The 72,089-nt window shown below is 44.2% G+C and overlaps 3 protein-coding genes and 2 long non-coding RNA genes across 13 annotated transcripts; 3 read left to right on the top strand and 2 right to left on the bottom strand.

The window, feature by feature from the left end:
- Positions 1-16,333: 16,333 nt before the first annotated feature.
- LOC127335167 (peroxidase 31-like) lies at positions 16,334-17,598 on the top strand. The gene has a single exon (XM_051361760.2). It carries the CDS (start codon positions 16,449-16,451, stop codon positions 17,454-17,456), a length of 1,008 nt encoding a protein of 335 aa, XP_051217720.1. The 5' UTR covers positions 16,334-16,448; the 3' UTR covers positions 17,457-17,598.
- Positions 17,599-39,518: 21,920 nt separating this feature from the next.
- Positions 39,519-44,310, bottom strand: LOC127335165 (uncharacterized). 5 transcript variants are annotated; one of them, XM_051361756.2, is made up of 8 exons: positions 44,125-44,310; positions 42,900-43,039; positions 42,579-42,625; positions 41,629-42,473; positions 41,025-41,105; positions 40,371-40,433; positions 39,897-40,022; positions 39,519-39,819 (listed from the first exon to the last, which is right to left on the bottom strand). In XM_051361756.2, the coding sequence occupies exons 1-7, from the start codon at positions 44,170-44,172 to the stop codon at positions 39,939-39,941; spliced, it is 1,308 nt and encodes a 435-aa protein (XP_051217716.1). In that variant the 5' UTR covers positions 44,173-44,310; the 3' UTR covers positions 39,519-39,819; positions 39,897-39,938. The 5 variants fall into 5 exon arrangements, with proteins under 5 accessions (XP_051217716.1, XP_051217719.1, XP_051217715.1 ...); XM_051361759.2 differs by having other exon boundaries at positions 39,897-40,005; XM_051361755.2 differs by having other exon boundaries at positions 39,519-40,022.
- A 1,336-nt stretch (positions 44,311-45,646) lies between these two features.
- On the top strand, positions 45,647-52,242 carry LOC127335164 (uncharacterized). 5 transcript variants are annotated; one of them, XR_007872626.2, is made up of 7 exons: positions 45,647-46,029; positions 46,375-46,456; positions 47,268-47,380; positions 48,231-48,344; positions 50,920-50,970; positions 51,049-51,747; positions 51,835-52,242. It is a non-coding gene; the product is annotated as an uncharacterized lncRNA (long non-coding RNA). The 5 variants fall into 5 exon arrangements; XR_007872624.2 differs by having other exon boundaries at positions 50,920-51,443; positions 51,678-51,747; XR_007872628.2 differs by lacking the exon at positions 50,920-50,970.
- Positions 52,243-54,138: 1,896 nt separating this feature from the next.
- Positions 54,139-59,627, top strand: LOC127329210 (MEIOTIC F-BOX protein MOF-like). Its single transcript, XM_051355745.1, has 4 exons — positions 54,139-55,110; positions 56,746-56,904; positions 59,266-59,504; positions 59,618-59,627. The coding sequence occupies exons 1-4, from the start codon at positions 54,139-54,141 to the stop codon at positions 59,625-59,627; spliced, it is 1,380 nt and encodes a 459-aa protein (XP_051211705.1).
- A 543-nt stretch (positions 59,628-60,170) lies between these two features.
- Positions 60,171-62,021, bottom strand: LOC127335163 (uncharacterized). Its single transcript, XR_007872622.2, has 2 exons — positions 61,558-62,021; positions 60,171-60,449 (listed from the first exon to the last, which is right to left on the bottom strand). It is a non-coding gene; the product is annotated as an uncharacterized lncRNA (long non-coding RNA).
- Positions 62,022-72,089: the final 10,068 nt, after the last annotated feature.

The following is a 72,089-nucleotide window of genomic DNA, read 5'->3' as shown; positions in this document are numbered from 1 at the left end:
ATCTGTATATTTTATCAAAGGTGATGCAAACATTATCGTGGTAAAGTATCATGTTGAATAAGCTACTTCTTCATGGCACGCGCTCAACAAAAATCTGACCAAGGTACAAGGAAGTATCCGTGTGAAATAGATCGCTTGTTATAGTTTTTACAAAGTTCAAGCTTAAATTTACTATTGTCAGCGAGTTTACCTTTTCATGGATTTTTTTTTATTAAAAACCAAAAGTACCAACCTCATAACCTGATTTTGTTGTTTGATGAAACATCTGTCTATAGCCTAAAAGTTACAAATTGGACTGTTTCAAAATAACCAGCAAGAAATTACTTACCGGTGCTTCTATTGTACTTAGTTACCGCAAACAAAGAATTAAAAGTTTCGTGGTAACTAATATGAGAAGCAAGGAAAACATTGACGAAACTGGAAGGCTAATATTTAGAAAAAATGAGAGCTAATCATTTATGGTACTACGTACATCCACAGATGACAAATAACCATTTGCTCTCTCTGAGGAAGAAACATTAATGAAAGGGGAACAGGGAAGAATCTTATTTACCTGAACGAAAACAAAACCGATAGTTTGTGGTTGTGCAGAAAATACAATATGACGGCCTAGCACCTTCTTTCGAACACATCCTAATTGCAGAAAATACAAAGTGGACATCAGCATCCCAACATCTTATAGGTGCACTGTGCATCCAAAATCGAAATACCGTGTCTAGGCATGAAAAGAATCTACAATTATTGTAGTAGCTGAACCATGATATGGTCGAACAGGCTGCAAAACTACAACTCAAGACCACCGAAATGCGGCACACGAGTATATTCCAGTGAACTGTAACATGTAGATGTCCCCATTCTATCTCTGGGCTTCCATTTCATTACATTTTGGGTTGAAACTTTGCGGTTGCCAAACTCCAGTTTTTTGTGGTGTGATATATTGGTTTGATTTCAGTTGGCAAACAACGAATTTGTAATGACCATTTGTATGGTGAACTGAAGAGACATGCACAATGGAGTAAGAGGGCAAGATGCGGATACACTCTTCGAGAAACATAGCTAGTAGCTCATACGGTTTATCTAATTGGTAATAAACGAATGGAAACAAAGATGTGTCTACATAGCATTGATAACTTAGTGCCCATCTAGAAGCTCATATGAAGCTGTAGGAGCATTTGCATATGCCACTTCTGCATGAAAATAAAACAGGGGGACTAAACAGCAGAGCCTAAAAGGGTAACATAAAGCAAGATATGCTTGAACCACATAAAGAGATGTGTCAAATCGATCCATGAATAAAATCAATGACGACGGACATACGACATGCATAAAAAATTGATAGCCATGGTTATGCACATACTTTACTGAATATATGACATGTTTAGAAAATCCAGATCTACAACTTGAAAAGACAAATCTTAGTTCACTAAATATACATAATATAGTTTCCCTTTACATTTGTCTAGTGTATTGTTCCAGGCTTTCAGTTGTATAAGAATTTCAGTAATAGGTTGCACAATCCATATATTAATTTAGAATATAACCATGATTAACTGATTAACACGGGAAACTCAGAACCTTAGGTAAACCACATAAATACGAAGAAAAATACTAAGGAATTTTAGAAGGGCAGACCATATAGTCAGAGGATCACCAAGTGCTCATGTATCTATGAATATTGATATGAACAGGGGAGAGCTACTTCATGATATTTGAAATGACAAAACTGTATTCAGATATTCAGGGTCTATCTAGAAACAATGGACATGCGCGGAAAAACTTAATTGGATGTCAGGGAAGAATTTGGCAAGGAGCGGGGTAGTAAGAACCATCTCACATGCCCTCTCACATCTTGTTAGGCGGATCTCCTAGAGGTCAGATTGTTATACTTTGACTTGCAACTGAACTATAAACTAATACGCCATCTACACATCTAGCAATTCAGATTTGTTATGAAAGGCAACAAACCATTTTACATATGAACTAAGTCAGATCTGTCATCATGTTTTGCACATGCTAACATGAGAAGGAAAACATGAGAGATCAAGTAGAAAAATGGTTGAATTGAAGATAATAAGGCATATAAATAAAGTTCTAGGGTCTAGACATAGTTTGTCATGTGTGTTAAATCATCATAACCTGATGCAAGCTCAAACTTTGTAAATTGCGTAGCAATAAGCATCTGTTATAAGATCTGAGCACCACAATTCATTTAAAATTAGTATGCAACTATGTACTTATTGATCAAGTACAACAACTTAGATCCAATTTCATAACTGGGAGGTGGGAGCAGCACCTATCTTATAGGGCTTCAAAACAAATTGGTGAAATTCAATTGATAAATGTAGGAACCACATCACAGCTGAGATTGAGAGGCCTGTTATACCTCGAGATATGGACGCTGCCGTGGATTCCTTGCTTTTGCTAAGTCTATCTACTCCCACGCGCTGCCAGGATCTGACCGACGAACACACACGGTGCCTCCGCAAGCCTACAAATAGAAAAGTTCATATATCAAAACATATATAAATGAAAACATGGCATTGGTGTCCTACCGACTGCAATTTTCAACAGAAGACTAAACTAACATAAAATTTGTTCCTCTATGGCAACTATTGACCAATTTTATGATGTATCTCTAAGTGCGAAGCTTTCTTTGCCTAGTTAAATCAACATGCATATCTGGGAAGTCATAGTAGCATATACATGAACAAAACTAAGTACTAATAAAGCCTAGATGCCACATATATGAATTCTAAATCTTCACTTCATGACAAAAAAAAACGGATGACAACGCTCGACTACAAAGGGCACACAAATCTGTATAGATAGTACTACCAGCTCGAAGGAGATTTATTCAGGGATGTCTTTGATTTACTATCTACAGCTAGGACCCGTTGGCATGTAAACTTATATTAGCACAAAGCATATAAACAATAGCATATCTGTATATGCAAGTAAATAGGAAAGTGAGTACCAACATAATACCGGACAGTGGTTCCAACAAAGATCACAGTAGGTGATTCAGCTTATCCAACAAAGATCACCGTGGATAGAGTAACCCTGGTTGGTTGCAGCGAGGACTCACCCAGTGCTGCCTCTTCTCACGTTCCCTGTATCCTGCGCCGCTACCAGTACCTCGACACAACACCACATCCTAGTAAAGATCGATACCATGTATATGCTCATTGATGTTGAACTCCAGAGTAATCTCTACTTGCAAGAAGTTCAAGAGTTAATGACCAAACCTTGTAAGAACAAAAAATTTGATGCTGCATTAATTGCGTGTTTTACCTGAGAAGCATAAACAAGCTAGCTAGAGTTCTTTGCACAATGCACGTTTAAAAGGTAGACATGTTCCGGTCGAAGCAACAAAACCTGGAAAATAGAAGCAATGTGATGTACCTTGTTATATCACAGGGATTGCATTTGAATTGTTGTTGTATACTCTTTATAGCGAGACCAATTAGTCCCAATTCCCGGGTAAGATGTGCGCACACTACAATCACAAGTACAACTGAAGAAGAAAATTTGGCACGCAAACAATTCGATAAAGCTCAACTTCATGATATGGGAAAACAACAACAAAAATATTATTTCTATTAGCTGGCAAGCAGCCATTAGAAGCAAAATGAAAGACCCCCATAATAAATATAGAATGGACGCATCTGAGTAGTTGGTTTCATATTCAATTAATTTCAAAAAAATAAAATGCAAGTTTTTCTGCCAACTGAACCTTTTGCAATTTTTATATATAATTTACTACAATAGAGAGTAACAAAGTAACAGAACAAAGTACCATATTTGTTCCTTTTTAAGGATAAATATGTTTTATAAAAAAATCAATAGAAAGAGGCACATTGGCGTGCATCTGCTTGGGCATCTGCACCATGCATATGTGTGCATGTCAGGCAAGCATATAACCGCCCTACATTATCTATCTTTTCTCACCAAGCCACTTGCAACAACAACGATCAAGATATGCTCAATTTACTAAAATGTGTCCATTGAATTTAAATAATACATTAATTCTCTAAGAACTGCATAATAATTCTTTCACTGCAATCCAATCAAGAAATAGGGGTCTGTAGAAAGGTACCATGTTACTCACCAGGATTCGGTTGAACAAAATATGAGAACAAAAATTAGGCAGGCAATTGGTCAAATGGTAGAAGCCCATGTACAAGTATAATTATTCCAGCTTCATAAGTTCCCAGCATATTCATTTCTTTAGCCAGACCAAAGCATATATTTAAACACATAGAATACAAAGACTTTTTATCAGTACAGAATTCAGAGATCATGCCATCTGAAGAAGCCTTCGATGAAATATTAATGAATTCAGAGACATGCCAAAAACTACGCTCTCAATTATATGATAAAAATATAAGAGAATAGAAACAAATATTAATGATTGCATAGTTAGCAGTACTACTATTGCATGTGCCATATAAAGCTAGCTAGGAACTACTAAGTTATAAAAAAATAGAAACAAATACCAATGATTGCATATATTAAGGCATACATTCCAGTGTATTTCCACATATTAATGAATCAGTTACTCCCTCCGATCAATAATAAGTGCCAGAAACTTTGTACTTATGTACAATATATGGATCGGAGGGAGAACTTTTTTTCTTGAACCTAAATGTAATCAAAAGCTCAGCCTTGATTTTCCTGTCGAAAACTATTAGAAACATAAGTAGACTTCCAATTATTACAATAGTTAGGTGATAATAGGAAAGGGATACCAACAATTTTTGTAATGTTACTGTAAACAGAGTGGTATAGATGCAAAACATAGGAATCGACATGTCTTGTTATATCGTTCACGGGTAAAGACGAAACCAGAGAACAATTAGTGTTCATAGTTAGAAACATAATATATTATGCTAGCATGAATGAATTAAGAAATCTATGGTGAACACTTCAAAATTTTAATAGGCCAAAGTTATCATTCCTTACGAACAGTAAAATAAATAAATCACTCATTTGATAACTGAGACTCAAAAGGTATATCTAAATCTCAATAAAATACTATCTAAGCAAGTTTGAAAGTACTATCAACTACTTCAGGAACGCAGGGTGAGGCCCGCTGGCTAATTTACTTCAGGAAACAACTCAATTCTGATATTTTCCTATCTCTCCTGAACCAAAAGATCAAAAAAATGCAGAAAATCAAATAGATGGATACATCAGCTATATTTATGGGGAACCAAAGCAAAATTCGCTTCATGTAATTAATTAAAATATCTAGGCAACTACTAAGAAAAAGCAGCTATCTCACTATGGACATTCGTAGCGTGCCACATTACAGAAGAAAGGTTAAAGGACATGATCAACAGAGGATGATTCTTCTATGCTTGGACATTGTTTTAACAAATCATCTTAATCGGTTCAGCCAATAAACTATGATTAACCAATTTCCTTAACTCTTTCTATTAAGAAATGTTTGTAAAAAAGGGGAGCACGTAATGTGCTTTCTTTCATATATCATATAGCTACATGTTTCTTTCTGTGGGGAGGATACTTACCTGATATCCTGCAAAAGGTCAAACAAAACGTGAACAAACTCAACCTATGATTATAAAAATATCCAAAGCTTCAGTATATAAAGCAAAGGGCAGAAAAACAAAGAGGGAACAATCTGCAGCAATCTGAAATCTTTATGCCAAGTAAAATTCATGTACCTGCTCCAAATTTCATAGACACATATGCACCAGTTCAATGCTACACTTTGTCGAGCTCGACATCGAATAATACATGAAGAGGAAGTCCATACAATATATAATCTGCAAACCAAAAATGTCATGTTCAGCGAGATTAAATCTAGACCGGATGATCAAAAAATCTAGTCGCTTTTAGCTTTTCTGAGAGTAATGATGATCCGAAAAATCTAGGAAACTTTTTAGACGTGATGATTATTAATGGAAACCTATAAATAAGAACATGATGGTTTACCTAGATGCATGACCTTACATAGTGCGGATCTGTTTTCAGAGGAGGACGTTGGGAACCAAAAACAGAAAACAATAATCCTCGTCAAAAAAACATGAGAAAAATTGTGCTGATAGGTAGAGGGGTGTGCTACAGACCTGTAGGTGGACATATTCTTGACGGTGAGGATGGAGGTTCAGAGAGGTTGGCCCCGAGTCCTCCTGAATCTTGTGGTAGAACTCAAAGAGCAGCTACACATGTTCACCGCCGCCGGCCAGCGCACCGCCGAGGGCGGCCGGCGCCGAAGTCCCTGCCTCGACGGAGCCGATGAACACCGAGGAGATGGCGGCCGTGCCAGCCATGTCCAGCCGATGAACACCGAGGAAATTGTTGGTATCCCTTTCCTATTATCACCTAACTTTTTTTCTTGAACCTAAATGTAATCAAAAGCTCAGCCTTGATTTTCCTGTCGAAAACTATTAGAAACATAAGTAGACTTCCAATTATTACAATAGTTAGGTGATAACAGGAAAGGGATACCAACAATTTTTGTAATGTTACTGTAAACAGAGTGGTATAGATGCAAAACATAGGAATCGACATGTCTTGTTATATCGTTCACGGGTAAAGACGAAACCAGAGAACAATTAGTGTTCATAGTTAGAAACATAATATATTATGCTAGCATGAATGAATTAAGAAATCTATGGTGAACACTTCAAAATTTTAATAGGCCAAAGTTATCATTCCTTACGAACAGTAAAATAAATAAATCACTCATTTGATAACTGAGACTCAAAAGGTATATCTAAATCTCAATAAAATACTATCTAAGCAAGTTTGAAAGTACTATCAACTACGCAGGGTGAGGCCCGCTGGCTAATTTACTTCAGGAAACAACTCAATTCTGATATTTTCCTATCTCTCCTGAACCAAAAGATCAAAAAAATGCAGAAAATCAAATAGATGGATACATCAGCTATATTTATGGGGAACCAAAGCAAAATTCGCTTCATGTAATTAATTAAAATATCTAGGCAACTACTAAGAAAAAGCAGCTATCTCACTATGGACATTCGTAGCGTGCCACATTACAGAAGAAAGGTTAAAGGACATGATCAACAGAGGATGATTCTTCTATGCTTGGACATTGTTTTAACAAATCATCTTAATCGGTTCAGCCAATAAACTATGATTAACCAATTTCCTTAACTCTTTCTATTAAGAAATGTTTGTAAAAAAGGGGAGCACGTAATGTGCTTTCTTTCATATATCATATAGCTACATGTTTCTTTCTGTGGGGAGGATACTTACCTGATATCCTGCAAAAGGTCAAACAAAACGTGAACAAACTCAACCTATGATTATAAAAATATCCAAAGCTTCAGTATATAAAGCAAAGGGCAGAAAAACAAAGAGGGAACAATCTGCAGCAATCTGAAATCTTTATGCCAAGTAAAATTCATGTACCTGCTCCAAATTTCATAGACACATATGCACCAGTTCAATGCTACACTTTGTCGAGCTCGACATCGAATAATACATGAAGAGGAAGTCCATACAATATATAATCTGCAAACCAAAAATGTCATGTTCAGCGAGATTAAATCTAGACCGGATGATCAAAAAATCTAGTCGCTTTTAGCTTTTCTGAGAGTAGTGATGATCCGAAAAATCTAGGAAACTTTTTAGACGTGATGATTATTAATGGAAACCTATAAATAAGAACATGATGGTTTACCTAGATGCATGACCTTACATAGTGCGGATCTGTTTTCAGAGGAGGACGTTGGGAACCAAAAACAGAAAACAATAATCCTCGTCAAAAAAACATGAGAAAAATTGTGCTGATAGGTAGAGGGGTGTGCTACAGACCTGTAGGTGGACATATTCTTGACGGTGAGGATGGAGGTTCAGAGAGGTTGGCCCCGAGTCCTCCTGAATCTTGTGGTAGAACTCAAAGAGCAGCTACACGTGTTCACCGCCGCCGGCCAGCGCACCGCCGAGGGCGGCCGGCGCCCAAGTCCCTGCCTCGACGGAGCCGATGAACACCGAGGAGATGGCGGCCGTGCCAGCCATGTCCTCTTGGATCCCTTCACGGCCAACAGGCCGCTGAGAACAGCCACGGCCAACACCCACGTCCCCTGCCTCGCCGAAGCCGATGAACACGGCATGGCCGTGCCAGCAGAGCCGAGCCCGCCACGACGAGGCCCTTGTGGTTCAGCACCAACCCCAATCTCTAGTTCTTGGCCTTGAGGAGGAGGAGGATGCGGCCCACAGCGCTAGCTGGAGAGGAGACCGGCGGCGGGGAGCGAGGCAACGGCTACGGCTGGGGAGGCGGCGGCGGGGATCGAGGCGGCGGCGGGGAGCGAGGCAACGGCTGCGGGAGCTGGGGAGGCGGCGGTTGCGGGAGGCTCGAGGGGAGGGGAGATGGCCAGAGGCGGCTGCGGGAGACGAGGATAGGGTTTGGTGCCCTTTTCCCTCTGCTCGCAGGCACGCGCGACGTGAGAGGCTGGGCCGAGCGGGCTTCAGATGACCCATGGATAAAAAGCGGGTCGCGCGAGGGCCTCGTTTCCTGACTACTCCACCATGAAAAATGGACGGCTAAGATTCACCTGCTGGTAAGATCCGATGGCCCACAGGCTCAAAACGCTGTGAGGCCCCCTATGGGGGGCATCATATACAACGTTAGACTAGATTTAGATGTGCGCCTTGGCGCACGATCCCGTGAAACTCGTGCCAATGCAAACTCTATATAATAACGCTAAAATTAGGTGATATAATGATAATATATTTTTAGGTTTTGCAAAACAAAACTGATAGTACAAACTTTGGATAAAGCACACTGAAATTACAAACATTACGAATAGAGCGTCAAAAGTTCATATACAACCAGGAAACATGGTATATCAAGAGAAACAAAAGAAGAAATACTAAACTATAAAAACATTATCACTGTATGGTCTTTATAGGCTACGAAGGAGGAAACGTAAACCTGCTACAAATGAAAAGTTAAAATTAGCTAACAGCTAAATGCAAGGCACATTAAAAAAACCCAAGAGTAGAGAATTAACTCATGGTTGATACTTAGTCGTCCGCTGCAAGGCAAATAAAAAATAATACTTAGTCGTTCCAAAGGATTTGGAACCACATACTTTGGGGCGTAGTTTGCCCTCACGGCTCCGACCTTTCACATGGTAAATGATTGTTAACACACTATGTTAAGCAATCATATAAATAAGTGTTAATTAGCCAAGATTAGCATAAAGAATGTAGTGTAAGATATTACACCTATCAGTAATAGTTTAGGTTTAGATCAAAACACACTACTCTTTCAATTCATAGTTTCATACATAAGGATGCATGCGAACCTTCAAGTTCCGTCACTATGATATATCCAAACCAAACCATCAGAAAGCTCAGTTGCTAGTAATGTCTCCTGCGCGCAGCAATTTGCCCAGCCTTCTCATTCAGCTATCCTAGGAGACATTCAAGCATGTAATAGTTGTCCCTCGGTACCTTCCTCTGAAATGATTGCATTGGTTTGTCCTGTGCTTGTGAAACACATGTCCAGAAAAAACTTGGTTGCACTCTGCACGTATATAAGTGAAGATTCAAATGAAAAAAAGGCTATAGAACACACCTTGTATCAATAAATGCATGTGCACACACCATGGGCGCCATGGAACATCAGGTCTTTGTCGTCTTGACCTTGCATACCCAACCAAAGTTGTTAACATAACATCTTTGTAGCGTGCCACAAGCTCGTTTTTGCTGCGCAGGTTAGCAGATAAATTCGTCCGAGTCTTACTCTTGGTGTTATGAGAAGCCACTGGCTCTCCCAAGTGCCCAGCAAAGGTGACCTTCTCCGCCATGGCCACAGATTTTGGAGGCTCAACCAGGTCAACCTGAATTTCAAAAGGCAGTTTTCACAAATCAGAGTGAGTGCTATTACAAAAATCTGAACTCATCAGAACATGAAAGAAGGCATCGAGGGTGGGGATTGAACAGAAAATACCAGAGCAACCGTGACGGGATGTTCGAGGCACAAATGTGGCGAGCTACAACACCATGTGATGGTGCTCCACCTCTACTGCTTACTTATCATATTCATCTCCTCAGTAGCCACGACACAGGAGGTGCTGCACGATCCCAAGTTCCAAAAAATCTGAAATTGAACCTACATGTAGGCAACCGTTGTATTCTACAAATGTATAAAATTTCAACTCTAAATACCTTATATTCGGGGCTGCACAAAAATGAAAAAATCTTCAAATTTTGTACGTTTGTAGAATACAACATTGTCTACCTCTACTCTTGACGCTCTCACATAAAACCGGCTATAAGAGTTTTGGCAGGTAAACACCTACCGTGTCGAGCATTTGGCAATGGCTTTTGTTTACCGTCAGAACATAGCACATGCGTATGGCGACGCGGTAGTATAAAAGGCGAGCTACAACACCATGTGATGGTGCTCCACCTCTTCTGCTGACTCATCCTATTCATCTCCTCAGCAGCCACGACACAGGAGGTCTTTGCACGATCTCAAATTCCAAAACATCTGAAATTGAACCTACATGTAGGCAACGTTGTATTCTACCAATGTATAAAATTTCAACTCTAAATATCTTATATTCGGGGCTGCACAAAAATAACAAAATCTACAAATTGTGTACGTTTGTAGAATACAACATTGTCTACCTCTACTCTTGACACTGCCACATAAAACCGGCTATAAGAGTTTTGGCAGGTAAACACCTACCGTGTCGAGCATTTGGCAATGGCTTTTGCTTACCGTCAAGCACATGCGTATGGCGATGCGGTAGTATGAAAGGCTAGCTTGTCGACGAAATAATACATACATAAATGAGTTTTCAAGCATGATAAATGAACCAAAAAGAAACTTTTTGCTCTGATGAAAAATGTGTGTCTGGCAACAATGTTACTTGTCTCATCATTTGTGCAAGAAAGCGATGTTCTTGTGGTTAATTTCAAAAACAAAACAGTTAACAAACAATTATAGTAGAAATTTAAGCAAGCGATGGAAAATTAGAGAATTGAAGGGACAAGTAAACACAAAAATTGAACTCGGATGTCTGACTATCATTTTCCGACATCAGCATTTCATGTCATTTCGTCCCACTCCCAAATTGTCCAAAGTTGCAAACTAAGCCAGTGAAAAATAGAAATTGAGTGAGTTGAAACCAGAGAACCATGTAGCTTGAGTTCAAAAGGCTGCATTTTAGAGTAAACCAGTATTCTTAAGATACATATAGATCATATTCGTCAATCTATTGCTTGTCTAAAGTGCTTGGAAACACACATTGGTATTTCAATTTTCATGTAGGCTTGTGTTTTTTTATTTGACTGGTGTAGTTTGCTGGAAAAATTCTTAGCTCAGGATTACACAAAGGAACAACATAATTTGAAAGGAATATTCATTAAGCTTGATGTAGAGTATGATAAGAAACCAAATGGTAGTAAAATTAGTTTCTAACTGATAAGGACAACATTCTCTCCTTAGATAAATTAGAATTGACCTAAAAAGCTTCGTAAAAAGATCACACCAACAGTATGTCTATATGCAATATACAAACAAAATGATTTTTTCTGTTTTAGATGTAGAGAAAGTAAATTAGAAAATAATTAGGAACTTTGAATCATGAAAAACATATCCCTCTTATGCTACAAATACAATAGAGCACACGATTCTGATTGTTATTAGCCATAAACGAAGAATCTTACGGGTGAATCTTTAAATTAGGATCAAGCATGCAAAAACATATTTGTGGCTTCTTCTACGGGAAAGAAACTACAATATTGTAAGGATAAGGACAACCTGAAGGTGTCACCCAAAATTGTAAGGATGCCCAATAGAAGAGGTCAAGATCATAAGACAACCTGAGGTGAAACGCAAACTGACTCAAGGCCTAAGCCATAAAACCTTGAACGGAAAGAAAATTTTCTAGTGTTATAGAGATGTTTAAGCACTTGTCTAGTCTGGCCGAGTACTCAGATTCCCGAAACAAAGGGTTGCACACACACTGAAGTCAACACAACCGGTAAATATTATAGGCACCATTTCATGGGAAATAAATGAGAATGCAAACTAAGGAATGGCAAGGATGAACTGCAATCAAATAAGGCTCAGTAACTCATCGATACAACAAATATGAGCAGCAAGGAAATATATAGAGGTCTGAAATGCAAAATAGAAAAACCTATGACTAAAAGCAATACATATATTTATTCTGCTCCAAACGTTCAAAAAATATTTTTATAAGCACCACCATTTTCATAACACATCTAACATTCCCTTCAGTCATGTTGTATTTCATCCTAGTAGGTTCTAGAAATTCATAGGAAACGATACAATGGAACTTGCCAGTCTCCTATATTGACCAGATAAGAAAAGAGTCTGAAATCCAAATCATTAGATATATCGAAGCAACTTCTAACGCAAGCATTAGGTGAGCCTCTCCCTCCCGTATTATTTTGCATGTTCCTCTCTCACTGAGCTCTCCTGCTGCAACAAAAAGAGAGCGCTAGGTGCCTGGGAGGGAGAGGCTCACCTAATCCAAAGCGTTAGAAGCTCCCCTGAATAAGTTTAGAACTTAAGTATATTTATTAGGTTAGGAAAGACACTAATTCTTGCGTTGGAAGTTCTTAAAAATGAACACTGGTATGCTACATATCAATCAAATTTACTAATACAAATATATACTACAGAACTGTAACACAGGTATCGAGAAAATTATTAGGCATCCAAAACAATGTGTTCTTGAGTGCGAGGCACGATGCAGAGCCATTTCTTGATTTATATCAGACCAAGATATAGCTGCCTGGAAATACCGAATGCCAAATAATGCCATCTTTGTTCAATATACCCTATTCTCGAACACATTTAGTAAGCACTGACACTAGATGAAAACATAAAGCCTTTAAATTTATAAGTTTTGTTCATTTCTTGACTAACAAACAATATGTTTATTTGTCCGCTCATTACGAGAACCAGACTTCTAAGCTTGTATATTTAAGATGTGTGAACTGATTTGGTTTGTTTGGATGCAAAATGGCACATCCTAAATCCATGCCCAGATGAGAATCACCCATTTGTAAAAAAATATCCTAAATCCTAAGCCACAAATGCATCATATACACAGAGAAAACCTATGTTACAAAGTGGAGTCCAAGAAATCTCACCAGGTGACATCAATAAAAGAAGAGGGACTACAGGATCTCACGCGCACCTTGGAACTGCTCGCCACCAGCCAGCAGCAACTAAAAAAATCTAACATGCATGTGCGCTACAAACACACATATGCATACAAAGAACTACCGTAGATGCTGCAAGATTATTTCAGCGTTTCTTATGAAATATGCATTTGGACATCTCTGGTAACCCCAGCAACAAAGTAGTAGATATCTGCTTGAAGATGAAGGTTAGAGGATTAGATAAGAAAGAATCTTGTATGCCAGCTCCAAACATCCACAAATAATACTAACTTAATTCTCAACCCAGCTAAGCATTTTAAAAGAGAATGATGTAGTTAATGCCCTCCAAATATTAGTATGTGTTAGAACCATAGAACACTACAAAAGAACTATTCAACGGAAAAGTATCCGAATGTATTTGGAAATTCATTGGAAAAGTATTCAGAAATCTATGGGTATTAACCTGTAATGATGGAATTCATAGCTCAACTTTGTGAAGCAACGAGATGACTATCGATTCCAAGCTATAATAGGATAGATGTGCATCGAAACCTGAAAGCATAGACTGCATAAAGAATAAATATGAGATCTCTAACATGTACGGTAATAATCATCAACACAACATAATTGCATTAGTTTGATGACATCAGTGAAATCTCAAGCACATACTAAACTACATGAGAAATTTAAATGGACCTTTAACATATTTCTAGCAGAGCATTTGCAACACTACCTACAAGCCACACATCTAGCAGATCATTTCTTCTTTACTATTCCCACCAATCATTATATGAGGAAAGAAAGAATTGTACATGAACTAATAGAAACTGAAAAAATCCAGCCAACCGGCATGGAAGAAAAACCTCACCCCTTGCGGTAACAAAACACACTTTCAGCTTCTCCAATTCAATTAGAAGCTTGCAAGGCACATGTTCAGCATAGCACTATTCTCTTGTACTCCCATGTCATACAGACAGACATAGCAACATTGAAAACTCAAAATTCGCCTAGCCACCAACCAAAAATAAAAGTTTGTACATCACGGTTGTAGAAAACACCAAAACAAGATGAATGAAATTGCGCCGAGCCATCGGTATCACTTCACCAGGAGGTAACAACACCGCCCTAGCATGAGAATATCGTCAATCGAAATATAATTTCTTTTAGTTTACTTATTAATGATGCACCATACTACTGTAGTAAAACACGGTAAGATATGCTTTTCAAAACTGCATAATAACGGTATCTTGTTGTGCATCTAAAATCTGAAACTTTTCACTGTACTTTCTCGTTCAAGCTAAATGATAGAGAACTGAATTTGCTCTTACTAAAACACTTATCTCTTCTCATGTACTCCTATCAGTTAAGACCAGATGATTTAGTTCGTTTTAGATAGTTAAAGTGGATTATAAAGGATTATAAAGGCTTATACATCCACGGTGAAACTTAAGCAAATGAAAGAAGAGTTACAAAACAGAATCACAAAGCCAAAAGAGAAAATTAGGACGAAGTGATCCTGCAATCCTCACCTCTCACTTGACCATGCTCCTATGTCGTCGACTCTTATAATTATCATCCAAGATTCCTAATCCTATATATATTATAAATGAATGTAGAAGAGCCATAAGCAATGATAGGTATCAACCAAGAGCAAGATAAACTGAACAATTTAATAGAAGAAATCTAAACAAATGTGGAAATTACCTAATCATTATTTAGCACTAAGATCTGGGGTAATTTATGTGAGTTAAAGAAAAGTTTGCCTTCGAAATATATTAATCCCCAAATTAATTTGAACAATCATCCAAATCTCACACAAGAAATGAAGTACGAGATGAGAGGAGGAAGGAGTGGCACGGAACTAAGCAAGGAACAAAGCATGCCTATGAGCATGGGCACATTCCTAGTACGTGTAAGTGTCCTCGAACATGCCTTTCTCTGTTTCTTCCCTGCAAATAATAGGGGCACATGAACTGAGACCTTCATAGCCTAAAATAGAGAGGAAAAAAAGATGTGAATCTTGATCGGCGTGAGATGGCTCCTTACCTAAAGATGCACTCGGGCTTCACTTGCTACAAGAGCCTTCGTTGTGAGAGGGACCCTAGGCTAGCATCACGAGTTCTTGCCCAACGCATCTCCATCACTCCGCACTGGCATCACCACCTCTGCTTCCACACACATCCATCTCCTATTGAGCACGGACTTGGATCGGGGAGGAGGGCAGCAACGGCCCCCAAACCTTGTATTTACCTGCGGGGAGGAGGGAGAGGCGGAGGATCGGCGCGAGCCGGAGCACACGATCGGTGGCGGCTCGCCGGGAGATGGAGCGGAGGGCAGTGATTGGGGAGGAGCAAGGGAGGGGATTGAGGGAGAAATATGTGAGTAGGCCAATCCGGATATTTTGGGAGGACAAGCCGATGCGGGGATTGGGGAGAAGGTCGTCTAGGCGCGCCTTCGCCTGCCGTCGTTGCCGCACCACCCATGCGCGCGCCGTCTCCGATCGCACACTTGTTGCCGTCGCCGCCGCATGATCGTTGTCGTCGCGCGAGCACACGCTTGCCGCCGTCGTTCCAGTGCGCGCTCGCCGCCGTGGGCTGCAGTCTCAAGCGCGCGCTCGCGGCGCCGATCGCCGCCGTCGCCCAGGCGCGTGCTCGCGCTTGCCGCCGTCGCCAGGCTCGCCTTCGCCGTCTTCAAGCACGCGCTCGGCTCCGTCGCCTGGGCGCGAGCGATTGGGCGAGGAGATCGTGAGGGGGTTGGAGAGGAGAGGCTCGGGAGGGGATTGGGGAAGATGAGCACGCGAGGCAATTGGCGGGCCGGCGGCTAGGGTTTCCCTCCGTGGGATGCTGCCTTTTATACCCATACCGCTGAAATACCGAAAATACCCCTGCGGGGTGGAGATCCACTGGCCAACGCCAATGCGCACCGACGGAGGTCCCAGCCACGGTCGCTGACGTGCGGGGCCGGCAAAAGTGGGGCCCACATGGCAGCCGGAGGCGGGTAACAATTGGCTGTTGCATGGGGTTAGCTAGCAGAATTGAGCCAGAAATCAACGGCCAAGATTAGCCTGCCAGGAAGATCGGACGGTCCAGAAGCTGAAATCTCTGTGAAGCCCCCATCGGGGGCAGCTATTATACCTTCAGATTACAAGGCCGCCACCGCGTTCCCATAAACCTCATCACAATTACTCCACTCCTCACTACACTCCCAACACTAATCACCCTTCGCCGCCACCGCCTTTTTCCCCCATCCCCCTCTGCCCCGTCCAAATCGCTCCAAGAACACCACCTCTCTCCATCTCCATGGCCGCGCTTCTCCGCCGCCTCCTCCTCTCCCTATCCCTCCTCCTCGCCGCCGCCGCCACGGCCCCGGGCGCGACAGCGGCGGCGGCCAGGCTCTCAACCACCTACTACAGCCGCAGCTGCCCGCGCGTGGAGCAGATCGTCTCGGACGTGGTCACCGCCAAGCAGCAGGCCAACCCTTCCACCGCGGCAGGCACGCTGCGGCTCTTCTTCCACGACTGCTTCGTGTCCGGCTGCGACGCCTCAGTCCTCGTCTCCCCGCTCTCCACCGACCGGTCCCCGGAGCGGGCCGCGGAGATCAACCTCTCCCTCCCGGGGGACGCCTTCGACGCCGTCGCCCGCGCCAAGGCCGCCCTCGAGGCCGCCTGCCCGGGCACCGTCTCCTGCGCCGACATCCTCGCCCTCGCCGCGCGCGACCTCGTCGGCATCCTCGGCGGCCCGCGCTTCCCGGTCTACCTGGGCCGCCGCGACGCGCGCCGCTCCGAGGCGACCGACGTGGAGGGGAACCTGCCCCGCACCAACATGTCCGCCCGGGCCATGGCCGTCCTCTTCGCGCGCAAGGGCATCACGCCGCGCGAGATGGTGGCGCTCGCCGGCGCCCACACCGTCGGCTTCTCCCACTGCTCCGAGTTCGCGCACCGCGTCTACGGCGACCGGAGCGGCCCGGACGGGTACGACCCGGCCCTGAACCCGGCCTTCGCGCGCGCGCTGCGGAGCTCCTGCGCCGGGTACGAGCGGGACCCCACCCTCTCCATCTTCAACGACATCGTCACGCCCAGCGTGTTCGACGAGCTCTACTTCAAGAACCTGCCCCGGGGGCTCGGCCTGCTCGCCTCCGACGCCGCGCTCTGGGAGTACGCGCCCACCAGGGTCTTCGTCCAGCGCTACGCCGATAACCGCACCGCCTTCTTCAACGACTTCGCCGCCGCGATGCAGAGGCTTGGCACCGTCGGCGTCAAGACCGGACGGCAGGGCGTCGTCAGGCGCCAATGCGACCTACTCGACTGAGAGAGACCGCGAGCATCCGACCACCGGCGTTTGCCTCATGTTGTACTGTCGCTAGTGACATTGAACAATTCTGTATTAGCATTGGATTTTGGGGTGTGCTGTTCCTGATTTCTGAGCTGAACGAACTTGTGAATTTTGGTGATGCGTTTTTGAGCTTTTACGGTTACAGCCAGCGTCTGACCAGGGCCATCCGATTCAGCGACTGGCGTCCGGCCGTTGGCACCTCACTTTCTGTTACAAGTCGTTATCGTCGCTGCACGGTATCATGTGCCAACCATCCATTCCGCCTAGCCTTTGCTGTCTCGCACGATGGGATGGGACATCCACCGGAACAAATCACACCATTCTGTCACGCACACACAGTATGCGAGTTGGCCATATATCAGAAGAAGCTCGAGTGCTGAACGATCAGTTGCTCACTCACTGCACTGCGGTTAAGAGCATCTCCAACGACTATGGCCAGTTTGGGACGTTTGATTCGCCAAAAAAAATAGTCGCACGCGCCTACGACGCCACCTCGTGGCGGTTCAACCGGCCGCTCCCTTTCCGTGCGCAGAGGGGATAGATTAAGTATTCATCTGCTGGTAGAAGGCTTGAAGGTTTAGAGCATCTCCAGCCGCGTCCCCAAAGCGTCCCCCAAAGGAATTTGGGGCGCGCCGGACAGAAAATGCGTTCCATCCGCGTCCCCCAAAGCGTCCCCCAAAGGGATTTGGGGCGCGCCGGACAGAAAATGCGTTCCAGCCGCGTCCCCCAAAGCCCTTTTTTGTCCGGCGCGCACCCATTCGGTGTCCGGCGCCCCGAGCCCGTCCCCGTCCCACAGGGGACGCACCGGGCACGCCGGACACAACGAAATGAGAGGCGGGGAGTGGCAGGGCCGACCCGTCAGAGGCACAGAAGGCTAAAACCCCGTCGCCTACCTTTGGTCAAGCGACGTTATAATGACGTCCCTGTTTTCCCAGGCGACGCAGGGACGCGGCTCGTCGTGCATGGCCGCGTGGCAGTTCCCGGGAAGCGGAACCGTTGCATTGGCAACCGCGTCGACGACGCGGCAACCGCCGGAATGGAGTCGGGACTCCTCGGAAGAGCAACCGCTGCACTTTTCGACTTCTGCGCCGCCGTCCCGCGCTCAATATAAAGACCCGTACGTCGGCGCTTTTGGATCTTCACCGGCCGCATCCGACACCTCCAACGACGATGAGCTACATCTCCGAGCTCCCGTCCGACACCTCCAGCGAGGGAAAGCCTGCTGGATGGCGCCATTGGTGGGACAAAGCTCCGACGCCCAGCAGCGGCGACGATTCCCTCCCGCCACTTGACAGCGCGGAGAAATGGCTGGGCGTGGAGGAGGACGCGGAGTGTGGTGGCCCGGCATACCACTGCATGGTGTAGTATGCAAGTCTGATATAACACCAATGAAACACCGTTCCACTAGTATTATATCGCTCAGAGTGGTACAACAGAAACATATGCGGGTCCAAGGCATGTCTATAGAATTACAACTCCGACTCTGTTACAGAAGATCAGCATAGCCTCCTACTTTACAATGAGGTAAAACTGCAAATAAACTCCAGAAGAACGACTCGTAGTCTAATCCTATCACGAACTCTATTTGTAGAGTATTTAACTAGCTATAGAGGCTAAGAATAGATTCTAGCTAAATAGGAGCTAGGTTTAGGAAGCTAGTTCCTTTCTATTGCTAATCTAGGTTTTCTCCTTGTTGAATATGATATCTGACTCTCCTGACATTGTCCTGTCCCTTGAAGTAGTTGTTGACTCCTCGGTCTTCGAGTTGCACTGTAGATCCTCCTTCGATACCTCCATATCTAAGCAGGGGATTTAAGAGTGGGATGAGTACGAGCGTACTCAACAAGTTCATTATAGGAAAGAGGTGTTTAATGCACTAGCTACAGCATTAGACCAGAAAGTCTAATACCAATGCAGGTTTTCATAACCATTTCTTCAAAAGGTTGCTTTTATTCAGAAGAACTATGTCCGTCAGCCTTCACCGGTTTACTAGAACTTCATGGAGCTCCTTTCCGGCAGCGTTCGCAGTTCCATATCCCGGAATAGGGAGTGACAGGTCACGGTTCTTTACACTCTGCAGAGGTGTGTTGCTTTACCCATAAGATATCTTAACCTTGGTGCCAACCGGGCATATGTTCCCGTCCACACTTCCTTTGGTGTGAGGCCCGGTATAAGGTCTAGCCAATCATGTTCCTCCGCTACCTCGAACACCCACCCTTCGTTGCATACTCCGACCCTGGGTCCACGCCGGCCCCATTATTCCCATAGATTTCAGGGTGGACTCCGACCACGACGTCAATGCAGGGCTCTACCATACATTCCTACGCCGGCAGATGCAACCCATCATAGACCTCATTACCGTTGGGACTTCTACGGGTTCCCACCCCTGCATCAAGTCTCGCAAGATCATGAGCACCCGGTAATGAGCATCCGTTGATGAACGAGAGGTGGAAACACTTTTGACTACTCCGTCCCACTCCGGATCTTATGGTTAACACGGGTATTACGGCACAAGAATCACTGGCGACATTTGTTGTTTAATCCTAGATGGATATAACCCTTGCAATGGAACCTCCACCATATCAACACAATCCATGGTTCCATTGCCCACCACATAGTCATATTCATAGTTATGAAAGTAGTGGTTTTGTTTTTTATGCAATAGTGATAACCATAATACTTTGCAAGTAATTTGATAGAAATACTCAAATGACATGAGCAAGTGATGAACTTGCCTTTCTTGACTGCAAGATTATGCAGGCAAGGTCTTCGATACGCAATAACTCCAAATTCTAAAATAGCATCATCGTCCGGTAAGGACGATGTTTAAAAGATTGCCAAGGATGCAATAATGCATAAGTATGAGATGCAATCGCTCTAACGTGACTTAACCCCGATGATTTAGGATTAGTGAGTGGTAATGATTAGTTCAGGGTGTGTTGCATTTTTAGAGTGATTCACAAACAAGGTTCTTTATTCAGAGTTGTGTTGTTTTTAGAATCATAGGCAGGTGGTAAAATGCATAGCAACAATCATACACACACAGGAATAGTAGTTGTATAATAAGTAAAGAGCAGTTGTCAATTTTAAGTCCTATAATGCATGGTTGATCATTACTTATTATATAATTCAAAAGAATAACTTTTGAAGAACATGTTCTTTAATGAAGAACAAGTATAATAATTAGGTTTGTGGGTTCTAGGGTTTACTATGGTTTTCAACTAGTTTCTAGGGTCAGTATTAGATGGATCCCAACCATGTTGGTTTCATCAATAGCTAGAGCTTGTGGGTTTGAGTTGAGCCTAAGCATCTTGAGCAATTTATTATAATTAATTGTTATCAAGGTTGGTATACCTTGCTGGTGATACCTGGTTATTGGCTATAGGTCCTATTAGGCAGAATTGATGATGATTCCTTATTTTCTTCAAAAGAATAACTTTTGAAGAACATACTTCTTAAGTAATAAGAAGTATTACAATTAAGGTTGAGGTTGCCTAGAGTTTACATTTGAATTCACTAAGTAAGGAATGGTTGGTTCCTAAATAGGATGATTCATAATTATCTAATACTAGTAGGGTTTAGTGGAACAGGTTTATGTAGTGCAAAAAAAATAGTAGATATGGTTGCTATTAGGGTTCATTACCCTGGTGTGATACTAAATATGGTTAGATAAGGGTGATGGCTTTGGTAATAGGAACTAGGGTTTACACTTGGTTGAACTTACTTGATTAACTGGATTATATTTAGTATGAACACTTAAACTACCAATTTATTAGTTCTATGGCTGCTATTATTTTATGGAAACAAGAACAAGTACTTAGTTGCTAATTATGGATCTATAAGTCAAAGGAATTTATCATGATCATACTTTATCATCCTAAGGTTTTAGGGTTAGAAGTAAATTAGATTTCACATAAGATAATAGAGTTAGGGTTTTAAATAGGATTTAGGGTTTATGATTCTCAAGAAATTATGAAGTTATGATTTCATAATGGAACTAAGTTTTTCCTATTTGTAATATAATTCCTAAAACAATAATTGGTAACGGAGTTAAAGTGATTAATTACTTTGAAATAAAATGATAATAGATTTAACATTATATTATGTCAAAAGACTTAATGAAATATGATAAATACTATTAGGGTTTCGGGTTTTTTAAATAATAGTTGAAGTAATGATCAATTAGGGCTTTCCTGTGATTAAACATAACCATAAAGAAACAACTGTTGTATTATAAGGAATTTTAATAAAAATAATATTTACTACTTTATTGATGTGAAAATAATAGAAACAAGGAAATTATATTTTTTTAGTACTTAGGTCTTAATGGTTTAAGATTTAAAATTGGTCTTCTAAAATTTAGAAGAATAAATATGTATCATTTTATTTTAGACTTTAAATAGTTTGTTGTTATTTATTCTGTTTAGGAATTTTATTTTGTCAAAAAAAATATTTCTATTTGGATTTTTTTTATTATATCTTTCTTTTATTAAATATATATATTTCCTTAAAAAAAAATAAGCCAGAAAGGCTAGTTGGGCTGAGCCCAACTGATCCAAATGGATCAGACCCAACCGACCAAGTCGGTGTTCTTGGGTTGGTCAACCCCGAACCGATCCACTCCTCTCTCTCTCGCCGCGTCCTCGCTCACATCAACGTGCACGCAGCCCTCCTGGCGATGTGCTGCCGCCGCGCCGCCGGTTGCCGCCCCGGCCATCACCAGCCTCTTCCGGCGCCGCCGCACGCCGCCGAGACTCCGCCATCCTCTCCTCTATCGAACCCCTACTGGCGCCCCTCTCTTCGCTCACGCATGCGCGCACTCTCCCGTGACGCCCCTGGCTCCGCCGCGCCGCCCTTTCCTGGCCGCCTCCTGCCTGCTCCGGCGCCGGCACGAGAGGGCTTTGGTCTGCCTTGTTCCGCTCTTCAACTCCCTTTCTTCGATTTGATTTTCGTGCTCCCCTTGGTTCGCCCCCAACCCTGCTGAGGCGCCACCTCCTCTTCAACCCCGGCCGATGTTGGTCGCCGCTGCTGTCTGGTGAGGCTCCGCCCTCACCCGCCGCCTCGACTACTATTACTCGACGCTGGATGGACGGCATTCCCTGCAACCTCAGTGTCCTCCCATCTACTGGTTGGTTTCCTTGGTGTACTGGTGATGCTGTTGCGATTACTTCCTCCTCGACGCCGGCCGGACGGTGCCGTGGACGCAACCTCGGCGTCGGCCTCTTCCTCTATTCGTCTACACCACTGTAAGCTATTCCCCTCTCTCCCTATCTCTCGGTATCCTCTATGGCTATGAATTTGTCGGCCAAGAACTTGCGGTTATTTGAACTGGTTGCTGTATGTCAATGGTGAGCAGTTTATGGTACTACTGTTAGATAATCTAGTGCCTTGTGCTTGAACCAAGGCCTTAACTTGGATGAGTGGATCATCCCAACATGTGTAGCTATGTCTCTGTTGATTTGTGCTTTATATTTATATTACTGTCCATGATTAGAGACTTGTCTTTGCTGGCATGATATTTGTTTGTAGCTGTCCTGGTTCATCCATTTGATGAACTGGATACACTAATTGAGCCATGATGGTGTTACTGAATTATGTGAAGGTTAACTTGTGAGCTTATATTCTGATTCATGGTGGCATGGCTGCTACTAGGGTACTACTTGGTTGGCTTGGGATTGATTTCTTGGACCCCAAAGTAAATTCCTAGAGCTTGTTATGTATTACTAGCTGCTTACAGAACTGGACAGTAACTCCTAAACCCCAAGTAACTTCATGAATTAATTTGATTAGTAAATGGCTGCTCTACTGGTTGCTATCTATCAGTGATGCCCCTGTTTGGATGAGTGACTCATCCAGGCATATGCACTGATGGTATTGCTTTTACTGAAAGGATGCATTCTATATTTACTTGATGCTTGGTTAGGCAATTTACTTGATGGCTTGCTGTGTTAGCTTGTATGCTTATAGCCTCTGATGGATGGGACTGCTTACTGGATCATGTGCATACATGATCAGACCTTGTGGTTATGTTGATGGTTTGCTTATACTTAATCTGATAAGAACAGATATGGCTTGATTCTTTGGCCCGGCCTATGATGCAAAGGCTGAGGCAAAAAATATTGGATAAGAACGGATACTAAGAGATGGCTTCCAAATTCTCTATGACGATTCAGCATAGCACTTCTATGCCATCTGAGAGAAATAATTCCTCCTGATCCTCCTAGACCAGATCTGGTTGCAGGGTGGTTGGATTTATTTACTTTGCATGTTACCCTTTTATTTTCCCTGAGATGCAAAGGCAAAGAACGCATGCTTTTATTAAGTTGGTGGATCAACCTACTGTTTGTAGAGATCTTGGTCTTCTGGACTCTTGATTGATCTTCTTCTTGTGGGATTCCTGCTCCTCCTAGCTTCTCTATCGGATGCCTCATATCCTGGTTCATGAGATCTAACTATTGTTCTTTTCTTTTTGAGCTGGTGGATAATCAAAGTGTTCTTGCTGTTCTATAACTGCTGATCAGTTTTGCCAAAGTGTGGTGTGTGTGTTGCGGCTGTAAATGTGAGATGTACTCGGAAAGCTTCTGCAGTGCAGTTTGTTGTTCCTCTTAAATACTACTGGTTGTTTGACTGTGGGAGTGACAACACACACTGTGTGTGAGCTGCCTGTGTGCTTCTATCACTACTGTAGGTGAGCAAGTTGGATTTGTCTGGCTCATGCTTATCTCATGGCGTCCTTTATCTTTGATACTGCCAGATGTGTTATTTGTATTGGCCTGTTGGCATGTGGGCTTAGTGTTATACCACCGAATTTTAATATGTGGTCTAATGATTCATCTTGATACTTTAATGTCAATGGTGGATTGCTTAATTTAAAACATGTTAGCTTTATGGTTTCTAGCTTGATTAGAGGGAATAAAATTGGTTGCCTTGTTGCCTCAAACAGTAAATCTAATTTTGGTTACCTTTTGATATGGATCAAGATATGTTGCTCTAGTCCCTGGTTGCCTTTAATTATTGTTGCCTCATGATCCAGAATTGATCCAAGTCCCTTGCATTATCCCTTTTGTCCCTAATGTTGCCTAAGTTTGAATAAATTCCCTCTAATCATTATTTGGAGATCAAGACTAGTTCTTGGTTCCCTTTAGCTAGACTCCAATATAAAAAATGTCTCCATAAATATGGAGACAAACATTTTAACATAACTCCCCATTTCTTTGTCTTTGTTGTTTCTTTTGCAGGGAAAGAAGAATTAGAGGATTGAGAAGATTAGATTTAGGAATTCTTTTATTTCCATTTTCTATTCTTTGTAAATCGGTTTCTTTTTATGGAATTGTAAATAATTGAATTATGATAATTGTAATAAGGTTTAAATTATCTATCTATTTTGAATTATCAAATGTGTTAACTTTTATATATTGTATTTCATATTATAGTTTGGAATTCAAATTCAAGTCAATATCTTATTTGATTTCATGTTATTCATATTTGATTTGAATTCAAACTTGTTCTCCCAAAAACACATGAATGCACAAAGGTCATGTCGAAATTTGTTGCACTTACATCGATGACTAACTCAATTCCACCGATGCAAGATAAACCTCGATCACTTTGACAGTTTTAAACAAAAGCGCGAAAATTCCCCGGATTTTCTATGCATGAATACAATGCACACATCTGTTTCCTCTATTTTTGTAACCCCAAATACTGGGATATTACAGTCTCTACCCCTTAAACTAAACTTCGTCCTCGAAGTTTGATCTCTCTCATGTTTCCGGAATGTGGATCTGACTTGTGCAGACTAAATCTTTTTTCGAACTCCATGGTGATCTTACTGGATATAATTGGATACATCCCTTGTCCAGATTCTTCCTGGAATCCATTAGTGTTTGACATCAAACAACTATTACTTCCTTTACTTCCATGATTTCCTCCAATATTATAAGCTTGTTTCCTTTCTCATTGAATATTCAATGATTGAGACTTCTTCTTGTCCTGACAGTCTTAATTGAGGACTAATTGGATAACAATCTCCTATTTGATAAAATAGGTCTTTGTTTTTCCCTTACTACCAAAACTGCAATAATGGTACTTGGTAAGGTACTTAACATGGAAATGATCATGATGGTTATTCCTCTAAGAATGGATTAGACTCATTTAGTCCATTCAATCATGGTTTATAATTGATACCTATAACTCTTTAGATTCATTTAGGTTCCATGAAAGGAATCTTTCATGTAGTCTCTGATTCTGGTACGGTCAAATCCCTTCAGTCTTTGACCTCCTTGAGCTATATTTGGTCTCTGATATTTCCTTCGTCCACTTCTTTATCTTTGACTTACTTGAGCTTAAGTACTTCTGAGTAGATATTACTCACTTGCTCAAGTTATAGTCCACTTCTTACTTTCTCGAGGTATAAACCTCGGCTTCTGGTCTGACATACTTCTGAAAGTAGTGTTCAACAATCTTATTAAAATAAGATCGAACTTCCTCTCAGTTCAGACCTTCTTCTTAAAGTATTGAGTCATTGTATAACCAACTCAATCTTCACTCTACCCCTTAGAGTTTTCTTAAGTCCTTCAACTCCTTTTCTTCCAAGCATTGGATTGATGGTTAGAATATTGGTCTAGGTGTAGCTTATTGTTTATATTCTTCTAAGGTCTTGTGAAGAATCTTTGTGGTGTATCCACTCAATGGTGGACATCCAATGTGAATCCTTCAACTAAATGATTATAGATCTAGCTATTTGGCTGAAATTTTTTTTATTTGTTCACAAACTTTTGTTACAAATAATTAAATCGTGGACTATTTGTAATACCAACTGATACCAGCTGTGGTTATTATACCAACTGTGGCTATTTGATATCTAAAAATGGATTCTATTATAGGTTCTGATCAACTGGACGAGACATCTTCTGCTTTATCTCGCAATATTGATCCTATACCAATTGTGGTCTTCTGATATCAACTATGGTCTTCTTATATCTGCTATGGTTTCATAGGTCATCTTTCTTCATTCAGGGTTTATTTTGCAAGAAAACCACTATGAATATAGTATCCAAGGTGATTTCCCATGCATTCCCTCTTCTATATTAATTATGGATCTGCTTGAGCTTCACCATAATCATTATCTTTCTCACCTTCATGCTTCTTTCGTACTAAAGTACTCCTCTATTGAGGTAAGCATGAGTTTCTGATTGTACTTCCTTCAGAGTATTGTGGTTGCTTCCCACAACTTTACTCATTTCTTCTGATGAACCTTCATCTTATCTTCGGAATCTTTAGAATTCGTCACTTCCTCACACGTTTACCATTACCCTCTAGATCTATAGCACCAAGTAAGGACTTGATATTGCAACATGCATTTGCATATCAAAGTCAAACTTCATGTATGGATCTAGTCAAACAATGAAATTCCAATAAAATCCAAGAAGATTCAGCTTTGTGCATATAATACACACCATCATAAGCCTGAATATGATTGTTGAGTAAGACATCTCTAAACATCAGGCTCTGATGTGTAATATATAACACCACATAAGATAGGTTTATATCGTGATACTAGCACGAGTATATGGAATATTACTATTTGTCTCACCCTTTACCTTAATTGCACATTTGCAATGAGATAAACTTGAAACAAAGTGGTCTAGGATAGTTAAGGTTAACCTAATTTCCTTTGGAAGTACTAACTTAACTTCCATTTGGTTGTGGACTACTTCACATAATATCTCTGGGTTCTAACATGGTTATTCTAAACACATAACTATTGGGATGTAGCTCCTATACTTCCTAGTGTTCCTATCATAAGACTATGTTCATGATATGCTTGGCACACTTCCCATGGTTTTGGAACACAATTCTTGCACTATTGTTGAACAACTGGCTTCTTATTGTTTTCCTCCTAAATCTTTATGATGTTCTACTCCATCACATAATGATTCTCAGGTGAATCTTATATGATTACTATCCCTACCATGGAAGTAGACATATTTTATTCCTATATCTCTTCCTTACCTCCCATGATTGACTCATCATGGTCTAAACTACCTCATATAACTCATATATATCCCTTACTATCAGTTGTTTCACAAGTTTGGATAACTTACCAATTACTTGTCTTAGTATACACCTTCTAGTAGGATATCTTGCTTAGATACTTATCTTCATCACTTGATATCACTCCTATTACAAGTCTGGATAACTCTTACTTAACCATAACAAGTGTTGGTACACATCTTCCAATAGGATATCTTCCTTATGGTTGTATCCTCTCTTTGGACTACCATGTATTGTATACCAACGGTGATCTACTCATTTATTGTTTTTAAGACTTCAATGGTGTGCTACATGTTTGGGATTAGCTAACTAATTTCACTTAAGAAAGGTAGGTAAGAAGGTTTGACTCAAATGTGTCAGGATTATTCTCAAGTGAATATCCATCTCAAGTCATAAGAAGTATTTGGTTTAGCTAAGACAACTTCCTATAGACACTACCAATCCTATAGGTCTCCTTTAAAGGGTTTTACTCCTAGGGTCAAAGCATTTGCTCTGATACCAACTGTGGTGACCCGGCATACCGCTGCATGGTGTAGTATGCAAGTCTGATATAACACCAATGAAACACCGTTCCACTATTATTATATCGCTCAGAGTGGTACAACAGAAACATATGCGGGTCCAAGGCATGTCTATAGAATTACAACTCCGACTCTGTTACAGAAGATCAGCATAGCCTCCTACTTTACAATGAGGTAAAACTGCAAATAAACTCCAGAAGAACGACTCGTAGTCTAATCCTATCACGAACTCTATTTGTAGAGTATTTAACTAGCTATAGAGGCTAAGAATAGATTCTAGCTAAATAGGAGCTAGGTTTAGGAAGCTAGTTCCTTTCTATTGCTAATCTAGGTTTTCTCCTTGTTGAATGTGATATCTGACTCTCCTGACATTGTCCTGTCCCTTGAAGTAGTTGTTGACTCCTCGGTCTTCGAGTTGCACTGTAGATCCTCCTTCGATACCTCCATATCTAAGCAGGGGATTTAAGAGTGGGATGAGTACGAGCGTACTCAACAAGTTCATTATAGGAAAGAGGTGTTTAATGCACTAGCTACAGCATTAGACCAGAAAGTCTAATACCAATGCAGGTTTTCATAACCATTTCTTCAAAAGGTTGCTTTTATTCAGAAGAACTATGTCCGTCAGCCTTCACCGGTTTACTAGAACTTCATGGAGCTCCTTTCCGGCAGCGTTCGCAGTTCCATATCCCGGAACAGGGAGTGACAGGTCACGGTTCTTTACACTCTGCAGAGGTGTGTTGCTTTACCCATAAGATATCTTAACCTTGGTGCCAACCGGGCATATGTTCCCGTCCACACTTCCTTTGGTGTGAGGCCCGGTATAAGGTCTAGCCAATCATGTTCCTCCGCTACCTCGAACACCCACCCTTTGTTGCATACTCCGACCCTGGGTCCACGCCGGCCCCATTATTCCCATAGATTTCAGGGTGGACTCCGACCACGACGTCAATGCAGGGCTCTACCATACATTCCTACGCCGACAGATGCAACCCATCATAGACCTCATTACCGTTGGGACTTCTACGGGTTCCCACCCCTGCATCAAGTCTTGCAAGATCATGAGCACCCGGTAATGAGCATCCGTTGATGAACGAGAGGTGGAAACACTTTTGACTACTCCGTCCCACTCCGGATCTTATGGTTAACACGGGTATTACGGCACAAGAATCACTGGCGATATTTGTTGTTTAATCCTAGATGGATATAACCCTTGCAATGGAACCTCCACCATATCAACACAATCCATGGTTCCATTGCCCACCACATAGTCATATTCATAGTTATGAAAGTAGTGGTTTTGTTTTTTATGCAATAGTGATAACCATAATACTTTGCAAGTAATTTGATAGAAATACTCAAATGACATGAGCAAGTGATGAACTTGCCTTTCTTGACTGCAAGATTATGCAGGCAAGGTCTTCGATACGCAATAACTCCAAATTCTGAAATAGCATCATCGTCCGGTAGGGACGATGTTTAAAAGATTGCCAAGGATGCAATAATGCATAAGTATGAGATGCAATCGCTCTAACGTGACTTAACCCCGATGATTTAGGATTAGTGAGTGGTAATGATTAGTTCAGGGTGTGTTGCATTTTTAGAGTGATTCACAAACAAGGTTCTTTATTCAGAGTTGTGTTGTTTTTAGAATCATAGGCAGGTGGTAAAATGCATAGCAACAATCATACACACACAGGAATAGTAGTTGTATAATAAGTAAAGAGCAGTTGTCAATTTTAAGTCCTATAATGCATGGTTGATCATTACTTATTATATAATTCAAAAGAATAACTTTTGAAGAACATGTTCTTTAATGAAGAACAAGTATAATAATTAGGTTTGTGGGTTCTAGGGTTTACTATGGTTTTCAACTAGTTTCTAGGGTCAGTATTAGATGGATCCCAACCATGTTGGTTTCATCAATAGCTAGAGCTTGTGGGTTTGAGTTGAGCCTAAGCATCTTGAGCAATTTATTATAATTAATTGTTATCAAGGTTGGTATACCTTGCTGGTGATACCTGGTTATTGGCTATAGGTCCTATTAGGCAGAATTGATGATGATTCCTTATTTTCTTCAAAAGAATAACTTTTGAAGAACATACTTCTTAAGTAATAAGAAGTATTACAATTAAGGTTGAGGTTGCCTAGAGTTTACATTTGAATTCACTAAGTAAGGAATGGTTGGTTCCTAAATAGGATGATTCATAATTATCTAATACTAGTAGGGTTTAGTGGAACAGGTTTATGTAGTGCAAAAAAAATAGTAGATATGGTTGCTATTAGGGTTCATTACCCTGGTGTGATACTAAATATGGTTAGATAAGGGTGATGGCTTTGGTAATAGGAACTAGGGTTTACACTTGGTTGAACTTACTTGATTAACTGGATTATATTTAGTATGAACACTTAAACTACCAATTTATTAGTTCTATGGCTGCTATTATTTTATGGAAACAAGAACAAGTACTTAGTTGCTAATTATGGATCTATAAGTCAAAGGAATTTATCATGATCATACTTTATCATCCTAAGGTTTTAGGGTTAGAAGTAAATTAGATTTCACATAAGATAATAGAGTTAGGGTTTTAAATAGGATTTAGGGTTTATGATTCTCAAGAAATTATGAAGTTATGATTTCATAATGGAACTAAGTTTTTCCTATTTGTAATATAATTCCTAAAACAATAATTGGTAACGGAGTTAAAGTGATTAATTACTTTGAAATAAAATGATAATAGATTTAACATTATATTATGTCAAAAGACTTAATGAAATATGATAAATACTATTAGGGTTTCGGGTTTTTTAAATAATAGTTGAAGTAATGATCAATTAGGGCTTTCCTGTGATTAAACATAACCATAAAGAAACAACTGTTGTATTATAAGGAATTTTAATAAAAATAATATTTACTACTTTATTGATGTGAAAATAATAGAAACAAGGAAATTATATTTTTTTAGTACTTAGGTCTTAATGGTTTAAGATTTAAAATTGGTCTTCTAAAATTTAGAAGAATAAATATGTATCATTTTATTTTAGACTTTAAATAGTTTGTTGTTATTTATTCTGTTTAGGAATTTTATTTTGTCAAAAAAATATTTCTATTTGGATTTTTTTATTATATCTTTCTTTTATTAAATATATATATTTCCTTAAAAAAAAATAAGCCAGAAAGGCTAGTTGGGCTGAGCCCAACTGATCCAAATGGATCAGACCCAACCGACCAAGTCGGTGTTCTTGGGTTGGTCAACCCCGAACCGATCCACTCCTCTCTCTCTCTCGCCGCGTCCTCGCTCACATCAACGTGCACGCAGCCCTCCTGGCGATGTGCTGCCGCCGCGCCGCCGGTTGCCGCCCCGGCCATCACCAGCCTCTTCCGGCGCCGCCGCACGCCGCCGAGACTCCGCCATCCTCTCCTCTATCGAACCCCTACTGGCGCCCCTCTCTTCGCTCACGCATGCGAGCACTCTCCGTGACGCCCACAGCTCCGCCGCGCCGCCCTTTCCTGGCCGCCTCCTGCCTGCTCCGGCGCCGGCACGAGAGGGCTTTGGTCTGCCTTGTTCCGCTCTTCAACTCCCTTTCTTCGATTTGATTTTCGTGCTCCCCTTGGTTCGCCCCCAACCCTGCTGAGGCGCCACCTCCTCTTCAACCCCGGCCGATGTTGGTCGCCGCTGCTGTCTGGTGAGGCTCCGCCCTCACCCGCCGCCTCGACTACTATTACTCGACGCTGGATGGACGGCATTCCCTGCAACCTCAGCGTCCTCCCATCTACTGGTTGGTTTCCTTGGTGTACTGGTGATGCTGTTGCGATTACTTCCTCCTCGACGCCGGCCGGACGGTGCCGTGGACGCAACCTCGGCGTCGGCCTCTTCCTCTATTCGTCTACACCACTGTAAGCTATTCCCCTCTCTCCCTATCTCTCGGTATCCTCTATGGCTATGAATTTGTCGGCCAAGAACTTGCGGTTATTTGAACTGGATTCTTTGTATGTCAATGGTGAGCAGTTTATGGTACTACTGTTAGATAATCTAGTGCCTTGTGCTTGAACCAAGGCCTTAACTTGGATGAGTGGATCATCCCAACATGTGTAGCTATGTCTCTGTTGATTTGTGCTTTATATTTATATTACTGTCCATGATTAGAGACTTGTGCTGCTGGCATGATATTTGTTTGTAGCTGTCCTGGTTCATCCATTTGATGAACTGGATACACTAATTGAGCCATGATGGTGTTACTGAATTATGTGAAGGTTAACTTGTGAGCTTATATTCTGATTCATGGTGGCATGGCTGCTACTAGGGTACTACTTGGTTGGCTTGGGATTGATTTCTTGGACCCCAAAGTAAATTCCTAGAGCTTGTTATGTATTACTAGCTGCTTACAGAACTGGACAGTAACTCCTAAACCCCAAGTAACTTCATGAATTAATTTGATTAGTAAATGGCTGCTCTACTGGTTGCTATCTATCAGTGATGCCCCTGTTTGGATGAGTGACTCATCCAGGCATATGCACTGATGGTATTGCTTTTACTGAAAGGATGCATTCTATATTTACTTGATGCTTGGTTAGGCAATTTACTTGATGGCTTGCTGTGTTAGCTTGTATGCTTATAGCCTCTGATGGATGGGACTGCTTACTGGATCATGTGCATACATGATCAGACCTTGTGGTTATGTTGATGGTTTGCTTATACTTAATCTGATAAGAACAGATATGGCTTGATTCTTTGGCCCGGCCTATGATGCAAAGGCTGAGGCAAAAAATATTGGATAAGAACGGATACTAAGAGATGGCTTCCAAATTCTCTATGACGATTCAGCCTAGCACTTCTATGCCATCTGAGAGAAATAATTCCTCCTGATCCTCCTAGACCAGATCTGGTTGCAGGGTGGTTGGATTTATTTACTTTGCATGTTACCCTTTTATTTTCCCTGAGATGCAAAGGCAAAGAACGCATGCTTTTATTAAGTTGGTGGATCAACCTACTGTTTGTAGAGATCTTGGTCTTCTGGACTCTTGATTGATCTTCTTCTTGTGGGATTCCTGCTCCTCCTAGCTTCTCTATCGGATGCCTCATATCCTGGTTCATGAGATCTAACTATTGTTCTTTTCTTTTTGAGCTGGTGGATAATCAAAGTGTTCTTGCTGTTCTATAACTGCTGATCAGTTTTGCCAAAGTGTGGTGTGTGTGTTGCGGCTGTAAATGTGAGATGTACTCGGAAAGCTTCCTGGTACAGCTGCTGTTGTTCCTCTTAAATACTACTGGTTGTTTGACCGTGGGAGTGACAACACACACTGTGTGTGAGCTGCCTGTGTGCTTCTATCACTACTGTAGGTGAGCAAGTTGGATTTGTCTGGCTCATGCTTATCTCATGGCGTCCTTTATCTTTGATACTGCCAGATGTGTTATTTGTATTGGCCTGTTGGCATGTGGGCTTAGTGTTATACCACCGAATTTTAATATGTGGTCTAATGATTCATCTTGATACTTTAATGTCAATGGTGGATTGCTTAATTTAAAACATGTTAGCTTTATGGTTTCTAGCTTGATTAGAGGGAATAAAATTGGTTGCCTTGTTGCCTCAAACAGTAAATCTAATTTTGGTTACCTTTTGATATGGATCAAGATATGTTGCTCTAGTCCCTGGTTGCCTTTAATTATTGTTGCCTCATGATCCAGAATTGATCCAAGTCCCTTGCATTATCCCTTTTGTCCCTAATGTTGCCTAAGTTTGAATAAATTCCCTCTAATCATTATTTGGAGATCAAGACTAGTTCTTGGTTCCCTTTAGCTAGACTCCAATATAAAAAATGTCTCCATAAATATGGAGACAAACATTTTAACATAACTCCCCATTTCTTTGTCTTTGTTGTTTCTTTTGCAGGGAAAGAAGAATTAGAGGATTGAGAAGATTAGATTTAGGAATTCTTTTATTTCCATTTTCTATTCTTTGTAAATCGGTTTCTTTTTATGGAATTGTAAATAATTGAATTATGATAATTGTAATAAGGTTTAAATTATCTATCTATTTTGAATTATCAAATGTGTTAACTTTTATATATTGTATTTCATATTATAGTTTGGAATTCAAATTCAAGTCAATATCTTATTTGAGTTCATGTTATTCATATTTGATTTGAATTCAAACTTGTTCTCCCAAAAACACATGAATGCACAAAGGTCATGTTGAAATTTGTTGCACTTACATCGATGACTAACTCAATTCCACCGATGCAAGATAAACCTCGATCACTTTGACAGTTTTAAACAAAAGCGCGAAAATTCCCCGGATTTTCTATGCATGAATACAATGCACACATCTGTTTCCTCTATTTTTGTAACCCCAAATACTGGGATATTACACGGAGGAACAAGGGTCAGAGAAGGCGGCGGTGGCCCGTGCGAAGGCGGAGGCGGACGCGAAGGCCAATACCGCCAAGGCCAAGGCGCAGCCGGCGAGCACCGGCGACAACGAGGAGGACTCCGACGTGTCGGCCGACACCGCCTCTTCGGAAGAGGTGACGAGCAGGAAGCGCCACCGTGATGACGACGACGAGGCAGGGCCATCATCGAAGAAGAAGTAGTAGTAGTTTAAAATAATTTAAATGTAATTTAATTATGTTTTTCGAAGTTTTATATGTATTTTGTTTATGTTGAACCGATTTAAATATTAGTAAAGAGTTTTATTCTATCTATTTAAATTTTGGGGGCGGCGTTTGGGGGATGCGACTGGGGAGCGACGTCCCCCAAACGCGGCACCAACGAAATACTTCCCCCAAACGCTCAATCCGGCGCGCTTTGGGGGACGCTTTGGGGGACGCGGCTGGAGATGCTCTTAGCGTAACCCAGAATAACCTGTTGGAGGAATAACCGCTGTTAGGTGCCTAGCCTTTAATGCTTGCAAAGTCGCTAGGCGGGGTGATAAGATGAAAAAGGTAGTTATATGCATTGTACGAGTTGGGAATTTTCCGGTTCAATTCCCGTCGTTCGCCCATCGCATTATTGCAAATTCAAAAAATTCAATTTCCATATTCCTAGTTACGTATTTACTTACGGCGACGAAGAATAAAATTCTCGCTATATTTTTTTCTTTTCCTAGTTCTTCTTCCAAGCGCAGGATAACCCCAAGGGGTTGTGGGTTTTTTCTACCAATGGGGGCTTTTCCTTCACCGCCCCCATGGGGGTGGTCCACAGGGTTCATAACTACCCCTCTTACTACGGGTCGTTTACCTAGCCAACACTTAGATACGGCTCTACCCAAACTTTTTTGGTTCACCCCAACATTACCCACTTGTCCGACTGTTGCTAAGCAGTTTTGGGATACTAAACGGACCTCTCCAGATGGTAATCTTAAAGTGGCCGATTTACCCTCTTTTGCAATCAGTTTCGCTACAGCACCTGCTGCTCTAGCTAATTGCCCACCCCTTCCACGTGTGATTTCTATGTTATGCATGGCCGTGCCTAAGGGCATATCGGTTGAAGTAGATTCTTCTTTTCTCTCAAAAAACCCCTTCCCAAACTGTACAAGCTTCTTCCAAAGCATACGGCTTTCTAGATGTATATGACGATCTCTAGACAGATGGATCTTATATGAATCATATGATGAAGTACCACATGAGTGGATATATAGGAAAGGAATCCAAATCTGCCGAATCGCTCATGTTATGATCTTCTACATCCTAGGTCTCCGCGTTCCGTCATCTGGCTTATGTTCTTCATGTAGCATTCAGATCGAATGACTCTATGAAATTACGTCGATACTTCCACATATTATGGGTAACGTAGGAGACATCCCTATTTTCCCCCGTGGGTCTTAACTACCACTGCTTAGCTTTCAATTTGCCTCTGACCATCAAATTAAATGTGAATAACCCGTCCTCCTCTCTTTGAAACAAGGGGCGCTTCCGGTTCTGTGCGTGCTTCAAACAATTTTGTCTTCTCCATATTACCATATCTCTAGAGTCAATAATTTTCTATGAGGAACTACTGAACTCAATCACTTGCTGCCGTTACTCAACAGTTTTCTGTTGAGGTCTATCCCGTAGAGGTAGTCAAATTGGATCAGTGATCGATTTCTAGGTTTCGTCGTAAACCTAATTGGTTACTTCCAATTACGTAAATCAATAGTTCAAACCGTACTCAAAGGTAGGGCATTTCCCATTGATATAGGAACTTTTGTACCAGAAACAATAGTATCTCCAATTATAGCCCCTCTGGGATGTAAAATATATCTCTTCTCACCATCCCCATGGTGTATGAGACAAATGTATGCATTTCGATTAGGGTCGTATTCTACCGGAGTGCTGAACGATCAGTTGCTCACTCACTGCACTGCAGTTAAGAGCATCTCCGACAACTATGGCCAGTTTGGGACGTTTGATTCGCCAAAAAAAAAGTCGCACGCGCCTACGACGCCACCTCGTGGCGGTTCAACCGGCCGCACCGGGGCGGAAATTCAGTCCCGCTAAGGGCTTGTTTGGCGTTAGAGCATGTCTAACAGGCTCCGTATTTTTTCGCCCCTTAAAACACGAGTAGAGGGTCCTGTATCCTGTTTTCACGGGCCGAAAACTCGGACGAGCTAGCAGAACCCGTATCCCCACCCCGTATATTACGGGGTGGGGATACGGATTCTGCTAGCTCGTCCGAGTTTTCGGCCCCTCAAAACAGGGTTTTAGACAGCAATTTGCACAACAATTTCAGATCAAACATAGCACATCCAAAATATGTGATGTATAATTCATAGTTTTAACATCACAACGCGATCATAGGCAATGTTCAAGCCACGGAAGTTCCCAAATGTGATCAACCATCAACGAGTCCATCGCCACCGGCGCCACCACTCGCCGGAGACTCACCTTGAGCACGAGCTTGACGCGCAGCCTTCTTCCTCGCAATGATGTCCGCCTTGGTCTCGTTCCACCACGCCAGCTGATCCTCGTCCATGCCGTCGGTGCGCATCATCATGATATCCCTCTCCTCGGCCAAGAGCTCCTTCATGGCCTTGGCTTCTTTGAATGCGATCATCTTCATGTCAAGTTCGGCCTTCAACTTGGCATCTTCCCGCCTTGCTTGCACCTTGGCAAGATTCACCTCCTTCTTCTTCTTGGTGATGAGGAGCTTGGTCTCCAACGTCTTCATCGTCAATGCCTCCTTGGACTTCATGAGTTGATCCAACTTCTCCCGGAAGCTAGTTGCTTCGCCTTCTACCTTGACCTTCTCCTTGGCCTTCTTGTTGCCCTCGGGCTTGCCGGCGTTTCTCCCACTCATGTCCTCCGCTTCATCATCCATGGTGAGCAGTGCCTCCTTCTTGCACTTTGGCTCGTTGTCCCTCAACTTCCACTTAGGAAGATGTTGAAGGATGGAAAAGCAATGATGAAAATTGAAATTCCTTGTTCTTGGAGCCGGCCATGTCCTTGTACCGTGCTTGAGCATACTTGGGCTGCACAACAATAGTATGTGATGTTTCCACATCATCAACACATAATATGGATATCATGTGATGTTTCCACATCATCAACACAAGGAAAACTTACATAGTCCTCCGGCAAGCATCCACTAGGGGGGTTGTCGGCCACTTGATCCATGGCAGCACTCCAACGAGAACAAGCCGGTTTGATGATGTTCCATCAGCCTTCAAGGGAGCGGTAGGATCTGTCCGCCATGCTCTTCGTACGAGGCTTCAGCTGGTGGTACAGATCCTCAATGCGCTGCCAATAGCGCTTGCCGCCTTGGTCCACTCCGGTGCACGCATCCATCCCCACCTTGCTCCAAGCACGGACCAAGATGGCGTCTTCGATCTCGCTGTAGTTCACCGTGCGTGTCTTCGGCGTCGACGAAGAACCGGCGGCAGCCGGATCAACCTCAACCACCTCCTCCTCGTCACCCTCGTCCTCCTCCTCGTCATCAATCTCTTCGACGTTGCACTCCCCATCGAATGCATCGATACCGGTGTCCAAATTCACCGCGGAATTGTTGAGCATGTCCATGTAGGATGTTGTGGACTCAAGATCGAACACCTTGTCTACGTCCATGGTGGGTGGCGGCGGCGCATCAGACGGAACGGAGGGAGGAGAGGGCGTGGACTTGGAGGGCGGTGGAGGCGCGAGGCCGATGCGGCTGATTGCCTTTGTCCGCACCTTGGCCGGCGCGGCGCCCCTCGGCCCGGCCGCCTTGGTCTTCATCCTGCCCGCCTTCTTGGCAGCCGGCGGGGCTTCGGCCGGCGAAGCTGCGGCCGCCGCAGGAGCTTCGAAGAATTGCTTCGGAATCCTCTTCCTCTTCGACGGGATGGTGGCGGAGATCATGGCCGACACGACGCCGGCGTTTGGCGGACCTCCGACGGGGACATCGACCACCGCGGCCGAAGGAGATGCATCGCCGGCGGTAGCTCTTGCGGACGATCCATGGCAGCGGGATCCGGCCGGGAAGGGCGCGCCGGAGGAGACCGGGCGGCGGCGGCGGTGGTTGGCTTCAGCGAAACCCTTCGCGCGCAGTGGAGTGGGCGATACCGGTTTTCTCTATCCCCGCTTCCACCCCGCACAAGTAGGGGGCGACGACCCGCCCCGTAATCGAAAACAGGAAAAATCGATGCGGGGGGCGTTTTTACGGGGCATGCTAGACAGCCGGGTAGAGCTATACCCCGTATATCGGCGGTTATTATACGGGTTTGCCCCTTTTAAGGGGTCTGTTAGACATGCTCTTAAAGTTCTATCGGGGATTATCTGCAACAAAACTTCAAATCCTTACTTATTCTAAATACATGTTTGGTGCTAGCGAGTTTAATCTCCACTTATCCTTATTTTTTTCTAAATCTTAGCGTATTTTTCTTAATCCCCAATACGCTACTCCTGCCAAGCGGATTGGTCATATATCACAGAAGCATAATCTCGTGTCCAAAGGTTGCACCCGCAACAAAGGGCAGAGCAGAATGCTTTGCCGCCGGTTCGCACATGGAAGGGAAAGGTAGCATTGGCACATGCCTTTTCTCGTACAGCGTCCGGCCGGTCCATGTCGGGTAAACCTTTCGATTGCGTCTTAATAGTGGACCATGGAGGCCACGCTGCTGGCGTTCAGAGACAATCAAAAACAGATGGACCGATGCCTGGACAGGGAGCATCTGGGGGTTCTTCGATTCGACCCCTTTCTCGTTATAGTTTGGATCACGACGATTAGGCGAAACATCTATGGCCACTTCCCGGCCGAACAGTTCGTGTCATTGCATAATGATTAGAAAAGGACTACGGGCAGGAGCTACTTGCAAGGATCATGCGGAGCCACCAGCTATTCAGCTGTAATGGCTAACCACTGTTTCCAGCTAACATCTACTACTCATGAAGCAGAGCGATAGTACAAGCTACCATCGACTTGCTAAAGCATGCCAATGTAATAAGGTTGTCTAGATACATATAAATTTTGACAAATCTCAAACAACTTTCATGGAACGGAGGAAGTATAAGCACTCAGACTGGTATAAACACTGGCCTAGTACTCATCAGTAACCCTCTGGGTGAATTTGATGGCCATTTGGCATACATAATTGATTGGATTAGTTGTCACTCCCACATGTTCCCGAAATACAAAAAAAAAAAAAAAAAAAAAAAAAACCAGGCCGATCACGCTGCTAGACCCATATGTACCCATCTGTTTTAAAGCCTGCCACTGTTCACAATTACTGACGGGTAGCAGATCGTGAATGGAAGAATTGGGAGCATCAGCTGACATAGATGACTTTATACAAGCCAACAACATGGCAGCAATAATCTATCAGCAACAAAAATAAGGTTAACTAAGACAGGCTACCAGTGAGGATATACAAGATCCGCAGCAGGGTAGCTTACATCAGTAAATTGCATTCCCCAGCCAATGTTCCACGTCCTAGATCATCGGGCATCTTTGCCATTGTTTTGCATAGGGCGCCGCTGCTTGGAGAATCTTCTTCCTAGGTCCCTGATCCATGACAAACTCTAGTCAAAATCAGAATTAGTACCAAAAAAGCCAGAAAAGAAAGCCTAAAATCTAGGAAAGAATGTGCTGCAAGCCTGAAACCCATGTCTAAGTACAAATGAAGCAGCGTCACGTTTGAATTGCCTCAACATAAATGTCACCAGCGTGTAATGACTGTAGTCACATAGAGACTAGCCTTTCTACAGTGAATCTTTTGAATGAAATTCAGATACAGAACCTTATTGTCATCATCAAGAGTTCAAGACTAACAACAACAGTGCTGAAGTAGAGAAATACATACTTGGAATAAGAGCATCGCTATATATCATGTAAACATGCTAGCATAATTGAGCTATACAAATACTTACCATTGGTACTCCCATATCTTTCAGGTCGCCATCTTTCATCTGACTCAACGCAGTCATATCCACCTGAAAACAAGTGAATACAAAGCAAATGATGAACCATCGTAGTGATTAATCCATAAAGCATATGTCTAAATATACGCTCATGAAATGCTCAAATGGACAGTTTGGACATTTCAGAAAGAAAAAAAGCTTGAGACAACAAACAGATAGTTTAAAGATTCAATAGGTGTAACCAACAGAAGAGCAAGCATAGGCGTGAACCTATAGAATGATAATCATGAATGAAAAGAAAGATAAGAGACTAAGAACAAAACTTCTAATAAATTATCTGCAAAAGAACTGCTAAAGCTCTTTGAGGGAGCACAGCTTCATAACTCCACTCAAAAGATTAAATACTACCTCTGTCCATAAATAGATGTCTTAGATTTGTCAAATTTTGGATGTATGTAGACACTATTTAGTGTATAGATACATCCAAAATTTGACAAATCTAAGACATCTATTTATGGACGGAGGGAGTATAAGTCTTTCAAATACGACTCAGTGTGGCTAGCCAATACATAACAGATAAACCAGTATCAAAGTGAAGACTGTATATTTGCGCACAAGAAACAATTAGAAGTTGGAAACAAATAAAGAAGTAAAGGAAGTCACCTCCTCGCCCTGAAAGAGACAAACATACTTCTCAAGTCCCAGTGAATTCAGTAATCCAGTAACTGTCAGCGGTACTTCTGTCTGCAAAAGCACATAGAACAATGTTAGACAACTCCAGAGCAAATGTTAACTATAGAATTCATATCCAAAAGCTCCCTGATATAATTGGCCTGAAACTCAGCTAATGGCCATCATAACTGGAAGTTGATTTCTCACATACATAACTATGTATGGGTAAAGTGAACAGAAATTCAGCTATAAGCCTGGAACTACGCGCAAAGTGAATAAAACTAAGCTGGTGGTCAGCATAAGAATGGATGTGCCGGATATATGTGTATAATGATGTCAACTTTAGAATATCTTTTGGTGTTCTGAGACTGTTGCACTCAGAAGAATAAACACAGAACCTAACTAAAGTTCAAGATGATCTTTTTGTAATAAGTTCATAATCGAGCACCATTTTCAGTTTTAATTGCCAAGTATCCTATCAAGAACAGCATTACAGGACAAAGAACAGATGTGGTCTCAAAAGAAAATTTTAAAAGCTGAGCACAAAAAAAAGCAACGAATCGAAAAAGCAGAAGCCTATGAGAGAAATACAGACCAGTACAGTGTCCATAGGCAGACGTGCGCCAGATGAACTGATTCCATTAGCTGGTTGTACTGTATCAAGCAAAATGGTAGAATTTCCTTCGTAAGGTTGATGGGTTCTTAATGTGTCAGGAACATCTCTTGCGATGTGACTTGAAGATCTTGTGGCACCGACAGATCCAGGGGGTGGAATGGACCTGGCCTGGTCATACGTTCTTGGGGGAGACATGCCTCTTCGAACACTTCTTGGGGGAGATACGCCTCTTCGAACACTTCTTGGAGGAGACGAGCCTCTTCGACCGCTTCTTGGGGGAGACAAGCCTCTTCGAACACTTCTTAGGGGAGACATGCCTCTTTGAACACTTCTTGGGGGAGACATGCCTCTTCTTCGAGGAGACATGCCTCTTCGGACACTCCTTGGAGGAGACATGCCTCTTCGAACACTTCTTGGGGGGGTCAAGTCTCTTCTAACACTTGGAAGATTGTCTGGGGAGCTATGCCTCAAACCACCAGCAGTCCATGAGGAATAAGGTTTTCCTGAAGAATCAAACTTGATCAAATCGTCTGCACACCTTGCAGAGGGCAATTGGCTTGCAAGAGTAGAGGCTCTTGACTCTGGGACTCTCCCCCTCGAACCATACCCAGATCCTGATTCTGGGACCTCTCTCACATCATAACTAGATCTTGATTCTGGAACACGCCCTCTTGCTTCATATCCCTGGAGATTCTTTGAATTCCGTGAAAGCTTTTCACGGAGATCCACTCCATTCTGTTCTGTCTCACTGTTGCTCTTCTTTGACAAGCCTTTCCTCATTAGCTTCAGCCTTAAATCATGCCTGCCAATCTGGCGAACTTCAACTATTATGCAGCCCAACACATGCAAGAAAAAATAAGTGTCAACTAAACAGCTCACTATTATATTCTGGCATATGGGATAGCAAAAAACGAATTTTTTATAATCACCCAAACCATCATCTCCAATCTGCAAGCTACTGCTTTCTGTTTGCCGTCTGCAAAAGAACAGCAAAATTTCTAAGTAAGCACATGCAAATAGAAAATGGACGTGAACTGCTACAGCTAGTGCTTTCTTCAAAAAACAAAGTAAAATAAAGCTGCAGCATATGTTCAAGGGTAACAAGAAGTTGAATAATTTGCAGAGGAAAGACACAATGAGAACCTGAACTATCTGGTGCGAATATTACTTTGTATGTTACATATCTACTTAGAAACATCACAACACTTGTTTCAAGAAACAATGAATACTAATAGATCGAGGAAATATACCTTTTATTACCCTGCTTGCCTCCATACGAATCAGGATCAACCACAGTATTTCCTAATCTCTCTCTAACAGGTCGCTTTCTTCCTGATACTGGCAATTCATCATCAATACCAATATCAGAAATAGTTCGCCTTTTAACAACCTGCACCCAGAAAATTAAGGTAAAGAAGCTAAAGTTAATTCATTCTGAAGCCTTAAAAGGAAGAGAAAATATCAAAGCAATACAAGGCACTGACAACCCATGCTAAACATCTACAACACGGGATAAATTAAAAAAAAAATCAACCAATAAGTTCCTGAGTTCGAGATAGTTACAAGCGCCCTACTATGTCCGAGAAGCCAAATAGCATAACTAGACATCAAATCAATCAAGTTGTAGCCTGAGTTAGTCAGCTAAAAATTGTAAAAGTGCAAACGAGAACGAGATGGATTTTACATGCATTCTAGCACCTTCCCAGTAGCATCACCACAAGCTCTCAATTTAGGATGCGCTATAACGGTAATCATCAGAACAACCAGCAGAGAGCAATGAACCATTGGGGAACAGGGCGTACCCTGAAGATCTGAACAGAAACTACAAGAAAACATCCAATACAGAATCTTTGGTTGTGTCTCCTCAACTAAAAATTGTGTTACAGGCTTAGTCATTCGAGTGCCATTAGTCTATGCAAACATACTCAGCGGCATAAGCAATGTACTTAACCCTCATTGGCACTTTCCCTCTCAGCATTTCATCCAGTTACTTACTCGTCCTAATCGTTCCTAGTCTCATCTTATTTCTCTGAAGGGACACCAATAATAACCACTCCCCTTGCAAAGATATCCAGAGACTCCTTTCCTAAATCCCATAACATTGGAACATCCAAAAACATTATCTCTGTTCGTGCATTTGGTAAACAACAAATTAAAATCTGTACACGCACAGTAATCAATACCTTTAGGAAATCACAACAACTTCCTACCGCGTAACACTCACTTAGAACCTTCAGCGGAGACGAAGCTGAGGCCAGCGAGGTTCCGCCGCTTGAGGCACAGAAGCAATCGCAGCTATTAACACTCGAAACTAGGCATCCCGCGGCACGCACGCTATAGCTACGGTTTGGCTAAAGCTGCGCATCCGATCGCCTTCTAAATCAGCCGAACGACAATCGAATCTAAAACGAGGAAAGGCGCAGCGCAATCCGGCCTGCGGATATTAGAGCGCGGAGATCCTGGGCGACGGCTCACCTGGCCGCTGCGTCCGAGGGTGATGGTGACTTTGGCCGAGGATGCCATCGCGGCAACTCCGCCGCGCCCGCGTAGAGGATAGCTTCCGCCGGCGAGGAGGACGGTGGCGCGGGGCGGCGCGGCGCGGCGCGAGAGGGGGCGGTTAGGGTTTGTGGTGAATGGAGGAGATTGGGGCGTGCTGAAGTTTACCGGCGCTTGAGACGGGAGTGGGTTCGATGCATAGAAGCAGGCCTTTTTTGAGCTTTTGGTTTTCCTAAAAGAAAATTTTAAAAGGTTTTTTCGTAATAATTTTAATTCTCCCATATTCCAGCTTATTTCATGACGTTTATTGTCTGTCTTCTCTTGTCCGTATTTAGTGGTGGTGAGCCTTTGGGATCATTTTTTTTACATATTTCACTAATATAAAAAAAATCAAAGGGGCAGATTAAAACAATCTGAACGATCTAACCAGGAATTCTCGGTCCAGATTAAGGCTAAAACAGTGTTAGGCACCATCATAACATCCCACCATAATCAAATCACCACACCGTCGGAGCGGTGGATCCAAACAATCTAGACCATCTAATCAGTAAATTCGTCGGTTCAGATTAAGCCTAAAACATCACCTTCACATATTCACATCTCACCGTAATCAAATCACCAAACCGTAAGATAAAAGAAAATCCGCTATGCACAAACCCCTAACCTCCACTTGTAGTCGTACATGTGTTTATTGACGCATAATTACGTATTACACATGGGCACGTGATTGGTTATATATGTGTAATTACACACATATGCGTAAATTGCTTACATACACGTAATTACACACGGGCGTGTAATTGCTCATACGGATGTGTAATTGCTTATAGACACGTAATTGCACACAAACGCGTAACTGCTCATACGGATGCGTAATTGATTATACACACGTAATTGCGCATGAAGGCGTAATTGCTCACACTAACACGTAATTGCACATGGACGCGCAATTAGTTTCGTAATATTTTGCACATGGACGCGTAATTGCTTGTAAACGAGTAATTGCACATGAACGTGTAATTGCTTGGAGCATCTCCAAGAGATGATATATTTTACATCACATGTGATGTATTTTACATCACCTGTTTTTACTTTTTTCTTTGCTTATTTTTACATCACTTGTTTTTGCACCAAAAGGTCAAATGATGTAAAATACACCATCCCTCCTAAGTGTGCTTGAGCAGATGATGTATTTTACATCACCACCTAGGTGATGTATATTTCAAAATTGCAAGCATATGGATGAATTATACACTATATAAAAGACAATCAATTTAACCGACCTCCTATTGATCTGGGTACTGTAGATATGTAATTTTCGTCCATCCTTTTAGTGCCACGTAATCTTTCCACTGATGTGTTAAGTTATGTTTGTAATTTTTTTTAGCAGAGTGGGTTACCGGTTACCGGTTCAGATGCGTTTTCCTTTTCTCCTGTGCCCTTCTCTTTCGGTAAAGCGGTGGTTTCTTCCTGAAATTTCTAGTAACTGACTCCACATTCACAACACTTCTTTACCCTTTGACCGAAACAGTAGAGGAGAGACAAAATCTGGAACGGCTCTCTATCAAGTTCTTTTTCATGGACTCCCACGCCCTCCTTCTATCCGGCCTTCTAGCTGGCTAGGCCTATCTCCGCCGCCGTCGCACGGAACTCCGGCCCCGAGTAGTACGCAGACAACAATCAGTGGCGCTCGCTGCTGCCGGCACCATGACATGTGCCAGCACGGTGCGGGGGTCTCAAATTCTTTGATGGCAGCGACCACCATGGGCGATGGCAAGGAGGCCTGCCATGGCCGGCACCACTGAGATCTCCTGAAGTGGCCTGGAGAATCACCTCCTCCATGGAGCAATCCCCATGAGGATCTTCTCGATTCTACCCCGAACGGTAACAAACCCTAACCCTTCTCCTTCTCCTTCCTCCCCCCTCTAATCCATCAGATTTTCTCTTCTTGGAAAGTCTAGGACTGATCGCTTCTTGCGATTGGGCTGAATTTTTTTCCTTTTCCTCCATCGCGTCAGCCGCGTGCTTGCTTCAGCCGTTGGAGTTCTCCAACTGCGTGTAGCTTTAGTTCTCTAGACAGATCTCCTCCTAGCCACCGTATTTATTATTCCAAGCCGATCTACTAGGTTGTTGGTGTACATTAATTTGTGTTGCCCTTAATTCTCTGTCTTTGGATGTGGTGCTTACCGATTTTTCTCTTTCCAATTATTTGATGATCGATTTTTGCAGGCTCTTCTTCCTGCTCATTGATGCTACGGCCGGCCAGTTACGTCTCCTTCTGCTTTGTGTGCCTCATCTCACAATCAAAGATGTATGTAAGTGGTTTGCTTTTCTTCTTTGTTAGTGGTAGACCTGCATGGTTAATCACTCACCTGTCGTTTCAAATACTGTTGCCCTAGCTGCTGGTTTTGATGGTTCAGTTGTTGGTTCGATTCGTACTGAAAAATTATTACATCAGCCATGCAAGTTTAGCTGGCAAATTATACAGTTAATATTGCTGGCCGAAGGAAGGGGATTCATCTAGGCAAGCAGCCGACTGATTGTACTATTAATATGTTCATTTTGTTCTTTCTCTATTGGAAGCAAATTTCTTATATGCTGAATGAATGCAGTCAAAATCACAAAAAGTTTAATTCCACACGAATGCCAATATGCCCGGTCTCATGGTTCCATGCAGTCTATTGTTCACGAATCTGAAACCAGTATTTGACGATCCATAAGCGCATCACCATTTTTTTCTTCTTCTAATTTGTTTGTTTGTTCCTTGGTACTTGGAATTTTAATGAAGTCGTCGGCTTGGCTATGGTTCTTTTATTAGAATTTGGTTCATCTTCATTCTTCCGATAAGCTCTGTCGATATTATTTCAATTAGTTTCCGCGAGTGTAGACTTCTGTACGCCTCAAAAAATGACATGATGGGGTGTTCATGCACTTCTACTTAAAATTACTATTTAATATGGCAAAGTATTTTGTGTCTTTTTTTGTAACGATATGTCACCCTCCGGCGCATGTGTGCCATGTGTTATCGTGATGACATGTCTTTTCGTTTAGTTGATCCTTAGTTACTGATTGCTTCCTGCTACGGTGTCTAACAAGATTTGTATGGATGATCAATCGAGCAGGGAACACTCTACGCCGACGAGGCGCTCGAGTTGAAGCTCATCAGATACCAAAGAAGCGGGTTAGCTCTGCAGTCTGCACCATTGAGCTGCATGGGGATCTGATGTTTCAACAGGTAATTGATGTTGGGCTATGCTCCAATAGCTTTGATCTCATGCTTTGCTGCTAAATTGAAACAAACAATCTACTATTAATATGTCCATCTGACGCTATTTAAGTTTCTCTTGAAATGTTGCCGATATGCACAACGTGTTAATACATCAAACTAATCTGTCAACAGTTTTTGTGAACTTATGTTTCTGCACTGTATCACCTTTTGTCTTGCTGATAGACTGCATGGATCTGTCAAAAAAAAGTTCTGGAAAATTGGAATAACACTTGCTTTTGAGTTGTCAGATGGTTGCCAAATAGGTAGCTGTATTGATTTACTTTCAGCATTAACATTGCAGAATCCCCTTCGTATTGCTTTTGTACTTCTTTTATGTATATAAGATGGGGAAGGGCATGAGTATCCAAATAGCATTGATGAGTCACATAAGGGAAGAAGAGTTATTCACCTCAATAGATCTGCCGTAGATGTTGTTCTAGGTTATCTTCAGTGCATAGAAATATGCTGTCCTGAAATATACATAGAAAACTACCGGAAAACGCAAGTAATGTTCTGGCTAAAGTTCCCCTAATACGATATACTTTTTCCAACCTATCCTATTTGGAAATCATAAGCCCTTATATATAAATTGACCTTCTTCGCACATTGAAACTGTGATGGGTTTGACCATCTCTCAAGGAGCACTAGGCGTTAATGATATGGTGTTCATGTACATCGACCATATTTTGTAAAAAACAAGTTAATTGTATGGTTTCCCTTTTACTATATTTTCTTTATAATAATATCACACTTTTGCTGAAAATAAAATGGCGTTAATGTGTTATGGTTCTTAGATTAGTTTGGCCTTTGTCTGCAGGTTAAGTGACAAGCCCAGAGACTGATGATAATGTTTATATTAAAAGGTCCATGGTTCTTTGTTTGCAGTGGCCCTTGGAGTTTGTATATATGTACATATATCAGCTGACCTGAGGTAATTTTTATTTACATTATATATCAACCAAGGGTACAATGTAGTTAATCTGTCATTCCCTCTCCTCGCTAATTAGAGCATGTCTAACAGGCCCCGTATTTTTTCGCCCCGTAAAACCCGAGTAGAGGGCCCTGTATCCGGATTTCACCGGCCAAAAACTCGGACGAGCTAGCAGAGCCCGTATCCCCACCCCGTAAAACAGAACGGGGTGGGGATACGGGCTCTGCTAGCTCGTCCGAGTTTTTGGCCCCTCAAAACAGGGTTTTAGACACCAATTTGCACAACAATTTCACATCAAACATAGCACATCCAAAATATATGATGCATAATTCATAGTTTTAACATCACAACGCGATCATAGGCAATGTTCAAGCCACGGAAGTTCCCAAATGTGATCAACCATCAAGGGATCCATCGCCACCGGAGCCACCGCTCGCCGGAGACTCACCTTGATCACGAGCTTGACGCGCAGCCATCTTCCTCGCAATGATGTCCGCCTTGGTCTCCTTCCACCACGCCAGCTGATCCTCGTCCATGCCGTCCGTGCGCATCATCATGATTTCCCTCTCCTCGGCCAAGAGCTCCTTCATGGCCTTGGCTTCTTTGGCTTTGATCATCCTCATGTCAAGCTCATTCCTTGCTTGCACCTTGGCAAGCTTCACCTCACTCTTCTTGTCGGTGATGAGGAGCTTGGTCTCCAACGTCTTCATCGTCAATGCCTCCTTGGACTTCATGAGTTGATCCAACTTCTCCCGGAAGCTAGCTGCTTCAAGTTCTACCTTGACCCTCTCCTTGGCCTTCTTGTTGCCCTCGGGCTTGCCGGTGTTTCTCCCCCTCATGTCCTCCGCTTCATCATCCATGGTGATAAGTGCCTCCTTCTTGCACTTTGGCTCGTTGTCCCGCAACTTCCATTTAGGAAGATGTTGAAGGATGGAAAAGCAATGTTCAAATTGAAATTCCTTGTTCTTTGAGCCGGCCATGTCCTTGTACCTACCTTGAGCATACTTGGGCTGCACAACAATAGTTTGAGGAGATGTTTCCACATCATGAACACATAATATGGATAGCTCGTGATATTTCACATCATCAACACAAGGAAAACTTACGTAGTCCTCCGGCACGCATCCACTAGGAGGGCTGTCGGCCACTTGATCCATGGCAGCACTCCAACGAGAACAAGCCAGCTTGATGATGTTCCATCGGCCTTCAAGGGAGCGGTAGGATCTGTCCGCCATGCTCTTCGTGCGAGGCTTCAGCTGGTGGTACTGATCCTCAATGCGCTGCCAATAGCGCTTGCCGCCTTGGTCCACTCCGGTGCACGCATCCATCCCCACCTTGCTCCAAGCACGGACCAAGATGACGTCCTCGATCTCGCTGTAGTTCGCCGTGCGTGGCTTCGGCGTCGACGAAGAACCGGCGGCAGCCGGATCAACCTCAACCACCTCCTCCTCGTCACCCTCATCCTCCTCCTCCTCATCAATCTCTTCAACATTGCACTCCCCATCGAATGCACCGATACCGGCGTCCAAATTCACCGCGGAATCGTTGAGCATGTCCATGTACGATGTTGTGGACTCAACATCGAACACCTAGTCTACGTCGATGGTGGTTGGCGGCGGCGCGGGCGGCGCGGGCAGCGCAACGGCCGGAACGGACGGAGGAGGGGTCGTGACCTTGGAGGCCGGCGGAGGCGCGAGGCCGATGCGGCTGATTGCCTTGGTCCGCACCTTGGCCGGCGCCACACCCCTCGGCCCGGCGGCCTTGGTCTTCACCCGGCCCGTCTTCTTGGCAGCCGGCGGCGCTTCGCCCGCTGAATCGGCAGCCGCCGCCGCCGCTTCGAAGAATTGCTTCAGGATCCTCTTCCTCTTCGACGGGATGGTGGAGGCGATCATGGCCGACACGACGCCGGCGGCCGGCGGACCTCCGACGGGGACATCAACCACCGCGCCCGAAGGAGGTGTACCGCCGGCGGTAGGCGGCTCTTGCGGACGGTCCATGGCGGCCGGATCCGGCCGGGAATGGCGCGGGGGAGGAGATCGGGCGGCGGCGGCGGCAGTTGGCTTCAGCGAAATGCTTCCCGCGCAGTGGAGTGGGCGATAGTGGTTTCGCCCACTATCCCCGCTCCCACCCCGCACAAGTAGGGGGCGAGGACCCGCCCCGTACTCGAAAACAGCAAAAAACGATTCGGGGGCCGTTTTTACGGGGCGTGCTAGACGGCCGGGTAGAGCCGAAACCCTCAAACCGGCGGTTATTATACGGGTTTGCCCCTTTTACGGGGTCTGTTAGACCTGCTCTTACAACATTATTAATTGAAAGGAAGAACTTCACTTCAGTTTGAACTTAATGGTAATACAAATTTTACCTCACAATCGAGAGTTGACGTACATTCTAATATGCCATTGGTAAAGAGTAATAATGAGCCTTCATACTTGGGTTCAATTTACCATGTTTTCCATGAACCTAGAAATAGCCTGTTGTCAATGACTAATACACATGTTCACCTTTAAATTGTCTTTCTCAATTGAGGCAACTGTATACTCTCAGAGATCTCTTACTTGCTCTACTTCGTTGTTAGCTGACTGTTCACAAATTCCCCCATTATCCATGCATAGAATGGGGTAGAAAGGTAAGCCACTCTTCAGTTCCACAAATTAGCTTGGAAAGGTACAGCAGGCCCTTAATTTCACATGCAAACTGTTCACAGGTAGAAGCTCTCAGTCAATGGATAAGATATCCAGCATACGAAGAGAATAGAAGAGGTTATAGGACAATTCATGTTTTCCGGCTACCAATGTAATACAATTATGGGCCATGGTACAACTTTGGTTGTCGTTACAGCAAGAGGTCTAACAGACTATGTACCATCTGCTATAAGCGGCACAGTTGGAAAAAATGAGTCGTTGTCGCCGAGGTACACCAGTAGCCATCGATCTTGACAACATACCATTCCCCATCCCGAGTTCTCAAATGATCACCACTATTGATTCAGTGACAGCACCCAGCAGTGCTTTCAGACTGCCAGCAACTATTCAGAAATCTGAACAGCTTTGTTTGCCTGAAGACACGGCCACCCCATCAGTAGGCAACGAAAATTCAGAGGTAGAAGACACCAATTCAGACTTACAAGAGTTAAGCGAATGCAGCAAACAATAAATTGTTTCAACTCCCAGCAACAATCTTACAAGGAACACTTTTTTTTATAACAGAACATAGGCTCCACGACATAGGCAAACAAAGGAAAAACCATAAAAGTCAACCACCACGCCATTGAAAAAATGGTGGCTGCCTACTCGAACCTACACTGTCAACTCATAGCCAGTCTATTTTTTGCAGTGCACCTGCTGAGAAAAGGAAGTAAACAAGGAACTGTTTCCCACCTAACAAAAGGAGCTTAACTTACCAAGTAAGCACTCGAGATACATATTATGTTGAATTTGCTATACCACTAATTGATGTACTAACTTCACTCACTTTGTTCCTCCACAATCAGGACCAAGAATGCCATTTATGCACTACAACCACGGCAGTTCAGAGACTGGAGACAGGGAGTTCAATTGATGAATCAGAAATTAGTCGCCAAGTTGTCAACCTAATTGGTCTAGGTGTCATTCCAGGAACAAGTACTTCTGCCGTATCACTCCACTAGATGCTTGCTCAAATGTTATGAATAGTTCTCTATTAGTTGTCATGCTCTAACCGAGAAAACTAAAGCCCGCAATGCTCACATGTTTATGCATAACTAAGCTGTGGCACCCTGGCCCCTGTCTAGCCAGGCTTTGTATGCCAGTATATACCTTTTTTCCCAGTGTAAAGATGCATCAGCGCTGGCTGGCCTCTGCTATGTAATCCAATGTATACGTACGTATGTATGGTAGGACATGAGCCTTCTTCTGCTGTCCATTGTGGTATCCACTAAAACCGATTTCTTGCAAACTTACAAATCTACACTAAATTCACAAAAGACAAACCAATTTACTCCAAGATAATTACTACTAATTACACATACAAAAGATAATAATATCACGGGCGCGGCGTGTCGTCGCGCCAATGCTTCCTAGTATCATATCAAAATGATTCGAAAACACAAATAAAATACAAACAATACTGAATAGTGCATTACGCAAATAATTCATCATTATTACATGAATAGTTCTTCATCAACTTGCACACAAATCAACTCACAGACATGCATAAGTTATCACAAACACTCGAAATTCATCCACAAACACACATAGTTCATCACATAATTCAACGACGCCCACCACTCCGTTGTTGCTCCCACCATGTCCACCACTCTTCCATGAGATCCTTGTGAATATTTTGATGGGTATCTTCATCACGGATCGCATGACAGCACTCAATGAAGCGGGCGACGCGATCTTTCTTGAAGGAGGTGTCGCGCAACTTGACCGCCTCCGCAATGTATTTGAACAACTCCGTTCACATCCGACGGGTCATGAAAATATTTGTGCATCAGCTGGCAGTCGGCATTGGCCCTTTCTCTCTTGAGTATCTCACGTCCAATGACTGAGCTGCCATGTTTCGAGCGCTTGTTGTTCTTGTGCGCGTGCAATGCAAGCACCATGCCTATGTCATGTTCCTCTTCCATATGAAACTCTTCCTCAGACGTCGTGTAGTCATAGGAACTCGAATTCATCTACATTTGATTATGTCGACTAACAACTACACTACAACTAGAATTATCAAACAAGTAGTTGCAAGAAAGAGACAAAATTGCTACCTTTGTTGCAATTGTACGACGAGCAGCAAGAGGGTGGCGACTACGAGCAGCAGGAGGACGACGATGGCGAGCAACAAGGAGATGGCGCCGACGCAAAGAAGCACCACTGGTGCGAGGCGGACGAGTTGGAGACGTCGAGCAGACGTCGAGCAGCGGTGGTTGAGGCGGCTAGGGAGCGGCAGTCACAGACAGGCCCAATCTTGCCATCCCAAGCTCCGGGAAGAGTAGCCGCCCATCATCGGTGGCAGATCATCGTTCCACGATCGCGTAGAGGGCTGGCCACGGCGGCGCTTGGTCGGAATCGGCCAGAACCGAGATCGACGGCCGTTCGATTTCACCAAGGTGACCGCGTGTTTCCGGCCATCCCAAGCTCCGGGAAGAGTCCGGCGAGGCGGGAATAGGACCAGCGGGCGACGAGGGAGTGGGGCCGACGGAGGCGGTCGGGCGCGCGGTGGGGAAGGAGGAAATGACAAAGTAGCGGTTAGAGGTTGCACGCGGCGTTTTTATGTGTTACATCACCACCCAGATGATGTATATTTGTGTAAAAAATTTGGGCTATTTTTGCATCTAAATCATTTGCTGGAGCTGTTTTTTTATTTTTTGCTTCAATGTGATATAAACACGAATTTGCTCGTGTAACTGAACCTGTATGCGACGTGTAATTTGTATTTGTGTCCAGATTTGCAATTTTTGCATCATTTTATTTTTCATTATCATTTTTTTTTGTATAACCGCATATCAGAGCAAAATGAAGCTAGCTACCGTAACCCGATCGAAGTTGCCAAACAGAAAAGTGTAACCGGATCGGAGCAAGCTGCCAAAGAAAAAAGAGTAACCCGATCGACACAGACACACGGGGTGCTGAGCGTCTGTGCCCACCGAGTGATCGGAGTCGGAGCTCGGACGCCGACACGTCTCAGACTCCATCTCCTGAGTCGGGCCAAACGTTTGGTACATAAATAGTCACCGACTAACCTGTTCGTTGATCAAACGACCTTCCTTGCACCCGTAGCCGTAAGACTGGAGAGCGCAGACACAGCCGAGCGACCCGCGATGGTCAGCAGCGTCGAGGTGGAGTCGGTGCCGCCGACGGCGCTTCCCTCGCGCAAGCGTGCCCGACGCCTGGACACGGCGGAGGACCGTCTGAGCGACCTGCCGGACTGCCTCCTGCACGCCATCCTCGCGCGCCTCCAGTCCCGGCAGGCCGTGCAGACGAGCACGCTGTCGCGGCGGTGGAGGCACCTGTGGCGCTCCGTGCCCTGCGTGGACATCGACCAGCGCCAGTTCCCCGGCAGCCACGTGCCGGGCTCCCGGCAGCGCGGGCGCTTCGAGGACTTCGCGGACAGCATGCTGGCGTTCGCCGGCGCCGCGCCGTCGTCACGGACGCCTCTGGACGCGTTCCGCCTGCACCTGGTCGACGGCGGGAGCGCGAGCTCCGACAGGTGGGTGCGCCGCGGCCTCAAGCGCCGCCCGGCCACCGTCGACATCCGCTGCAGCCTCGGCGACTTCAGAGGCATGGTCGAGTGGCCGCCGGGCCACGTCAACCTGGCCGCCGCCGCCTGCCGCCTGACGACGCTCACGCTCTTCGGCGTGACGCTGCGGCACGGCTTCGCGGAGAGGCTCGGCGCGCTCTGTCCGGCCATCCAGGACCTGCGCATCGACAACTGCCACCACCACTCCTCCCACTGCACCATCGTCTCGCCCTCGCTCAAGTTCCTCACGCTCTTCTGCAGAATGAGCTACCCCTATTCCTCCGCCATTACTTTGGCCATCGCCTCTCCTCGGCTCGCCACCCTCTTCCTCTTTGTTCCGTTCGGCGGCACGGGCGTCCACCCGGTGATCACTGCTGCTCCGGGACACCAGGCGCTGGCGTCGCTTGCCAGGGCGTCCATCTGTATATACGATCGGGACCGCCCGAACAAACGGCCCAACAAGACCAAGCTCGAGTTCCTGAGGTCCATGCGCGTCTTCCTCGCACGATTGTCCAACGTCCGGATCCTACGACTCTCGGGGTTCACCTCGAAGGTACGCATTCTGCAACCTGTAGCTAGCTAGATACATAATCCAAATTTTTTTAATAAAAGCCACAACGTTGCCCGACTTTAAATTAATAAAGCTCATACATGCTGCGGCATACAGCTTAGCCAAAGTAAAACGAGGATGAAACAGGGGTTGGTCTCCCCATAACAGACCGAACCAAACACATGGTAGATATAGCCGGGTGAAGAAGATCGACTTTCCTCATCCATCACTTGGCACGACCGCTGCGTGGAGTCGCTTGGGCTCGCTTACTACCCCCAAAGGCAGAGACGATCCAGAGGCTTCGCCAGAAGAGATCATAGCTGGACAAAAAGCATAGTTTTGAAGATAATATCAGCTGGGTGGTTAATAAATTTAGACTCTATAGTAATTTGGTTCCTAACAAGCCATAGGGCCCAAGATTGAGACACAAAAATAATCTAAACGACTCTATGGAAGCCTGAGAAACTCGATAGGATAGCGAAGAATTGGGGGAAGTTAGCCGGACACCATTTGGCGTAGCACACTGTAACACCCCAACCACCCTCCGGCTGGGCATGTTACCCCTGACAGCTCACTAGGACCTCTAGACTAGCCCCACAAACCAGCACATGTCTTTTCTGCGCACTTTGTCCTCACTAGTGCGCACCCGGGAACTACTTCCCGATCGGTCACCCATCCTCAAATTACTCCATGACACCATTTGCAGCAGCTGGCGTAGCACACTGTAACACCCCAACCACCCTCCGGCTGGGCCTGTTACCCCTGACAGCTCACTATGACCTCTAGACTAGCCCCACAAACCAGCACATGTCTTTTCTGCGCACTTTGTGCTCACTCGTGCGCACACGGGAACTACTTCCCGGTCGGTCACCCATCCTCAAATTAATCCGGGCCAAGCACGCTTAATCTCGGAGTTCTTTGTTGATGAGCTTTCGGAAAATAAGTTGCAACTTGTTGATATGAGTATCCTATCAATCCTATTGAGCCATGGGCCAGGATGTCACACTCATCCCCCCCTTAGAAGATCGATGCCCTCGTCGATCAGTCCCAGGCGAGGAACATCCCCTCTTGGCACACGTCTGTGCGTTCAGTGCCGGCACATGTGCCACGACGGGCCACACGAGCCATGCGCCACATGCCCGAACCCCTAACCCACACACGCCCGTGTAACCGTGAAGGTCGGCTCTAATACCAAATGTAACACCCCGATCACCCCGGCCGGACCTATTTGATATGAGTATCCTATCAATCTTATTGAGCCCTGGGCCAGGATGTCACATACACTCCATGCAAACTTCGCCGGAGAACACTAAAAGAAGATATGCTTGGCAATTTCCACTGCCCCACACAATACACAACAACCCGCCCCTAGGCCGTGTCGGTCCACTACATTGGCACTAGACAGCAGTCGATCAAGAATCAGCTGCCATGAAAAAATTCTTGTTTTGAGTGTGACACGAGCCGCCTAGACCTCCCTGAAATGCGCCAAAGAAGCACCCTGAGCTAGTTTAATTAGCATACATGAAGCTGACGGGGTACGATCCAGAAGGGTCCAGTATCCAGACCACCTCATCCTGACCTTCCACAAGATTTGTTGCTGTATAATTCTATTTTCACTCTCCTGTTTCTGTATTTCAGGCATTGCTGGACCACGAATCTCAAGAATTCCCGACGTTCCAAAACCTGACAACATTGGTTCTCCGCTGCTGTGATGTTGGAGCGTTTAACTCCCAGGTGCTGCTGAGAATGCTTGACAGTACCCCTAATTTGGAGAAGATTGGATTGTACCACTGCAAGGTATACGTTGCTCACCTGTAAACTACGCTATACAAGTCCTTTGTTTCTTGTATATACCTTACACATACATGAAAGCTAAAACCCTGTACTTCAACAGTTTTCAGGTCGTCTCAAGGGTGGGAGAAGAAAGACAGAGGCTTCCAGACAACGTGTTAAAACACTTGTTCAGCACAAGAACCTGAGATCAATAGAAATCAAGTACCAACCAGATGATCAAACTCACTGGAAAGAGTTTTTTGCGAAATGTTTAGGGAAAGTGCAGCTGTGGCGGCTTGTCAAGAGATCGTACACCGTGGTTCCGAGCTTATGTGTGAATATGGGAAGAGGAGAGGTTTCCAACGCCGCTCGTAACGCACCAGTTCCAGAGATGACATTGGGTCTCGGTCGCTTGCGCATCACTATGTGTAGTGATCAAGTGGCAACCACAACAAGAAGGGTGCAACGGAGAGTAAAAAGGAATCGCCGGCCCACAACCGGAACCGATAGTCAGGATGCTCCTAGGCTTAATTCGACGGACGATGATGTGCAGAGCACAAAGCACAAGGATGATACAGTACAAGAACTAAAAGAACAACACAAAGGGACTAGTACGATATAGCACAGGATTAATTGACCTCCAAAGACATTTTTTAGTATGTAAGTTAAGTTGATTTGTATTGTATTGTATTATATTAAGTTTGCTACATCTGATGGTTTGACCATGAGATGTATATATAGTATGAAAAGATCTAGCCTGATATTGTTTACAAATAGAGTTTTCTTTGTTGAAATTGGTTTAGTGTTGGAATGTTACTACCGAGTATATTTATACGAGTAAAACTAAACATAGAACGGCGGCAACTTGGCTTAACGACAGAAGCCAGCTCGTGTCTCCCCATTTGCGCAGCCGCCTTACTATCCTCTGTTCCACGCTATACTCACGACGCAATCAAGGTCAACTCCTCTCTTGCTCATCTCGTTTCGTCTCTGAAAGTGCATCTAGTATCCCTATAGGGGTTTAGATGATTTTTCACATGACAACCACGAAACTAATCACTCGATGAATTTTGAGGATTTTTACGGTACCCTGTACTCTAAAACTATGGGGTGGAGTACCTGACCCATCTAACCGTCTGTGATGGAGGACTAGCGTTAAAAAAAAATTTGAGAGTGCCAAAAGTGCAATTAAATCGATTTGCACTTAAACCCTCCGTCCTGATTCCCGATGGATTGAGATTGATTTGCGCGCCTCACCCATTTCCGCTCGATTCCGCGCCGCTGCATCCCGTGATCTAGCATCCCACTTCGTCTCCGCCGCTTCTTCCCTTGTTGACCGCCTGACGCCGCCACCTCCGTGTCGTGGTTGAAGGTCCCTTCTTCCCCTACGCGCGCGGCCGCCTAGATCGATCGTCTCCGCCGATTGCCGTCGTTGCGGCGCTGCACGCTTCTTTGTTGGCAGCGTCTCGCGGCCGCCTCCGGCATCCTGGTCGAACGACGTGGTATCTCCGATCCATTTGGCTGTGAGCTGGTTAGAGACTCGCGTACTAGACTACTAGCAGTAGTGGCCATGCAGTACAGTTTCGTTGCCCAGATTTTAATTGACGATCCTAGTATTCTACTCCCTCCGTCCCGGTTCACAGGACCTAATCTGAAAAAACATTTGTCCCATAATACCTTCCCACTAAGCCCTGCATGCATTTAATTAGAAGTAGTACCTCCCTCTAATTACTCTCTCATTTCTCTTTCTCTTTTTTTAAGCCGGTGGAAACAACCAGTGCATGCAGGCAGGGTGGAAAACTGAATGACTTTTTATGTGAGGCTGCGGTGCATGCAAGTCTATTAGCATTCCTATTAATTAGCCAGAATAGCTGATTGGAGAAAGGCAAGTGCTGAGAAGATTTTTAGCAGCCAATCAAATGCTACCTTGGTCACCGTACAAATTTACGTGAGCCCTGTGAACCGGGACGGAGGGAGTAGTGAACTCATGGTAGCAAGTTCTAGTTATTATTGTCTCAAATTGATCCCTGTAGTTCTCTGATGGTTGGCATCTATAGATTTGCTGAAATTTAACCATGCATAATCGTTAGTAGTACGAACAGTACAATTGTAACATGCTTCGTACTGAACGGTGGGCACTGAATAATCTTTAGTATCTTTGGCTGATACCTTTTGCTAGTACATGCTATTTCCAAATTCTGAAACTTTATATCTGCATGCTGAAAAAGGCAAATTGATGCTAGAAAAATTATATGAGGTTTCTCGTTCTATTTGGAGCCAATAGGGACAGTTGATGTTTCATGATGTTTTAATTAATTAGTTCAGTTATAATTTGGGCAGCCTGGCATAGAGATGTACCTAAGATTGATGGTTTGATAATGACAGGTTTGGATGGTTGATGGTACCGACGATGAAACTGAGCAAAAGAGGGAGCCACGTGCGCTGACTCATTGTGGGTGTAAAGCTATGCTTGAGATCCATCGTATTGCTGGTACGGATCCAATCCAGAGAACGGAGCCATTTCATGAGACACTCAGGGAGACCAATGGGCGAAAGAGGAGATCCGGGCGCTGCAGCGAATGTGGCAGTTTCAACCACGACATTTGCAAATGTCGTGATCTGGGGTAAATATTTTTTATTTAATCAGGTTACTGTACAAGTATTTCATTTTGTTTTTCTGCTGCCCGAACCTTAGGCCATATTTCTGAACTGATCTATGTTAATTTTTGTATTATAGGAGAGGTTGATAAGCCTGTGTATTTTCATCAAGTCAAGTTTATGGAGAAAGATGATCTACAAACTGCTTGCGTGTTTCAGTTCTAAAAGCTTGGACCTTCAGCCTGCGTATTTTCATTCAGTCAAGCAAAAGATAATAGATACCAGACATTCATTGTGTTGGTAGTAAGACATGTTTCAGTTTGAAATAGTTGAACCTTCAGTCCTTGTGTACCAGCAAATAAATATTGTGTGATAGAAATTCTGTAAACTTAATATTTGTTGTATGCCTGCATTCAGTGGCCTTGGTGCATGTATTCGTTCAGCCAGATTTTAATGCCTGCTAAATTTGGTGCATGCATTCCTTTTGGTTTCGGCATTTCATGATTTTGTTTTCCTAAATTACTACCTTCAGCCGCCGCTAGAAAGAACGAAGCAATCTACCTTGACCAACAAGATGTATGGCAGAATCTGCATTGACAAACAAGTTTAGCAGATCTGTCAATATGCTAACAACACGTCGTGGTGTTTATTCTATCAGGATCCATCCTCATCCAAATCTGTCAAGAGCAAAGTGAAAATACCACGTGTTCCAACAACACCAAAGGATTCCACTGAAAAATCCCAAGAACAGAAAGCCATAAAGGCGACAGGAACAGATAAGGTACATAAAAGGAAGCAATTCTTGGCCTCTCAGAAAGAAAACAATTACTATCTAATAACTTCACTAATCCGCAGGAAACAATGGTCCACTGTCAAACAACAATCTACAAGCTTATTTGGAAAGTCTTGACACTGAGACAGAGAGGTAATTGCAACAACCCCTCTTGCAATGTTCAAATTCACCGCCAGACCTGCAAGAAAGTGGTCGATACTTACAACACTGAGTGGAATGGAAACAACAAATTATTTGTCTTTGTACATAAGTTACACATGTGCGCAATAATTACATCATGTACTTCAAAATATCGCCCATACATTCATTTTAACTTTCCATCATTCATTCATATGCAGAAAGATGTAGACATTGACAAGAAGCAACTACATGCGATATGCCCTACAGGGTGAAGAACAAGGTCGAAGTACGAAAAATAGACGCGGTTCCTGCTCGAAGATCTTCTCGAAGAAAAAGAAAAAGTCCAGAAGAGCATTTTTTGCGGGAGTTCTAGTCCTGAAGAGTAGATCAGCCTTATGGCACATCAAAGCAGTTTACTTCAAACAGTTTTCCTGTTAGACCATAAATATTAGTTCGTGAGCAACTCAAGGTTCATTGTTATATGACATTACCATTCAGGTCAAGCATGGGTTTAAGAGTGAGATTTTAAAAATTCTAGCTCATTTACGAATCTATGTACTATGTGTATCTAGTTTCAAGGTTGTCCATAATAAATGGTCAGGCTTCGATTAGGTTGTGCTACGGTCAAGGTTCAAGGGATTCTACTGGTAACACATGCTAAGAATTCACACAGTAAGCCTTCAAATTTATAGAAGCTCTCACAAATTGGTGACTGAAAAAATTTCAGGAGTGGTCACCATTACAAATGCATAGCTATTTTTTTAAAGGGTACCAATTATGGCCACTTGTGAATGTCTCAATCATTCTGTACTACATGATGAAGTATAAACAGTGAGCGGTTTTTTATCAAAACGAGAACGAACTACTATTGGTCGCTTCCATTGTTCCGAGGGTAGTCGATAACATCAAAACTGAGATGTATGTATCCATATCGTCTAAAATACAGATCAAAGTAATCATGAACACATGTCAAGTTTTGTATTTCCAGAAATTCTTGACATGCCCAATAACAACCAGTATTTGTAGATTGTATGTATGTTGTTCCTTGCAACACCAATCTAATATCTCTGTTCTCAACTATGAATGTACAAACAGAGAGCAGCCCTAAAAGAATTCTAAATCATGCATGGAAAAATTAGAGGGATTGGGACTGGGATGTTCCTCACATGGAGCATGAATCCGTGAAGGGAGCAAACCACCTAGCTGCCACGGTCGCTCCTCCCTTTCACCCATCACGCCAACGCATCGAGCAACCTCTACTGCCACCGACCTGGCCGCCACGGCCGCTCCCACCTCGCCGCCGAGGGAGCCGACCACCACTGGCGCCCATCAGTCCGCGCGCATCCTTCGGGGGCCTGGACGCCATGGCCACGCGGCGCGTCGTCCCAATCCCCGAATGGCTCGTCCTGCGCCGGCTGGACGCCACGGCTGCGCCTCGTCCCCCTTCCCCGCTTGGACGCCACGGCTGCGCTGTGCCTCATACGTCGGTCGGCTCCTGATACGTGCATCCGTGATGGCCTTGACGCCACGGCCGCGCCGCTCCGCGCCGCACCTCATCCCCCGGTCGGCTCCTCCATTTTTCCCTGATACCTCTCCTCTAGGGTTCGTCCACAAAGGAATCGATTTGGGACGAAATGGGTGACTTTTGCAAAAACACCCTCACACAAACAAGACATCACGGGAATACCCCTAGTCGGGTGCACATATTATAAGAAATTGCTTTCTCCCCCTCCGGTGGAGGTACTCCACCGAGAAGATATCTAGTACTACCACGGACATGGGTGCTACATGATTCCAGAAGAATATAGGCCATTTGATCTATTCCAAGGGACAGGATCGAATCTGACATGGAATTTTTCTGCCACCAGGTCGAATATGCACATGCGACCCTGCGCTTCACTAAATTTGAAGAGTACAGCCTTAAATTTCAGAAGTTGCTCCGCTCAGATCGCCCCCAATTTTCCAAATCGCTTGCAGCCGGAGCTAGACTGGGCTGTCGCCAGAGCTGAACCACAGCATCGACGGAGCTAGTTGCTCCATGCTTTATGCGGTTATATGACCGTCAGGGTTGCTAATTACAAACAAAATCTTGCCAGATTAGGAAACGGCAAGAACTAGTGGGAATGAGAAATAGGAATACTAATGTTTGTGGAGACAATATTGACATATTCTTGTGTTGTGGCGCGAGGGCCACACTTTCAATCTGTGCACCTACCCACGTGGCTTTGATTTGAGGACGAATTTGAATGTCGTGGTGGCTTGTTCATCTGCTGCAACCTAGCTTCTATATTTGGGGACCATATGAATTTAGAGAGATGGGAAATAATGGATTATCTGCTGGAATACGAAAGAAAGGAGGGACTACTATGCACATGTTCCATGGTGGGTGGCAGATCTTGAGTCAGGTTTAATCATGTCCTTTCATTTTGTTTGGACGGTCTAGATGGTTGTGGAAACTAGTAGTACACAAAGACCTTGTAGCACTAGATATGTTCTCCCACTCCACCACTATTCCGAGTGAATTCAGTTAGTACTCCATGCCATGGTTGGGGAGTACCGAGGGCTGACGAGCCGCTCGATGGGTCAGATTGGACGGGGCGATTTACACAAAAATAACCTAAAACTGAAAGAAAAGCACAGACTGATCCTCCGGCGAAACTATTTCACGGATCTAACCCTTTTGTGTGGCGCCCCTCTCATGGGCGCCACACATGCTCATGTGGCGCCTCCGGCGCTGGCGCCACACACCCATCTGACGTGGCCCGTCGACGCTGAGCTGGTGACCCCGATCCGACGTGGCAGCACGTGTGGCGCCTTTCCCGCCGGCGCCACACTTTGAAAGTGTGGCGCCCCTGGCAAGGGCGCCACACATCCACTTAAGTTTCGGCCGCGCGTGCCCCCAGCCCGACCCAGTTCTTTCTCCTCCCTCTGTTCTTCTTGTCTCCTCCAAAGGGCGCCCGGTTATCTCTCTCCCCCTCTCTCCCCCCCACCAAATCAACCACCAAATCGTCAGATCTGTCCGTGGAGATCGTTCCCAAGTCGTTGCTTGAGGTAATCTCCTCCGTTTCCCCTCTTTTCATCCATTGATTTTGTCTATTTGCTCCAATCTATATGTGAAACCCTAGATGTGGATTTGGTTGATTTGAGGGTGGAGATGGATTTGGTTGGATGTTAGGGTTGTTGAAGTTGGAGAGATGGTAGTGTGCTAGTTTGTATGGGTAGATTATGTTGATTATGGTAACTAATGAACACATGTGTGTATGTGTTGTTCCCATTATGCTAGGGGGATGGAAAGAATTGTTCATGTTCATCATGTGGAGAAGGATGCTTTCTTGAAGGGAAACATAGAGCCGGACCCGGAAGAGGTTGACTTGGTGTTTGACGTTAGCTTTGCGGAGGTGGTGGCACAAGTTAGGGTTGAGTTGAATTGGAATGAGCCAAATGATGGTGTTGAGCTAGAGGGAAGGCATAATGTGGGGTTTGGAATGCACACCCGTTGGAAGATAATGCATATCAACTCCGAGCAACGATGGTCCATTTACAAGGAGACGGTGGCCGGGTCACAAGATAAGGCGTTAGAGTTGTTTGCAACCAAGACGGTTGAGGCTCGTATCGAGCTTGACCTTAACCGGCCCTCCTCCCCCGTTCGAGAGAGGACTCCTCCACCCATGAGCCAAGAAGAGGCCACCCAATCTCCCATTGTCCAATCTCCCATTGCCCAACAACCTCCGTTGGATAATGAGTATGATGAGCATGACGATGGTGATGATGGTTTCGAGATGAATTGCAACAATATCGGTGATTTGGATAAATATTGGACGCAAGAGGAGATGGACCACTCCATTCCTTATTCCCGATGCTATGCGTCGGACTCGGATGATGATGGACCCGAAGAGGAGGTTGACGAGGATGGCTTCACGGCTAAGGAAGCCGAAAGAGCCGAGATCTTCAAGAAGGTAACCGGACGGGATATCCGGGTACCATTGTTCCGTGATGTTAGTCTTGCGGATGGAGCCGTGGTTGATGGTGGCAAAAGTTTACTTCTTGGAGCTAGGCCACTATCCAAGAGAGATGTGGATGGTAGGACGGCTATGATCTCTAAAGGGCTAACGTTTGATACATTCTTGGAATTGAAGATATGGTTGAAGGAATTCTCCATTAAGCATCATCGCCCTTACATCGTTGTTCACTCGGACTTGAAGAAGCGGTACACGCTAAAATGTGTGGATAAAAGGTGCCCATGGGTTGTCCGTGCACGACCTTTCAAAAAAGGGCCCTCTTGGCACATAACAAGTTGTGTAGCCACTCACATGTGCGGGGCCGAAGCTTGATGGCAAGGATGCACATGGGACCACCGTCAACTCACATCCGAGTTCATTGCATACAAGCTCTCGGCGGAGATCTCATCACTTCCTATCATGAGCATTAGGTCCGTGCAAGATACGGTCAAATCCCGGTTTGCCTACGACGTCAAGTACGGGAAGGCATGGAAGGCCAAACAAGCCGCATTCAAGATGTTGTACGGTGATTGGGAGGAAGCATACAACCGTATCCCTAGGTTGTTGTTAGCGATGGCCGAAACTAACCCGGGCATGGTGCATGTGGTGGAGCCTTCCGCAACCAAAATGACATTGCATGATGGTAAAAGAGTGAGGGTATTTCACCGTGCATTTTGGTCATTCGAGCAATGCACGAGGGCATTCGAACATTGTAGGCCCGTCATAGCCGTGGATGGTACCTTCTTGACCGGTCAGTACAAGGGCACACTATTGGTGGCAATAGCAAGTGATGCGAGCAACCGTTTAGTACCATTGGCTTTTGCATTGGTAGAGATTGAGAACAATGATAACTGGCAATGGTTTTTCCATATATTGAGGACGAGGGTCATACCACCCTCAAAGGAAGTGTGTGTCATCTTCGATCGTCATCAAGAAATTCTCAATGCGGTGGAGGTTGCAATTCCCGGGCATGCCCCCTTGCATCACCGATGGTGCATGAGGCATTTTTGTGCAAACTTCTACCGGGCATGCAAGAGCAAAGAGTTGTCTGACCTCCTTCAAGATTGTTGCCTCGCTTACTCTGAGCGCCGCTTCGCAAACCTATACAACGGCTTGCTGAAGCACAAAGACCTCAACGCGGGTGGTCAAGAGTTTCTTCATAGACACCTCATATTTAACTCAAAGTGGGCAAGAGCTTATGATGAGAATGGGAGGAGATATGGCCAAATGACAAGCAACATGGCCGAGTGCTTCAACAATGTGTTGAAGGGTGTCCGTGCATTGCCCGTGACGGCAATCATTCAATACACATTCGAGAAGTTGAATGTCTATTTCCAGAACTACACCGATGAAACGGAGAAGGAAATTGCTAGGAATTGTGAGTTCCCTACGAAGGTTGAAGAGTTCATGGAATTTCAGGCGAGGAAGGCGGACTCCCAAACAGCTACATGTTATGACAATGTTGATTGGGTTTACCAAGTGAATGAGCCGGGAGGCACCACACAAGGTGGTGTCCAACATGGAGGCCGAGCTTTCCGTGTGTCCCTAAAGACATGTGAATGCACATGTAGGAGGCCCTCTTTGCTTCATTTGGCTTGCTCCCACTTGCTCACAGCGGCACGCACTAGACGTGTTGACTACAATAACCCGCTCACCGTTCGGGAGTCCGAGTTCTCAATCGAAGCCACAAAGAGGACATGGGCTCCAAGGTTTTCTCCTTACTTGGATCAATCACAATGGCCGGAGTATCATGGAGTGCAAGTTTGGCCAGATCCGGAATGGAAGGTTGTGAAACGTGGAAGAAGAAAGATAAAGAGGTATCACGGAGATATGGATAGATGGGGTCATTCGGGAAACAAATTATTCCAAGAGGCTCGCGAGCCAACTAATTGTGGATCATGCAATAGTAAGGGCCACAATAAAAGGAAGTGCACATCCGGCAAAAAATCAAAGGGCAATGATGCTAGCACAAGTCAAGCATCAAGTAGCCAACAAGCTTCAAATCAACCTCGAAGCCAACAAACCCCAAGCCAACAAGCTCCAAGCCAACAAGCACCAAGCCAACCGCGTCAAACTCCTCCAAGCCAAACGCGTCAACCTCCTCCAAGCCAACAAGCTCCAAGCACACAAGCCCAACGGCAACAACCTCCTCCAAGCCAACAAGCCCAACGGCAACAAACCCCAAGCAGACAAGCCCAACGGCAACAAGCTCCAAGCACACAAGCCCAACGGCAACAAACCCCAAGCACACAAGCCCAACGGCAACAAGCTCCTACGCAACAAGGTCCAAGGCAACAAGCCTCAAGGCATCAACCACAATGGCGACAAGCTCCAAGGCAACAAAGGATTCACGTAGGGCTTAGTAGAGGTGGCCGTCGCGGTACTAGTATGCTACGATACCTAGCGGGGCCTTATCCGTATGTGTCTCCAAGTTACTAATTGCATTGTACTTTCTATTTTCATATTCCATGACTAACTTTGGTTTTTCAACTTGGTTTATAGCTATGGCAACTCAACCCACCAAGGGGAAGGGAGCATGGGAGGGCAATGAGAAGGAGGAGTCCGCTTGGGAGGAGGCGGTAAGGACGGTGCGGAAGAAGGAGAAGGAAGAACTAGAGAGGAAGAGGCGGGAGGAGATAGCTAAGAAGAAGGAGGAAGATGAGCGTATGCAAAGGGGGTATGAGGAATACCTATTGTTCCACAAGAGGAGGAATGCCAAGCTGAAGGCCGAACGGGACCGCGAGGCACGGATAAAATTCCTGAGGAGCTGCCAACTTGAGCAAATTGCTAGGGAGAGGGCCAATAGGATGCACCTAGAGGAGGTGGCTAGGGAGGCTGAACGCATCAAGGAGGAGAGAGCTCAAGCGGAAGCTGCAAAGACGGAGGAGCGCCACCACTTCTTCGATTCGGTCGTTCAGTTGGCTCGTGACTTAAGGGAGAAGGAAGAATTGGCTGAAGAATCTAAGAAGAAGAAGGCAAGGGGGGAGGGAGCCTTTGCGACGCAGTGATGTCCCTTTGGCTATGTTCTTGTTGTCGAACCTTTATGTTGTGTGAACCTTGATCTCCTCGAACGTTCGTGTCGTTGAACCTTATTGTAATTGAAACCTTGATGTCGTCGAACCTTATTTGTCATTTGAACCATTATGCAATGTTCTTGTTGTCAAAACTGTGCAATGTTCTTGTTGTCAAAACTGTCCAATGTTCTTGTTGTCAAAACTGTTGGAATATGGTAGGATTTTTCATGTTTTTAACACAAGTCAATGTGTGGCGCCCTTCCCACTGGCGCCACAAATGCTAGTGTGGCGCCCGTGGCATCGGCGCCACACATGCCAACTTATATGAACTATTGGGTCTCCAAACGATAAGTCCTTAGCCGTTTTGGCGACCCTCTTTGTGTGGCGCCCGTGGCATCGGCGCCACACTGCACTGTGTGGCGCCCGTGGCATCGGCGCCACACATGCCAAGTTATATGAACTATTGGGCCCAAAACATACTGTAAGACAAATCGTCTGGGACTTAGCCGTTTTGGCGACCCTCTTAGTGTGGCGCCCGTGGCATCGGCGCCACACATGCTAGTGTGGAGCCCGTGGCATCGGCGCCACACAAAGAGCCTCGCCAAAACGGCTAAGTCCCAGACGATTTGTCTTACAGTATGTTTTGGGCAATTAGACATGGGTATGTGGCGCCGATGCCACGGGCGCCACACAGTGCAGTGTGGCGCCAGTGAGAAGGGCGCCACACATTGACTTGTGATAAAACCATGAAAAATCCTACCATATTCCAACAAAACTGCCATCATGTGAAAAGCTATGTCATACACACATCATATCAACAGCCATTTCGTACACACATCATGGACATAACATCATCATACCTAACATCGTAGCACATAGTTTCATACAATTTAAGATAGAATTCAAACAACACGAAGCAACGAAGATAGAGTTGACAAGACTCTAAGTTCTAACTATCGGTGTCCGAGCCAGATTCACCGGTGTGGGGGTAGTGCACGCGGCAGGCGGTGTCGTCGAACACCTTGACGATCATCTCGCCGTCCCCCTCGTACAGGAAGGTGAGCTGGCAGCCGGGCTCGAGGTGGAGGTCACGGGCGAACTTGTCCCACCCCGTGTGCAGGTACATCTTGCCCCGCCCGTCGAACAGGACCTCCACGGACCAGCGGCAGAAGTTGCAGCTAGCCTCCCGTAGCTGCAAGTGCGCCGGCTCGACACCGTCGACGAACTCGACGAACTTGTCCGGTAGCCGCTTGTGAAGGAGATATGCCCTAGAGGCAATAATAAAGTGGTTATTATTTATATCTTTATGTTTATGATAAATGTTTATATATCATGCTAGAATTGTATTAACCGAAACATTAGTACATGTGTGATATGTAGACAAACAAGAAGTCCCTAGTATGCCTCTTAAACTAGCTTGTTGATTAATAGATGATTAGTTTCATAATCATGAACATTGGATGTTATTAATAACAAGGTTATGTCATTGTGTGAATGATGTAATGGACACACCCAATTAAGCGTAGCATAAGATCTCGTCATTAAGTTATTTGCTATAAGCTTTTGATACATAGTTACCTAGTCCTTATGACCATGAGATCATGTAAATCACTTATACCGGAAAGGTACTTTGATTACACCAAACACCACTGCGTAAATGGGTGGCTATAAAGGTGGGATTAAGTATCCGGAAAGCATGAGTTGAGGCATATGGATCAACAGTGGGATTTATCCATCCCGATGACGGATAGATATACTCTGGGCCCTCTCGGTGGAATGTCGTCTAATGTCTTGCAAGCATATGAATGAGTTCATAAGAGACCACATACCATGGTACGAGTAAAGAGTACTTGTCAGGAGACGAGGTTGAACAAGGTATAGAGTGATACCGAAGATCAAACCTCGGACAAGTAAAATATCGCGAGACAAAGGGAATTGGTAATTTATGTGAATGGTTCATTCGATCACTAAAGTCATCGTTGAATATGTGGGAGCCATTATGGATCTCCAGATCCCGCTATTGGTTATTGGTCGGAGTGAGTACTCAACCATGTCCGCATAGTTCTCGAACCGTAGGGTGACACACTTAAAGTTGGATGTTGAAATGGTAGCACTTGAATTATGGAATGGAGTTCGAATATTTGTTCGGAGTCCCGGATGAGATCCCGGACATCACGAGGAGTTCCGGAATGGTCCGGAGAATAAGATTCATATATAGGATGTCATTTTATGTGAAATAAAATGTCGCGGAAGGTTCTATGGAAGGTTCTAGAAGGTTCTAGAAAAGTCCGGAAGAAACCACCAAGGAAGGTGGAGTCCACAAGGGACTCCACCTCCATGGCCGGCCAGCCCTAGATGGGGTGGAGTCCCAAGTGGACTCCACCATAGGGGGCCGGCCACCCCCCACATGGGAGGTGGGAATCCCACCTTTGGGTGGGAGTCCTAGTTGGGCTAGGTTTCCCCCTCCTATGGAAGGTTTTGGTTTCGGGTCTTATTCGAAGACTTGGACACCAACACTTGGGATCCACCTATATAATGAGGGGCCAAGGGAGGGGGCCGGCCACCACAAGACCACAAGCTGGCCGCCCCCCATAGAGTGGCCGGCCACCCTCCCAAACCCTAGCCAAGCTCCTCCACTCCATATTGCCCGCATAGCTTAGCGAAGCTCCGCCGGACTTCTACACCGCCACCGACACCACGCCGTCGTGCTGTCGGATTCAAGAGGAGCTACTACTTCCGCTGCCCGCTGGAACGGGGAGGTGGACGTCGTCTTCATCAACAACCGAACGTGTGACCGAGTACGGAGGTGCTGCCGTTCGTGGCGCCGGAAGCGATCGTGATCAAGATCTTCTACGCGCTTTTGCAAGCGGCAAGTGATCGTCTACCGCGGCAACAAGAGCCTCCTCTTGTAGGCTTTGGAATCTCTTCAAGGGTGAGACTCGATACCCCCTCGTTGCTACCGTCTTCTAGATTGCATCTTGGCTTGGATTGCGTGTTCACGGTAGGAAATTTTTTGTTTTCTATGCAACGTTATCCTACAGTGGTATCAGAGCCGTGTCTATGCATAGATGGTTGCACGAGTAGAACACAATGGTTTGTGGGCGTTGATGCTCTTGTTATCTTTAGTTTGAGTACTTTGCATCTTTATGGCATAGTGGGATGAAGCGGCTCGGACTAACTTTACATGACCGCGTTCATGAGACTTGTTCCTCGTTCGACATGCAACTTGTATTGCATAAGAGGCTTTGCGGGTGTCTGTCTCTCCTACTATAGTAAAGATTCAATTTACTCTTCTATTGAAAACATTAGTATCAACGTTGTGGTTCATGTTCGTAGGTAGATTAGATCTCTCTCGAAAACCCTAAACCACGTAAAATATGCAAACCAAATTAGAGACGTCTAACTTGTTTTTGCAGGGTTTGGTGATGTGATATGGCCATAATGTGATGATGAATATGTATGAGATGATCATTATTGTATTGTGGCAACCGGCAGGAGCCTTATGGTTGTCTTTAATTTTCATGTTGAGTAGTATTTCAAAGTAGTTGTAATAGTTGCTACATGGAGGACAATCATGAAGACGGCGCCATTGACCTTGATGCTACGCCGACGATGATGGAGATCATGCCCGAAGATGATGGAGATCATATCCGTGCTTTGGAGATGAAGATCAAAGGCGCAAGAACAAAAGGGCCATATCATATCACATATGAACTGCATGTGATGTTAATCCTTTTTATGCATCTTATTTTGCTTAGATCGCGACGGTAGCATTATAAGATGATCCCTCACTAAAATCTCAAGATAATAAAGTGTTCATCCTTAGTAGCACCGTTGCCAAGTCTTGTCGTTTCGAAGCACCTCGTGATGATCGGGTGTGATAGATTCAATAAGTACATATGACGGGTGCAAGACAGTTTTGCACATGCGGATACTAAGGTGGCCTTGACGAGCCTAGCATGTACAGACATGGTCTCGGAACACGTGATACCGAAAGGTAGAGCATGAATCATATGGTTGATATGATGAACACTTTGAGTGTTCGCCATTGAAATCACACCTTTTCTCGTGATGATCGGGTTTAGGTGCGGTGGATTTGGTTCGTGTGATCACTAAGACAATGCGAGGGATATTGTTTTGAGTGGGAGTTCACTTAGGTTTTTAATTATGTTGAATTAAAATTTGAACTCAATTTGTCATAAACTTAGTCTAAACTATTGCAAATATATGTTGTAGAGATGGCGTCCCCAATCAATTTTAATCAGTTCCTAGAGAAAGAGAAACTTAAGAGCAACGGTAGCAACTTCACCGATCGGTTCCGTCATGTGAGGATCTTCCTCTCTCGCGGAAATCTGCAATTTGTGCTTGATGCACCGCTAGGTGACCCTCCTGCAGAAGATGAATCCGATGAAGTAAAAACTGTTTACGCGACTCGGAAAACTCGGTACTCTCAAGTTCGGTGTGCCATCCTGTGCGGTGCGGAATCCGATCTTCAAAAACGTTTTGAGCACCATGATCCTCATGAGTTGATGAATGAGCTGAAAGCTATATTCGAGACTCATGCGGCGAGTGGAATGCTATGAAGCATCGAAACATTTCTTCACTGTATGATGGAAGAAGGCAGCTCCGTTAGTGAGCACATGCTCGCCATGACCGGCATGCGAAGAAACTCGGTGACTTGGGAAT

The sequence above is a fragment of the Lolium perenne genome, chromosome 2 (genome assembly GCF_019359855.2).
Source record: "Lolium perenne isolate Kyuss_39 chromosome 2, Kyuss_2.0, whole genome shotgun sequence".
Lineage (NCBI taxonomy): Eukaryota > Viridiplantae > Streptophyta > Magnoliopsida > Poales > Poaceae > Lolium > Lolium perenne.
This window is presented reverse-complemented; position numbering and strand designations above follow the sequence as displayed.

Bases quoted from the DNA above. Each gene is read 5' to 3' on its own strand.
- LOC127335165 (XM_051361755.2), bottom strand. From the start codon at position 44,172: ATGGCATCCTCGGCCAAAGTCACCATCACCCTCGGACGCAGCGGCCAG. The intron at 43,040-44,124 runs GTGAGCCGTCGC...TTCTGGGTGCAG, and splicing joins CCCTCGGACGCAGCGGCCAG to GTTGTTAAAAGGCGAACTAT. The intron at 42,474-42,578 runs GTGATTATAAAA...GCTGCATAATAG, and splicing joins GATTGGAGATGATGGTTTGG to TTGAAGTTCGCCAGATTGGC.
- LOC127329210 (XM_051355745.1), top strand. From the start codon at position 54,139: ATGGTCAGCAGCGTCGAGGTGGAGTCGGTGCCGCCGACGGCGCTTCCC. The intron at 55,111-56,745 runs GTACGCATTCTG...TCTGTATTTCAG, and splicing joins TCTCGGGGTTCACCTCGAAG to GCATTGCTGGACCACGAATC. The intron at 56,905-59,265 runs GTATACGTTGCT...TGATAATGACAG, and splicing joins TTGGATTGTACCACTGCAAG to GTTTGGATGGTTGATGGTAC.
- LOC127335167 (XM_051361760.2), top strand. From the start codon at position 16,449: ATGGCCGCGCTTCTCCGCCGCCTCCTCCTCTCCCTATCCCTCCTCCTC.